Here is a 72,089-nt window from a genome sequence, read left to right on the forward strand (position 1 = left end):
TGTGCAGCAACACTCCCCATCTAACCTGACAGAGCTTGAGAGGATCTGCAGAGAAGAATGGGAGAAACTCCCCATATAGAGGTGTGCCAAGCTTGTAGCATCATACCCAAGAAGACTAGGATGTAATCGCTTTCAAAAGGTGTTTCAACAAAGTACTGAGTAAAGGATATTCTACTGTGTTATTGACTTGTTAATTGTTTACTCCATGTGTAACTCTGTTGTCTGTTCACACTGCTATGCTTTATCTTGGCCAGGTCGCAGTTGTAAATGAGAACTTGTTCTCCACTAGCCTACCTGGTTAAATAAAGGTGAAATGTAAAAAAATGTTTAAAAAAAATATTACTCTTAATTTTTTATATATTAGCAAAAATGTATAAAAACCTATTTTTGTTTTGTCATTATGGGGTATTGTGAGTAGATTGATGAGGGGGGAAAACAAATTAATACATTTTAGAATAAGGCTGTAACGTAACATAATGGTTAACAAAATCAAGGGGTCTGAATACTTTCCGAATGCATGGCATACTCTGAGTATACAAAACATTCAGAACATCTTCCTAATATGAAGTTGACCCCCCCCCCTTTTGCCCTCAGAATAGCCTCAATCCGTCAGGGCATGGATTCTACAAGGTAGCAAAAGCATTCCACAGGGATGCTGGCCCATGTTGACTCCAATGCTTCCACAATTGTGTCAAGTTGGCTGGATGTCCTTTGGGTGGTGGACCATTCCTTGTAGTTGGTAATAGTTTGCAGGCCTTGCCACATCTGACTAGAGTCAGAGCCGTTGTAGTAGGATTAAATCTTAGTACTGTACTGTTTGATGGTTCGTCGGAGGGCATTGCGGGATTTCAAGTCCCACTCCTTGAAAGTGGCAGTTCTACCCTTCTATCAGTGTGGATGTTGCCTGTAATCCATGGCTTCTAGTTGGGGTATGTACGTATGGTCACTGTGGGGATGACGTCATCGATGCACTTATTGACATGGTGTACTCCTCAATCCCATCTGAAGAATCCCGGAACATATTCCAGTCTGTGCTAGCAAAAGAGTCCTGTAGGTTAGCATCTGTGTCATCTGACCACTTCCGTATTGAGAGAATCACTGATACTTCCTGCTTTAGTTTTTGCTTGTAAATCGGAATCAGGAGGAAAGAGTTATGGTCAGATTTGCCAAATGGAGGGTGAGAGACGTGTACGTGTGTGGAGTAAAGGTGTTCTAAAGTTTATTTTCTTCTGGTTGCATATTTAACATGCTGGTAGAAATGAGATAAAATGGATTTAAGTTTCCATGCCACTAAGTTTTTCGGCCAATAGGAGCGCCTCTTCTGGGTGAGCATTTTCTTGTTTGCTTATGGCCTTATACAGCCTGTTGAGTGTATAGATGAAAACTCTTGGTAAATAGTGTGGTCTACAACTTATCATGAGATAGTCTACCTCAGGCAAGCAATACCTCAGGCAAGCAAAAGCTTGAGACTTCCCTAAAGATTTTGTGCACCAGCTGTTATTGAGAAAGACACAGACCGCCACCCCTTGTTTCACCCGAGGCAGCAGTTCTGTCCTGCCGATGCATGGAAAACCCAGCCAGCTGTATGTTATCCATGTCGTCGTTCTGCCACGACTCTGTGAAACATAAGATATTGCCGTTTTTAATGTCCCGTTGGTAGGATAGTCTTGATCAGAGCTCATCCAGTTTATTATCCAATGCACACTGGCTAATAATAAGGAAGGTATAGGCGGGTTACCCACTCGCCATGGGATTCTTACAAGGCATCCCGACCTAAGTGCACTATATCTCAGGGCACTCAGGGATTTGGGCCTTTGTCCAGTGTCTGAAGTAAATTCTTCGCGTCCGACTTTTTAAAGAAAAAATCTTTGTCCAGTACGAGGTGAGTAATCGCTGTTCTGATATCCAGAAGCCCTATTCGGTCATAAGAGATGGTGGCAGAAACATTATGTACAAAATAAATTACAAATAATGAGAAAAAACACACAAGAGCACATTTGGATAGGAGCCTGTAAAAGGCCAGCCATCTCCTCCGGCGCCATCCTCATGATGATGCGTTTTGCCTAATGATGAATTTTGCTGCATCATGATGATGTGGCATGGTACACTTTGCATCTTGAAAGTCCTATATTTTGAAAACATCATTGCTGACATGCAACATATTTTGGGACGACCAAGAGTGGACTTATTAAAAAAATAACAAACGATGGCTCAAATTTGATTGTGATATGACTTGTGAAATAATCAATCAAATGTATTTATAAAGCCCTTCTTACAGTACATCAGACGATGTCACAAAGTGCTGTACAGAAACCCAGCCTAAAACCCCAAACAGCAAGCAATGCAGATGTAGAAGCACAGTGAGTCGGTAAAACTCCCTAGAAAGGCCAGAACCTAGGAAAAACCTAGAGAAGAACCAGGCTCTGAGGGGGGGCCAGTCCTCTTCTGGCTGTGCTGGGTGGAGATTATAACAGAACATGGCCAAGATGTCCAAACGTTCATAGATGACCAGCATAGTCAGATAATAATAATCACAATGGTTGTAGAGGGTGCAACAGGACAGCACCTCAGGAGTAAATGTCAGTTGGCTTTTTATAGACGATCATTCAGAGTAAGAGACAGCAGGTGTGGTAGAGAGAGAGTCCAAAACAGCAGGTCCAGGACAAGGTAGCATGTACAGTTCAGGGTTCCATAGCTGCAGGCAGAACAGTTGAAACTGGAGCAGCAGCATGACCAGGTGGACTGGGGGCAGCAAGGAATCATCAGGCCAGGTAGTCCTGAGGCATGGTCCTAGATACTGGAGGCTGAGACCGGAGCAGTCGGGAGACACTGTGGCACTGACCGACAATATCCCCGGACAGGGCCAAACAGACAGGATATAATCCCACCCACTAGAGGGATATCTTCAACCACCAACCTACTAGCCTGAGACAAGGCCGAGTATAGCCCACGTTGATCTCCCCTACGGCACGAACCAGAGGGGGCGCCAACCCGGACAGGACTATCACGTCAGTGACTGAACCCACTCAAGGGACACATGGAAGAGCACCTGTAAGCCAGTGACTCAGCCCCCATAATAGGGTTAGAGGCAGTGAATCCCAACGGAGAGGGAACCGGCCAGGCAGAGACAGCAAGGGCGGTTCGTCGCTCGAGTGTCTTTCGTTCACCTTCACAGCCCAGACTACACTCAATCACAGGACCTCCTGAAGAGATGAGTCTTCAATAAAGACTTAAAGGTCGAGACCGAGTTTGCATTTCTTACATGGATAGGCAGACCATTCCATAAAAATGGAGCTCTATAGGAGAAAGCTAAGCCTCCAGCTTTTTGCTTAGAAATTCTAGGTACAGTAAGGAGGCCTGTGTCTTGTGACCATAGTGTACATGTAGGTATGTACGGCAGGACCAAATCGGAAAAGATAAGAAAGAAATAACAAACTGTTTCAGTTTACTCTAAGAATACAGCTGGCACTTGGAATATATTGTTGTTCTCCAATCCTCATCTTCAAGACACCCCTCCATTTGTTCAGCCTCATCCAAGTTCTCTAGTGGCTGAGACAGAAATATTAGAAAACAATAGAGTATTGGAAGCATCTTAACACCGTATTGGTGTTGGGGATTTAACGTATTGGGGATTTGAGTTAACATGGACATAGTGTAGGCAAGAGGTTTAGATCTATGACAACCAGAAACATGACTAAAGATAACAAACTAGTTCTACTAGTAATGTAACAGGACTTGCATTGGAGTTTAGACCACATCATGTCTCATGAGACTGCAGACTGTGATTAAAAATGTAACTACATGTCATCTATAATATAATATTCTGAGTTGCAGTCACTTTTGAGGACCCAAGCTCAAGTACACAGTAAAAATATGATAAAAAAAATGAAATATTTTGATGTATTTCCGATTCAACAAAACTGTATGAATAAGATTTGAATTGACTTATAGTATAATCAAATTATAAAAACCATAGGACTTCACATTCCTTATACTGTAACTGAAAATGCATCTGCATGTTTAGTTTAAGAGAAAATGTACATGTTTGCTAAAAGGTCTCTCTTGATCTAAACATCTGCCCCCACTGCTGTGAAGATCACACAGAGCCCTAGCTTGGATTCCTGAACTTGTTAGGAACTCGCCTTTCATCTCATATTAATATTGACAAACAGAAAGTGTTTTTTGTTTCAAATCAAATTATTTTATATTAATGGTAATAAATTGATCTCAATGTGCTACCGTAGTTTTTTTTATTCTCTGGCATTCAATCTTCAAAGCTCTCAAACAAAGTGTGCCATGACAATGAAAATTATATTTTCCGAATAATGGGATGGAGAAAAATCCACAGTTTTTCTGTTTGTTGAATTATATATTATTTTATCCTGCCAAGATTCGTAAAGAAACGTCCCTTTCACAGGACCCTGTCTTTCAAAGATAATTTGTAAAAATCCTAATTATTTCACAGATCTTCAATGTAAAGGGTTTAAACACTGTTTCCCATGCTTGTTCAATGAAACAAACAATTAATGAACATGCACCTGTGGACCAGTCGTTAAGACACTAACAGCTTACAGACGGTAGGCAATTAAGGTCACAGTTATGAAAACTTAGGACACTAAAGAGGTCTTTCTACTGACTCTGAAAAACACCAAAAGAAAGATGCCCAGGTCCCTGCTCATCTGCGTGAACATGCCTTGGGCATGCTGCAAGGAGACATGATTGGTCTACACGGACATGTTCTGGCCTGGTTTAGATCTTATCTGTCGGAAAGATATCAGTTTGTCTCTGTGAATGGTTTGTCCTCTGACAAATCAACTGTAAATTTCGGTGTTCCTCAAGGTTCCGTTTTAGGACCACTATTGTTTTCACTATATATTTTACCTCTTGGGGATGTTATTCGAAAACATAATGTAAACTTTCACTGCTATGCGGATGACACACAGCTGTACATTTCAATGAAACAAGGTGAAGCCCCAAAATTGCCCTCGCTAGAAGCATGTGTTTCAGACATAAGGAAGTGGATGGCTGCAAACTTTCTACTATTAAACTCGGACAAAACAGAGATGCTTGTTCTAGGTCCCAAGAAACAAAGAGATCTTCTGTTGAATCTGACAATTAATCTTAATGGTTGTACAGTCGTCTCAAATAAAACTGTGAAGGACCTCGGCGTTACTCTGGACCCTGATCTCTCTTTTGAAGAACATATCAAGACCATTTCGAGGACAGCTTTTTTCCATCTACGTAACATTGCAAAAATCAGAAACTTTCTGTCCAAAAATGATGCAGAAAAATTAATCCATGCTTTTGTCACTTCTAGGTTAGACTACTGCAATGCTCTATTTTCCGGCTACCCGGATAAAGCACTAAATAAACTTCAGTTAGTGCTAAATACGGCTGCTAGAATCCTGACTAGAACCAAAAAATTTGATCATATTACTCCAGTGCTAGCCTCTCTACACTGGCTTCCTGTCAAAGCAAGGGCTGATTTCAAGGTTTTACTGCTAACCTACAAAGCATTACATGGGCTTGCTCCTACCTATCTCTCTGATTTGGTCCTGCCGTACATACCTATACGTACGCTACGGTCACAAGACGCAGGCCTCCTAATTGTCCCTAGAATTTCTAAGCAAACAGCTGGAGGCAGGGCTTTCTCCTATAGAGCTCCATTTTTATGGAACGGTCTGCCCATGTCAGAGACGCAAACTCGGTCTCAACCTTTAAGTCTTTACTGAAGACTCATCTCTTCAGTGGGTCATATGATTGAGTGTAGTCTGGCCCAGGAGTGGGAAGGTGAACGGAAAGGCTCTGGAGCAACGAACCGCCCTTGCTGTCTCTGCCTGGCCGGTTCCCCTCTTTCCACTGGGATTCTCTGCCTCTAACCCTATTACAGGGGCTGAGTCACTGGCTTGCTGGGGCTCTCTCATGCCGTCCCTGGAGGGGGTGCGTCACCTGAGTGGGTTGATTCACTGTTGTGGTCATCCTGTCTGGGTTGGCGCCCCCCCCCCTTGGGTTGTGCCGTGGCGGAGATCTTTGTGGGCTATACTCAGCCTTGTCTCAGGATGGTAAGTTGGTGGTTGAAGATATCCCTCTAGTGGTGTGGGGGCTGTGCTTTGGCAAAGTGGGTGGGGTTATATCCTTCCTGTTTGGCCCTGTCCGGGGGTGTCCTCGGATGGGGCCACAGTGTCTCCTGACCCCTCCTGTCTCAGCCTCCAGTATTTATGCTGCAGTAGTTTATGTGTCGGGGGGCTGGGGTCAGTTTGTTATATCTGGAGTACTTCTCCTGTCCTATTCGGTGTCCTGTGTGAATCTAAGTGTGCGTTCTCTAATTCTCTCCTTCTCTCTTTCTTTCTCTCTCTCGGAGGACCTGAGCCCTAGGACCATGCCCCAGGACTACCTGACATGATGACTCCTTGCTGTCCCCAGTCCACCTGGCCATGCTGCTGTTCCAGTTTCAACTGACCTGAGCCCTAGGACCATGCCCCAGGACTACCTGACATGATGACTCCTTGCTGTCCCCAGTCTACCTGGCCATGCTGCTGCTCCAGTTTCAACTTCCACCTGACTGTGCTGCTGCTCTAGTTTCAACTGTTCTGCCTTATTATTATTCGACCATGCTGGTCATTTATGAACATTGAACATCTTGACCATGTTCTGTTATAATCTCCACCCGGCACAGCCAGAAGAGGACTGGCCACCCCACATAGCCTGGTTCCTCTCTAGGTTTCTTCCTAGGTATTGGCCTTTCTAGGGAGTTTTTCCTAGCCACCGTGCTTCTACACCTGCATTGCTTGCTGTTTGGGGTTTTAGGCTGGGTTTCTGTACAGTACTTTGAGATATCAGCTGATGTACGAAGGGCTATATAAATAAATTTGATTTGATTTGGTCAGTTTTACAAGGGTATGTTTGGCAGCATGAGTGAAGGATGCTTTGTTGCGAAATAGGAAGCCAATTCTAGATTTAACTTTGGATTGGAGATGTTTGATATGGGTCTGGAAGGAGAGTTTACAGTCTAACCAGACACCTAAGTATTTGTAGTTGTCCACGTATTCTAAGTCAGAGCCGTCCAGAGTAGTGATGTTGGACAGGCGGGTAGGTGCAGGTAGCGATCGGTTGAAGAGCATGCATTTAGTTTTACTTGTATTTAAGAGCAATTGGAGGCCACGGAAGGAGAGTTGTATGGCATTGAAGCTTGCCTGGAGGGTTGTTAACACAGTGTCCAAAGAAGGGCCACATGACAATTACCTGTAACATTTGAGTGATTGGATAGGTGCAGAAGCCCAGAGCCAGTGGAAGATACTTGGCAACGATAAAGCAACATCAAATGCATGGAGTAGCGTGGGAAGTATACCAACCATATAATGATAAGAAGATGATAAGAGGCTACAAACATGCATGTGCGATGAGTTATTGTTTCTATATGCTTAAACATGTGTGTATTATTTATATGCTTTGGAAAGAATAAATATTTCAAATGTAGTTTGATTCTCCATTGAACTTCTATTTGGATGAATGAAAATGATAATGGACTGTTATTATTTGAAGTGTTAGTTCGATTATGTGATTGAGCTGGCACAGTATTTGACATGTCATTGGATTACTGTATTAGGAGGAGCACTTGTGAGATAAATCCACAAGGTGTCGCCCAATACAAATGATTGACTCTACATAGAGCTAAACCTGAGTTAGTTTATGAACTGGTAATTGGTCTGCACAAATGTTTGGATTAAGCTATGGAATGAAATGTCATCATTTTTATTGGCACAATAAAACAAAGGTTCAATTGAGGGAAAATAATTTAAACACGAGAATAAGAAAATAAAGGGTACTCACCCGTAACCAAGTGACGGTAGGCAGTGGTGGAAAAAGTAACCCATTTTCATACTTAAAGGTAAATACACCAAAATGACTCAAGTAAAAGTCACCCAGTAAAATACTAGTTGAGTAAAAGTCTAAAAGTATTTGGTTTTAAAATGTATATATGTTACTGCTAAAATATACTTAAAATATACTTAAGTATCAAAAGGAAAACTATACATGTTTTATTCCTTATATGAAGCAAATCAGACAGCAAATTATTTTATTTAACGATAGCCAGGGGCATGCCCCAACACTCAAACATAATTTACAAACGAAGCATGTGCTTATTGAGTCCACCAGATCAGAGTCTGTAGGGACGACCAGGGTGGTTCTTTTGATAAGTGTGTGAATTAGACCATTTTCCTGTCCTGATAAGCATTCAAAATGTAACAAGTACTTTTGGGTGGAAAATGTACGGAGTACATTATTTTCTTTATAAATGTAGTGAAGTAAAAGTAAAAATTGCAAAAAAATATAAATTGTCTGGTAAAGTACAGATACCCCAAAAAACTACTTAAATAGTACTTTCTAGTATTTTTACTCAAATAGTTTACACCACTGATATGTATTGGTGCTCTTTTGTTCAGAATGTATTTTTTGCAAATAACTACATGATTATTGATTAAAATCACAATATTTAGTTGTGTATCTCAATCTACCCTCAACCACATTATGCCAACCAATCTCTCCCCCCATAAAAATAGTGAACTTATCCTTATGTGACATCAACTGGAAAGTGACATCATACAAGTTTTCTGAACTATATGGTGCAAAGACAAGGAAGTTATCTATATTTCATAGATTTTTATTTTTAGATTGGCTTCGTCAAGCTTAACAACTCAACTTTGTTACATGAAATAAAGATAGAAAACTATTAATTATCAAAACTATCTTTCCTACTGCAAAGATATATAGAATTTCTTAATTTCATGCAGCAGTGGCCATTTTCAGCCAAAAAACTCACCCCAGTCTCTCACAACCCCATTACATGGTATGATCATGACAGGGGTGTGAGACTGTGAAAGGGTTGAGTTTGTCACTTTGTTTGTGAAGTTAATAATTAATTTAAATATATTGGATATTGTTTATCTTCATTCTTATAACCACATGCATATGTTGACTGACATTTTGTCCATGTTAAAGGTCGACTTTAGGCAAAAAAAGCTAAAAATATCAGCTTTAAACTGTATAACTGATCAATGCACCATTATACCAGGTAATTTAATTTTAAAAAATGGATGAATAAGATACTTAGCTACAGAAGTGTCATTTCTTACTGATCTCTACGCATGACCAGAATGACACATCGATGAACCACCAAAGGCACACCCCATTTGGGTTTGAAAATTGAGAAAGAGGTGGAGTTGGACTGTTTTTTGTGCTCAAAGTCGACCTTTGAGAATTTATACAGTAGGCCATGTGTATATGCCTATTAGAGTGAAGTCACTGAAGAGAGCATTCTATTCTTGTCAATCAAATTTCTGCTTAGATCTAAATTCAATTGCCCTGAAAATCTTTATATATGTGGATATGCCATCTGATATATGGTGATGTCAGTTGCATGTGCTCAACACTTTTCAGTTTCAACACGAAGGTGTCAACTGTTGCACCCACAGCCAGCCAGTGGGGCAGATGGTAGCCTAGTGGTTAATTAAGAGCGTTGGGCCAGTAATCGAAAGGTCGCTGGTTCAAATACCCAAGCCGATTAGGTGAAAAATCTGTCGATGTGCCCTTGAGCAAGGCACTTAACCCCAATTGCTCCTGTAAGTCACTCTGGATAAGAGCTCCTGCTAAACAATGTAAATGTAAGGAAATCCATTGGGGAAGTCCAGGGCTGCTTGGGCAGTGGTATAGGCTCAGATACGATGAAGACCTACGTGGAGTGTATAAAGCTTTAGGAAAACCTCTCTTAGATTACATTAGTTGCAGCCCTTTTTGCCCTCAGAACAGCCTCAATTCATCAGGGCATGGACTCTACAAGGTGTCAAAAGTGTTCCACAGGGATGCTGGCCCATGTTGACTCCAGCATAGCCGTGGGAAGTAGGGGTGCTGAGGGTGCTGTAGCAACCCCTGAAAAATTAGGAATTTTAAAAAAACATAAGAAAAAGATAAAAGCATTTTCTTCTCCCAAAAGTAGTTCACTGGGCCTTTACTAGTTCGGGTTTAGCGGAATGACATAGCCATCTGTAGCGCGGGCCAAAAATTCTTCGTTTCTCCATGTCCACACACACAAACAAACAAACACAAACACACCCCAAAGCCTCGGCCTGCCAATAGGAAGTGTATCTAGTGGGAACCCAACCTGTTATATTTCAACAGGCAGGCCCAGGTCTCTTCAAGTCTTTCCATACGTCCAGTAGCTGTGAGGAATGTAGCGAATGGTCGCGATGACAGTTCTGTAGTAACAGTGATTCTGGGAGCTTACATAGCCCTGAAAAAGTTCAGGGGGTTTTATGATTCTGATGACCTGTTCAATGTTACTGTCTGCTAAGGTTTTATTTGTTACATTTTTTACAGCAATTGGGTTATAAGTAGGAAAACCTTCAAAATCGGCAGTGTATCAAATACTTGTTCTCCCCACTGTATATCATACTAAAACAAAAATATATTGACTTAAATCATTGTGAAACAATATGGTTAAGCTCTGGCCATCGTCTTTCAGCTCTAAAAACTGGATTTCTACTGGTGTTGGCGTATAAACGCACGACAGGGGTACACATCGGAACTGCTATTCATTCCAGCTGAACACCACATTGTGCTTAAAGGTAGGCCTTTAACCCGTTGTAGTGAGTTCCCTTCCCATACCTACCTGCCTACCTTGCCATCGATTCTATGTTTTCATTGTAAAATAATGCTGATACTGCTGTTTTGATTGTTGAGTGAAACTAGAGTTTACGACATGCAGGTAATTGTCTCTTTCCAGATGTTGTTCCTGATGTTGAGTGAGCCACACTGTGCATAACACCACTCACAAGAGGGAGAACAGCAACCTCACTGTTGGCCTCCCAATGAATTTTTCTTCATCACTATCTCACTCACTTCTATTGAAGCAGTTCTCTGTAGTAATAAGTAATAATAAAATGTATGTCATTACTATAAGTACCTCAAATAAACAAGGTTTCCGTCCAGTAGGCCTAATGCCTGAGTCAGAGCAGTCATAAAACAAAATGTATGTCATTACTATAAGTACCTCAAATAAACAAGGTTTCCGTCCAGTAGGCCTAATGCCTGAGTCAGAGCAGTCATAAAACAAAATGTATGTCATTACTATAAGTACCTCAAATAAACAAGGTTTCCGTCCAGTAGGCCTAATGCCTGAGTCAGAGCAGTCATAAAACAAAATGTATGTCATTACTATAAGTACCTCAAATAAACAAGGTTTCCGTCCAGTAGGCCTAATGCCTGAGTCAGAGCAGTCATAAAACAAAATGTATGTCATTACTATAAGTACCTCAAATAAACAAGGTTTCCGTCCAGTAGGCCTAATGCCTGAGTCAGAGCAGTCATAAAACAAAATGTATGTCATTACTATAAGTACCTCAAATAAACAAGGTTTCCGTCCAGTAGGCCTAATGCCTGAGTCAGAGCAGTCATAAAACAAAATGTATGTCATTACTATAAGTACCTCAAATAAACAAGGTTTCCGTCCAGTAGGCCTAATGCCTGAGTCAGAGCAGTCATAAAACAAAATGTATGTCATTACTATAAGTACCTCAAATAAACAAGGTTTCCGTCCAGTAGGCCTAATGCCTGAGTCAGAGCAGTCATAAAACAAAATGTATGTCATTACTATAAGTACCTCAAATAAACAAGGTTTCCGTCCAGTAGGCCTAATGCCTGAGTCAGAGCAGTCATAAAACAAAATGTATGTCATTACTATAAGTACCTCAAATAAACAAGGTTTCCGTCCAGTAGGTCTAATGCCCGAGTCAGAGCAGTCATAAAACAAAATGTATGTCATTACTATAAGTACCTCAAATAAACAAGGTTTCCGTCCAGTAGGCCTAATGCCTGAGTCAGAGCAGTCATAAAACAAAATGTATGTCATTACTATAAGTACCTCAAATAAACAAGGTTTCCGTCCAGTAGGCCTAATGCCTGAGTCAGAGCAGTCATAAAACAAAATGTATGTCATTACTATAAGTACCTCAAATAAACAAGGTTTCCGTCCAGTAGGCCTAATGCCTGAGTCAGAGCAGTCATAAAACAAAATGTATGTCATTACTATAAGTACCTCAAATAAACAAGGTTTCCGTCCAGTAGGCCTAATGCCTGAGTCAGAGCAGTCATAAAACAAAATGTATGTCATTACTATAAGTACCTCAAATAAACAAGGTTTCCGTCCAGTAGGCCTAATGCCTGAGTCAGAGCAGTCATAAAACAAAATGTAAGTACCTCAAATAAACAAGGTTTCCGTCCAAGTACCTCAAATAAACAAGGTTTCCGTCCAGTAGGCCTAATGCCCGAGTCAGAGCAGTCATAAAACAAAATGTATGTCATTACTATAAGTACCTCAAATAAACAAGGTTTCCGTCCAGTAGGCCTAATGCCTGAGTCAGAGCAGTCATAAAACAAAATGTATGTCATTACTATAAGTACCTCAAATAAACAAGGTTTCCGTCCAGTAGGCCTAATGCCTGAGTCAGAGCAGTCATAAAACAAAATGTATGTCATTACTATAAGTACCTCAAATAAACAAGGTTTCCGTCCAGTAGGCCTAATGCCTGAGTCAGAGCAGTCATAAAACAAAATGTATGTCATTACTATAAGTACCTCAAATAAACAAGGTTTCCGTCCAGTAGGCCTAATGCCTGAGTCAGAGCAGTCATAAAACAAAATGTATGTCATTACTATAAGTACCTCAAATAAACAAGGTTTCCGTCCAGTAGGCCTAATGCCTGAGTCAGAGCAGTCATAAAACAAAATGTAAGTACCTCAAATAAACAAGGTTTCCGTCCAAGTACCTCAAATAAACAAGGTTTCCGTCCAGTAGGCCTAATGCCCGAGTCAGAGCAGTCATAAAACAAAATGTATGTCATTACTATAAGTACCTCAAATAAACAAGGTTTCCGTCCAGTAGGCCTAATGCCTGAGTCAGAGCAGTCATAAAACAAAATGTATGTCATTACTATAAGTACCTCAAATAAACAAGGTTTCCGTCCAGTAGGCCTAATGCCTGAGTCAGAGCAGTCATAAAACAAAATGTATGTCATTACTATAAGTACCTCAAATAAACAAGGTTTCCGTCCAGTAGGCCTAATGCCTGAGTCAGAGCAGTCATAAAACAAAATGTATGTCATTACTATAAGTACCTCAAATAAACAAGGTTTCCGTCCAGTAGGCCTAATGCCTGAGTCAGAGCAGTCATAAAACAAAATGTATGTCATTACTATAAGTACCTCAAATAAACAAGGTTTCCGTCCAGTAGGCCTAATGCCTGAGTCAGAGCAGTCATAAAACAAAATGTATGTCATTACTATAAGTACCTCAAATAAACAAGGTTTCCGTCCAGTAGGCCTAATGCCTGAGTCAGAGCAGTCATAAAACAAAATGTATGTCATTACTATAAGTACCTCAAATAAACAAGGTTTCCGTCCAGTAGGCCTAATGCCTGAGTCAGAGCAGTCATAAAACAAAATGTATGTCATTACTATAAGTACCTCAAATAAACAAGGTTTCCGTCCAGTAGGCCTAATGCCTGAGTCAGAGCAGTCATAAAACAAATTGGAATAGGACCTCTCTGGCCTTAAGCTTCTATCATAGTCTAAAACATATGCACAGCAGTGTTCTAGAATAATGGACAATTGGCTTTCAAACTTTTCAAATTATTAGCCTTCTTCTTCTTCTTCAACTGTCAACACATTCAAATGAATAGAGGACATCATTTGAGTCAATTGGAGGTGTACCTGTGGATGTATTTCAAGGCCTACCTTCAAACTCAGTGCCTCTTTGCTTGACATCATGGGAAAATCAAAAGAAATCAGCCAAGACCTCAGAAAACAAATTGTAGACCTCCACAAGTCTGGTTCATCCTTGGGAGCAATTTCCAAACACCTGAAGGTACCACGTTCATCTGTACAAACAATAGTATGCAAGTATAAACACCATGGGACCACGCAGCCGTCATACCGCTCAGGAAGTAGACGCGTTCTGTCTCCTAGAGATGAAGGTACTTTGGTGCGAAGAGTGCAAATCAATCCCAGAACAACAGCAAAGGACCTTGTGAAGATGCTGGAAGAAACATGGGGACAAAGATTGTACATTTTTGGAGAAATGTCCTCTCGTCTGATGAAACAAAAATAGAACTGACCATCGTTATGTTTGGAGGAAAAAGGGGGATGCTTGCAAGCCGAAGAACATCATCCCAACCATGAAGCACGAGGGTGGCAGCATCATGTTGTGGGGGTGCTTTATTGCAGGAGGGACTGGTGCACTTCACAAAATAGATGGCATCATGAGGGGGAAAATGTTGTGGATATATTGAAGACATCAGTCAGGAAGTTAAAGCTTGGTCGCAAATGGGACCAAATGGACAATGACCCCAAGCATACTTCCAAAGTTGTGGCAAAATGGCTTAAGGATAACAAAGTCAAGGTAGTGGAGTGGCCATCACAAAGCCCTGACCTCAATACTATAGAACATTTGTGGGCAGAACTGAAAAGGTGTGTGCGAGCAAGGAGGCCTACAAACCTGACTCAGTTACACCAGCTCTGTCAGGAGGAATGGGCCGAAATTCACCCAATTTATTGTGGGAAGCTTGTGGAAGGCTATCCAAATGTCTGACCCAAGTTAAACAATTTAAAGGCAATGCTACCAAATACTAATTGAGTGTATGTAAACTTCTGACCCACTGGGAAGAAATAAAAGCTGAAATAAATCATTATCTCTACTATTATTCTGACATTTCACATTCTTAAAATAGTGGTGATCCTAACTGACCTAAGACGGGGAATTTTTACTAGGGTTAAATGTCAGGAATTGTGAAAAACTAAGTTTTAATGCATTTAGCTAAGGTGTATGTAAACTTCCAACTTCAAATGTATATCACTCCAGTGTTTAATTGCTAAATTGTAATTATTTCGCCACTATGGTCTATTTATTGCCTTACCTCCCTAATCTTACTTCATTTGCACATACTGTATATAGACTTTTCTATTGTGTTATTGACGGTACGTTTGTTCATTCCATGTGTAACTCTGTATTGTTTGTGTATACTGCTATGCTTTATCTTGGCCAGGAGGCAGTTGTAAATGAGAACTTGTTCTCAACATGGTTAAATAAAGGTGAAATAAAAAAAACTATCTTCCGTTAGATATTTGGGGGAGGACTCTCTGTTGTTCCATGTAGCTAATCTGTTCTTCAATACCTTTGTATGGGCTAATAGCAGTAAGGCCCAAAATAATTGTTTTTATATGTTAGCAAATAGCTAAATAGTTCATGGTGTGTTCTTCTTAAAACAATGCCATATAGCTTACTAGAACCTCCCCGGCTTTGACTGTTATGGGTTAAAGAGGAATTTCACCTGTGCCATGGTACATAGTCATTAATATATAACAACATTACATCTGTCATAAACATCAACATTATCCAAACCACAAGCTACAGTAGACCGAGCGTATATTCATGTCACTGGTAGAATCGGGAAGTGTATACTCGTCTGCTCATAGTGAACCACAAAGTCCAGCATTCATAGTGAATGCAGATACCGCACCGCCAGGTAGATAGGGCATGCCCACAAATATGGTTGATGGCATGGTTTACTTCAAACAACCAACGGACAGTAATCGCAGAACTTCTCTGGGCAAATTTCTGGGTTAAACGTTTGTTTTTATCCTTCCTGTTTGGCCCTGTCCGGGGGTGTCCTCGGATGGGGCCACAGTGTCTCCTGACCCCTCCTGTCTCAGCCTCCAGTATTTATGCTGCAGTAGTTTATGTGTTGGGGGCTAGGGTCAGTTTGTTATATCTGGAGTACTTCTCCTGTCCTATTCGGTGTCCTGTGTGAATCTAAGTGTGCGTTCTCTAATTCTCTCCTTCTCTCTTTCTCTCTCTCTCATGTTCTGTTATAATCTCCATCCGGCACAGCCAGAAGAGGACTGGCCACCCCACATAGCCTGGTTCCTCTCTAGGTTTCTTCCTAGGTTTTGGCCTTTCTATGGAGTTTTTCCTAGCCACCGTGCTTCTACACCTGCATTGCTTGCTATTTGGGGTTTTAGGCTGGGTTTCTGTACAGCACTTTGAGATATCAGCTGATGTACGAAGGGCTATATAAATACATTTGATTTGATTTTTCACTGACGTTTGTTTTGTCTGGCTGTGCTGATTACAAACAAGTGCAAAAATGTGTTATCTTTCCCCAGTTCTACCTACCAGAGACTTACCCTGATGCTGCCAGTCGTTTGTGGCAATCAACAAAGATGCTAACGGTGAACAAAGATTATCAGAGGGATTTTATTAGCAGCTAATGTTTCAGTCCTAATGTTTAGCTATCTTTTGGATACACACTGTCAATCAATTTCACCTATACCATGGTAGTCACTGCTAGACTGGTTGCTACCTTCAGCAGAGTAAACGTGTTTGTTTGTTTGTTCTATCGTCAACTAAGGTCAGCTCACGTAAACTAGCTAACGTTAGCAAATAAGAGCAACTCAATCTGGTAGCCATCTATTTCACCTTTGTCTGGAAAACACACTGTTACTAAAAATCAAATCATCGATATAGCTAACTCACTCTCGGTGTGTTGGTATAATAATGATGAATATGTATAAATTGTCTATGGTTGGTTAGTTGGTTCTCAGCTGGCTAGCAATCTTGCTGCCAATTTAATGACGCTAACTAGTTAACAGCAAGCTGACAATATGAAATGTCCATGCTAGGTGTGCTAAACTAGCCAGTCTAGAGTTGAATACAATTAGTGGAATGGTTAAATTGTGTATTGTTATGTGTTTTTGTTGTAGGTGGTTCCACCAGCATGTATTTCCAACCCCTATCTCTGCACGGGGTGAAGGTAATTTGGCAAAACTACTTACAAGTTGAAGGCTAAGCTAGCGCAATTTACAGTAAGCATTGCATAAACAGGTATTGGGTAGTGATTGTATGGATCTCTGTTTGTGTTATGAGATTAGAGGTGGTTAGATGTAAACTGAGGACAGCAGAGTACCTTCCAGACCATGTAATTACCTTCCAGACCCTTTTCTCTTTGTAAAACTCAGGTTATCTTGAGTCCAAAGCGGTGGCATTTTGGGAACACGAGCATGAGAGAGGAGACACACCTTATGGTTATGGAACACAACAAGATTGTGGGACAAAATGAGCAAGGGCCACTGAAATGTATAAAATCAAGACGACAACAGTAATGACACAACAACCTCATTCTTCTCTCTGCAGATTCTCAAAACACAATGCAAAGAGACATCTACAAACTCCCTTGCTACAATTAACATGAGTGATCTGCCTAAGTCAATGGGCTGGGGGAGGTTTACAGATACAGTGCCTTGCGAAAGTATTCGGCCCCCTTGAACTTTGCGACCTTTTGCCACATTTCAGGCTTCAAACATAAAGATATAAAACTGTATTTTTTTGTGAAGAATCAACAACAAGTGGGAAACAATCATGAAGTGGAACGACATTTATTGGATATTTCAAACATTTTTAACATATCAAAAACTGAAAAATTGGGCGTGCAAAATTATTCAGCCCCCTTAAGTTAATACTTTGTAGCGCCACCTTTTGCTGCGATTACAGCTGTAAGTCGCTTGGGGTATGTCTCTATCAGTTTTGCACATCGAGAGACTGACATTTTTTCCCATTCCTCCTTGCAAAACAGCTCAAGCTCAGTGAGGTTGGATGGAGAGCATTTGTGAACAGCAGTTTTCAGTTCTTTCCACAGATTCTTGATTGGATTCAGGTCTGGACTTTGACTTGGCCATTCTAACACCTGGATATGTTTATTTTTGAACCATTCCATTGTAGATTTTGCTTTATGTTTTGGATCATTGTCTTGTTGGAAGACAAATCTCCATCCCAGTCTCAGGTCTTTTGCAGTCTCCATCAGGTTTTCTTCCAGAATGGTCCTGTATTTGGCTCCATCCATCTTCCCATCAATTTTAACCATCTTCCCTGTCCCTGCTGAAGAAAAGCAGGCCCAAACCATGATGCTGCCACCACCATGTTTGACAGTGGGGATGGTGTGTTTAGGGTGATGAGCTGTGTTGTTTTTACGCCAAACATAACGTTTTGCATTGTTGCCAAAAAGTTCAATTTTGGTTTCATCTGACCAGAGCACCTTCTTCCACATGTTTGGTGTGTCTCCCAGGTGGCTTGTGGCAAACTTTAAACGACACTTTTTATGGATATCTTTAAGAAATGGCTTTCTTCTTGCCACTCTTCCATAAAGGCCAGATTTGTGCAATATACGACTGATTGTTGTCCTATGGACAGAGTCTCCCACCTCAGCTGTAGATCTCTGCAGTTCATCCAGAGTGACCATGGACCTCTTGGCTGCATCTCTGATCAGTCTTCTCCTTGTATGAACTGAAAGTTTAGAGGGACGGCCAGGTCTTGGTAGATTTGCAGTGGTCTGATACTCCTTCCATTTCAATATTATCGCTTGCACAGTGCTCCTTGGGATGTTTAAAGCTTGGGAAATCTTTTTGTATCCAAATCCGGCTTTAAACTTCTTCACAACAGTATCTCGGACCTGCCTGGTGTGTTCCTTGTTCTTCATGATGCTCTCTGCGCTTTTAACGGACCTCTGAGACTATCACAGTGCAGGTGCATTTATACGGAGACTTGATTACACACAGGTGGATTGTATTTATCATCATTAGTCATTTAGGTCAACATTGGATCATTCAGAGATCCTCACTGAACTTCTGGAGAGAGTTTGCTGCACTGAAAGTAAAGGGGCTGAATAATTTTGAACGCCCAATTTTTCAGTTTTAATTTGTTAAAAAAGTTTGAAATATCCAATAAATGTCGTTCCACTTCATGATTGTGTCCCTCTTGTTGTTGATTCTTTACAAAAAAATACAGTTTCATATCTTTATGTTTGAAGCCTGAAATGTGACAAAAGGTCTCAAAGTTCAAGGGGGCCGAATACTTTCGCAAGGCACTGTAGGTACTTTGAGATGAGGTAGGGGGTTTTGGTTGTGCTCAGAGACAGAAAATGTATTGCTGTGTATGAGAACGATGATTGAAAAGGTGCCATTTCTCCTTAACCTCCCATACACAACAATACATACTGTATAAGAACTGCCCTTTTCACACCTTCTGTAGCCCTCCAGTCCATTCACTTTGTTGACTGATCTTGTCACACCCTGATCTGTTTCACCTGTCTTTGTTTGGCTCCACCCACCACCAGGTATCTCCCCTCATTATCCCGTGTATTTATACCTGTGTTCTCTGTGTCTGTTGCCAGTTTGTTTTGTTCGTCATGCCTACCAGCGTTTTTCCCCTTGCTCCTGTCTTTTCTACAGTTCCTGTTTTCTAGTTTCCCCGGTTTTTACCATTCTGCCTGCCGTACTGTACTTTGTCCCACCACACTGGATTATGGACCTCTGCCTCATCTGACCCTGAGACTTCCTGCTGTTCTGTACCTTTTGGACTCTGATCTGGATTACTGACCTCTGCCTGCCTCTAGTCATAAACCGTTGTTACTTCGACCTAAAATCTGATAGTATGAACTGCCCTGACCGACCCAGCACTCAGACCAGCTCCACAATGCTGGGTCCCTGCAAGGAGCCACCAGTGGACAACACAAGGAGTTACTGCAATGTCTTACTCTAAACCCTGGCAAAATGACATGACCAGGCCTTTGAGACTTTGCTGGAGCAATACCGCAGATTCCCCACTGGGCAGAGGGTCACAACCATAATCTCCCAGCCTACCCCAGTGTCCTGAGAACCCAGGTAACCGGATGTTTGTACCTGACGCCGTCTGCTCCTCGGTCCTGGAGTGAGAACATTCCTCCAGGCTTGCCTGCCACCCAGGCTCCCGTCGGACCCAGGCCTTTGTGCGGCAACGTTTTTGGTGGCCTACTATGGTCTCAGACGTCTCTGCCTCTGTCGCCATCTGCACGCAGAACAAGACTCATCAGCAAGCTCCGGCTGGTCTTCTTCAACCATTGCCTGTCCCTCGGCGTCTCTGGTCTCAGATATCCCTGGACTTCGTCACGGGTCTTCCCCTTTCTGATGGCAAATCCGCCATCCTGACAGTAGAAACCGGTTTTCCAAAGCCGCCCACTTCATTCCTTTGCCCAAGCTACCCTCTACCAAAGAGATGGCCCAGCTCATGGTGCAGCACATCTTCCGGATCCATGGACTCCAGGTGGACATGGTTTCAGATCGGCTCTGGGAGGCATTCTGCATGCTCATTGAGACGTCAGCCAGCCTGTCCTCCGGGTTTCACCCCCAGTCCAACGGCCAGTCAGAGCGAGCCAACCAAGACATGGAAACAACTCTTCGCTGCCCGGTCTCCCACAACCCCACCCCCTGGAGCCAGCAACAAGGTTGAATACGCCCGCAACACCCTTCCTTGCTCTGCCATGGGTCTCTCGCCCTTTGAGTATCCCCTGGGGTATCAGCCCCTGCTCTTCCCTGAGCAAGAGGTCGGCATTCCTTCGGCCCAGATGTTTGTCCGCCGCTGTCGTAGTACGTGGAAGAGAACCCGGTCAGCCCTTCAAGACCACCTCCAAGTATTGATGACAAGCGGACCGCCACCGGACCCCAACTCCCCGGTATCATCTTGTGTAGAAGGTATGGCTGTCCACCCGATATATGCCCCTCCAGGTGGAGTCCCTCAAACTTTCCCCCTGGTTTATCGGCTCTTTCCCCATCGCCAGTGTCATTAGCCCCTATTCTGTTCGTCTTCTGTTGCCCCGTACCCTCCGTGTATATTGTATACACACTTGTCATGTGTCTAAAATACAACCGTTATCTCAAAGCCCATTGTCTCTTTTTGTTACTTTGATATTGTCTGCATCTGGGTCTTCCCTAAAACATGATAGACCTTTCCTTTTTCCAAAAGTAGCTCATAATGTCCCTAACCAATACACTAGTTTGTCTCTAAAATTTAGGTCCCAATCGGTGGACATCTTTACACACAAAGGCGTTTTGCCCTAGCTCTCTTCCACAAAAACTGTAAAATGGTAACACCACACCATGTCTTTCCAGGAGACGTGCAGTACCAGCAAATCTTTTGCAAGAGGTCCAAACTAGAGGTCGACCGATTATGATTTTTCAACGCCTATACCGATACCGATTATTGGAGGACCCCCCCCCCCCCCCCCCCCAAAAAAAAGCCGATACCGATAAATCGGCAGATTTTTTATTTTATTTGTAATAATGACAATTATTGTAATAATGACAATTGAGTGAACACTTATTTTAACTTAATGTAATCCATCAATAAAATCAATTTAGCCTCAAATAAATTATGAAACATGTTCAATTTGGTTTAAATAATGCAAAAACAAAGTGTTTGGCAAGAAAGTAAAAGTGTAATATGTGCCATGTAAGAAAGCCAAGTTCCTTGCTCAGAATATGAGAACATATGAAAGCTGGTGGTTCCTTTTAATAACATGAGTCTTCAATATTCCCAGGTAAGACGTTTTAGGTTGTAGTTATTATAGGAATTATAGGACTATTTATCTCTATACCATTTGTATTTCATTAACCGTTGACTATTATATGTTCTTATAGGCACTTTAGTATTGCCAGTGTAACAGTATAGCTTCCGTCCCTCTCCTCGCTCCTCCCTGGGCTCGAACCAGGTACACAACGACAACAGCCACCCTCGAAGCAGCGTTACTCATGCAGAGCAAGGGGAACAACCACTCCAAGTCTCAGAGCGAGTGACGTTTGAAACACTAGTGCGCACCCCGCTAACTAGCTTTCACATCGGTTACACGAGCCTAGTCTCGGGAGTTGATAGGCTTGAAGTCATAAACAGCGCAATGCTTGACGCACAACGAAGAGCTGTTGGCAAAACGCACGAAAGTGCTGTTTGAATGAATGCTTACGAGCCTGCTGCTGCCTACCACCGCTCAGTCAGGCTGCTCTATCAAATCATAGACTTAGTTATAACATAATAATACACACAAATACGAGCCTTAGGTCATAGATATGGTTGAATCCGGAAACTATCATCTCGAAAACAAGACGTTTATTCTTTCAGTGAAATACGGAACCGTTCCGTATTTTAACTAGGGGTGGCATCCAATAGTCTAAATATTCCTGTTACATTGCACAAATCTGGCAAATTAGGCGGCCCAAACTATTGCATATACACTGACTCTGCATGCAATGAACGCAAGAGAAGTGACACAATTTCACCTGGTTAATATTGCCTGCTAACCTGGATTTCATTTAGCTAAATATGCAGGTTTAAAAATATATACTTTGGTGTATTGATTTTAAGAAAGGCATTGATGTTCATGGTTAGGTACACATTGGAGCAATGATACGCACCGCATCGATTATATGCAATGCAGGACACGCTAGATAAACTAGTGATTATGATTGATTGATTGTTTTTTTATAAGATAAGTTTAATGCTGGCTAGCAACTTACCTTGGCTTACTGCATTCGCATAACAGGCTGTCTCCTTGTGGAGTGCAGCGAGAAAGAGGCAGGTCGTTAGAGTGTTGGACTAGTGAACTGTAAGTTTGCAAGATTGAATCCCCCAAGCTGACAAGGTGAAAATCTATCGTTCTGCCCCTGAACGAGGCAGTTCCTAGGCCGTCATTGAAAATAAGAATGTGTTCTTAACGGGCTTGCCTAGTTAAATAAAGATTAAATAATAAAAAATAAAAAGATTTATGATTGTTATGAAAACTTAAAATCGGCCCTAATTAATCGGCCATTCTGAAGGTCTACACCCCTTCAGGCAATCTTATCCAGCTGGCAAATTTGTCTGCCTTTATGGATTGACAGTAAATATTTATATAAGCGGTATAGGGCTCTGTAGCATCAAACAATCATGCAGATACAGTGCCTTGCGAAAGTATTCGGCCCCCTTGAACTTTGCGACCTTTTGCCACATTTCAGGCTTCAAACATAAAGATATAAAACTGTATTTTTTTGTGAAGAATCAACAAGTGGGACACAATCATGAAGTGGAACGACATTTATTGGATATTTCAAACTTTTTTAACAAATCAAAAACTGAAAAATTGGGCGTGCAAAATTATTCAGCCCCCTTAAGTTAATACTTTGTAGCGCCACCTTTTGCTGCGATTACAGCTGTAAGTCGCTTGGGGTATGTCTCAGTTTTGCACATCGAGAGACTGAATTTTTTTCCCATTCCTCCTTGCAAAACAGCTCGAGCTCAGTGAGGTTGGATGGAGAGCATTTGTGAACAGCAGTTTTCAGTTCTTTCCACAGATTCTCGATTGGATTCAGGTCTGGACTTTGACTTGGCCATTCTAACACCTGGATATGTTTATTTTTGAACCATTCCATTGTAGATTTTGCTTTATGTTTTGGATCATTGTCTTGTTGGAAGACAAATCTCCGTCCCAGTCTCAGGTCTTTTGCAGACTCCATTCTTCCAGAATGGTCCTGTATTTGGCTCCATCCATCTTCCCATCAGTTTTAACCATCTTCCCTGTCCCTGCTGAAGAAAAGCAGGCCCAAACCATGATGCTGCCACCACCATGTTTGACAGTGGGGATGGTGTGTTCAGGGTGATGAGCTGTGTTGCTTTTACGCCAAACATAACGTTTTGCATTGTTGCCAAAAAGTTCAATTTTGGTTTCATCTGACCAGAGCACTTTCTTCCACATGTTTGGTGTGTCTCCCAGGTGGCTTGTGGCAAACTTTAAACAACACTTTTTATGGATATCTTTATGAAATGGCTTTCTTCTTGCCACTCTTCCATAAAGGCCAGATTTGTGCAATATACGACTGATTGTTGTCCTATGGAAAGAGTCTCCCACCTCAGCTGTAGATCTCTGCAGTTCATCCAGTGTGATCATGGGCCTCTTGGCTGCATCTCTGATCAGTCTTCTCCTTGTATGAGCTGAAAGTTTAGAGGGACGGCCAGGTCTTGGTAGATTTGCAGTGGTCTGATACTCCTTCCATTTAAATATTATCGCTTGCACAGTGCTCCTTGGGATGTTTAAAGCTTGGGAAATCCTTTTGTATCCAAATTCGGCTTTAAACTTCTTCACAACAGTATCTCGGACCTGCCTGGTGTGTTCCTTGTTCTTCATGATGCTCTCTGCGCTTTTAACGGACCTCTGAGACTATCACAGTGCAGGTGCATTTATACAGAGACTTGATTACACACAGGTGGATTGTATTTATCATCATTAGTCATTTAGGTCAACATTGGATCATTCAGAGATCCTCACTGAACTTCTGGAGAGAGATTGCTGCACTGAAAGTAAAGGGGCTGAATAATTTTGCACAATTTTTCAGTTTTTGATTTGTTAAAAAAGTTTGAAATATCCAATAAATGTCGTTCCACTTCATGATTGTGTCCCACTTGTTGTTGATTCTTCACAAAAAAATACAGTTTTATATCTTTATGTTTGAAGCCTGAAATGTGGCAAAAGGCACTGTATATCCAAAGAATGTTTAAAAATACAATACAAGGGAGTGAGCACAATACAATATTTAAGGCTACCTCAAAAAGAGAACTGGCTATTCAACAAAAATGTTAAATGGTAAAGGTAACATACAACAAAAACACAGTATGAACAGTGTAGTAAAGTGCAGAGCACTGTAGCTACAGAATTTTACACCAGATAATGTGATTTAACCAAAGATTTTTGATATCCATTACTGGGAGGTACAGGATAGGTACTGTTTGGTGCAGCACAGCGAATTTTTGACCAACCTTGGCAATGCTGTCTTTGTCTTCAAAATATCTGTGTCCAGTTGCATGGGGTCCGTTTAAATTTAGAAAACCCTCCGTTATCAGTATAAAAAAAATGTTTTACTCCATGAAGTTATCCAACAGTGTACGCAACCATCTTATCTATTTCAAGCCTTCTCTCATTGACTGAGACAGGTGTGTCTCACCATTCCAAAGAAACATACACTAAGTTCAGGGAACACTTGTCACAGTGGGAGGAGTGTTATCATGGTAAAACTGCCATTCAGATGCTCTTGATCAATCTTCAACTTGAAATCCAGCATAATGCCCAATCCAGCGAGAGGGATACAGTTTACGGGATACAGTTCTGCTACAATGACACACACAGGCAAAGGAATTATGTTTCTAAATAAGAATCCACTCCAGGAAGAAGTCCAGTTGCCACATGGTATTGTCTGTCAGACAAAAAAAACATAATAAATCATTCTGCATTGCACAGTTTGAACAAGAGCTGAACTTTCCCAGCAAAACAACATTAGGGTAGACTAGTTGAACATGCATACATAGGCACAGAGATTACATTTAAAACAATATCTATCCTAATAGAAAGAAATATGTCATAACCTTCAACCTTTGCACAGATGTACATAGATAGGTAAGCAGACAGTATCTAGCTACTGTACAGCCATGTCTAACAGGCATGCTTAGTCAAATATTTTTTATAATAAAACCAGCTAATCAGTTTTAGAGATTTACAACAGTTAAAGTGTTAAATTATTGTTTCTCCTCACTGTTAGCTAGTAAATTTAACTAGCTACCTTGCTGGATAGCCAATTATTTACATTTGTTTGGAATCCTATCTTGTGTCTTGGTTATATTTTGTTATTTTGAAACTTATCCACAGTCATAATCATAACTATTGTCACCCCTCGTCGATTATGTTATATAGCTAGCTGGTAAAACTATTTACATTTGCTAGAATTGCACGTTTGCTAAAAAGTTACAAATGGGAGGTCCGGCCCATAGTAACAAGTTAACAAGTTAGCAGGTGTCTGGCTAACTAGCTAGCCAATGCTAGTCATATGCTAACTTTTGCCCATAAACTTAGCCTTAGGTAGCAAATTTGTATAGTAACCATGTCTACGACTAAAAAGTGAAAAGGTTTACAATTGAGATACAATAGATCTCCGATTGTAAAATATCTTCTATTTTTGTCATAGACATGGCTACCAGTAACTAGCAACCTACCTAGCTGTCTTAGTTAGCAAACATAAAATGTATTTGATTTCCCACCCACTGTAACACAGTAGTATGTTAGCCAACAATACACAATATGTGACCCCCAAAAGCTGGATTCGGTACTATGAAGAACATTTTGAAATGCTGTTTTTTACATTGGACAAAAGTCGACACTCAGAGCTAGAAAATGGTCTATCATACACTGCAATTGAGGAACAACGGGCAAGTAATTCTGCTTTTTAAGTTGATAAACTTGTAACCACACTTTTGAGAAACGGGCCCTTGAATGTTTTGGTACACCTACTGGAGAACTCTTCTTTGTCTACAACTATTCAGCATCATCCACACCCATCACTTTAAGGATTCACATGCCATGTGCTAAATAACCAAAGATTTCAAGACTAAATGTGGTAAAAGTAGTAGCCTACATTAAGGAAAAAACTCCAGGTAAAAATACACTTCATCTAGTCCTTGGACTATATCCTAATCTGATTTTGGTACAGGTCATGTTGATCTTCACGTTACTGTTTCTGGTAAACACACTATATCAAATCTATGTTTATTTGTCACATGCCCAGGACACAGAAGGTGTAAAAGGTACAGTGAAATGGTTACTTGCATAGTAGCAAAAGTTTTCCCAGATACACTTGTATAAATTGACTGGTCATGTGAAAGAAATTCTATAACCCCCCCCCCCTCCCCATATGTAGCTAAGTGGATGGGTCACTATTGTCTAGACATGTACACATCTTCATGAAATACAATAGATGGCCGTAATCATCCCAAGCCACACCTGGTTAACTTGATTGGTCTTGTAATCATCTGGTGAAGTGGAGTATTTTGTTTAGACAGCTAGCTAGCTATCTAAACAATGAACCGGGATAATCCCAACTCATACTAATACCAATACAAACATTGATATAGCTGTCGTATGAAGCTGCAGGTAGCTAAAGCTAACAAAACTAGGTGCAATGTTATCTAGGTAACATTAGGCAATAACTAGCAATGCAAATGGATTCTGATTCGAATAATATTTATACATAGATCATACACGTAAAGTTAGTCAGCAAGCCAGCAAGCTAACGCTCGCTAGCTAGCTAACAGTACACATTAACTTGCAATGAAAATGACTTTTGACTAAATTAGAAACATATAATATCTGAAACTGTGGCTAGACTCTTACCCGTGTACATGGATGAATGCTTCACGACAGACTGGAACCATTTAACTTAGTTTTGTTTGTAGCTACAGTACATCTTGTTTGGCCAGCATTGTGTCAAGTCTTTCCGGTTCACACTGGCCTTGGCACGTGCAGAATGTATCCCATCACAACTTTGTCCAACTGATCTGGCGATAGCGCCTGCTGAATTCCCCCATCCCCTTACAAAAATGTACCATGGCAGTAAAATGAAAAAACAAATGCCATGGTACTATCATAGGGTGTATCATTTGGCATGCGAATCCCAGACCTCCTGGGCAATTATGTGTGAAACATCTCACTGACCTAGAAATGCCATGGACATGATGAAAACAAGACCAGATTACCCTAGGGCTAAATTCCCATTTAAGGATTAATGAATTGCTTTTTCAACATTGCTCAGTGGTGCTGATTATGGACTATTTAAAACAGCCACAAATAGGCCAAAGTTCCTTAAACAGACATCTAACTCTTTGATTACACTGACAGCATCATTGCGCAAAATACTATGCAGCAACATCTGGATATGTATGCAACAAAAGTTCAACATTCACCTTCTGCTAACATTTCTGTCAAGACATATACCCACTCATTTGATAAATCAAATGTATTCACCACACCGAATGCATAGCAACTGCCTCTGCAAAGCAATGCTGCAAGGCAAATGCAGAGTTTAATTGGAACTGAATGTAATTCTGGTGTACCAAAATACAATGACACTGTCCGTGTGTTCGAGGCATTCTGTCAAACCCCTTGATGTTAATGGCTGCTGGGGCTGAACCTCAAACGCGTCATAGGAGGAGTGATTTAAATGTGTGTTCCCTGTTGGCTTTGAACTAACATGCTGATCGGACCAGACACGTCGCGTGCGCAAGCGTCGCAAAATAAATTTAGAAATCCATGTCATTCAATTATTGCACCCACACTGCTCCCGCGCAAACGAGCGTCTGCATTGCCAAGGGCTAAAATAGTACTCATTCCTATTCCTGAAGCTGATCGCACTGCAAGTCCTGCCTCTCCCATCTCCTCATTGGTTTATAGAAGCAGGTACCCACGTGCCATCTCCTCATTGGTTATACCCACGTGGGTGATTGAAAGACGAACTTTTGCCGGTTGTCGTGGTAATACTATGAAAGATGCCAATCACCATATAGATGCCAATCACCATATACATTTAAAGATGAAAAAGCCTGGAAGGAGGAGAGATGACGAGAAACGATTCGGTTGGCCGTTTTTATGTGTGGATAAATTGTCGGAGTAGAGATCCTTGTGCATTTCAGGTAAAATAACAACTCAATGTTTATATCCCAGGACAAATTTGCTAGCAACAGCAAGCTAGGCAAATAGGACAAATTAGCTAGCAAGCTAACTAGATCAATTGCCATACATGTTTAATGCTTTTCGACCTGTCCCCAAATTAATGTCATTGGTTTAGAATTTGTTTTTATATTTTAACCTGCGTCTCGTGATCGCGTTTAGTGTAGGGGGACAAAATAAATGTATGCACGATAGCGCACGCGCGCAGCCGGTTTGGGTTCAGTGTAGGGAGTAGCTCCGCCTTCATATCACAAAGCGGTGTATAGCCATGAACAAGAATCACATTCTCGACTGTCTGACATGACAATTACTTCATTCACCATATGTAGCCTAATGGTTCACATGCCTATTTGAAATCCATGAAGTCTGCCAACACAGTAAAGAAACAGATTTAGCCTACTTCTGGACTAGTCTGCATGATCTCCAAACGGAATACTAAGCAACTGTTTGAAGTTGTTACATCTTGAGAACAGCAACAGTCGATCATTGCAGCAGTCCACGAATTGGTTGAATTCGCTTACGCCTCGTGTTGTGACACGCGCCACCACCGTGATCATTTCTTCGCCTTGACTTCACATAAACTACCACGACGGAAAGGTGAGCACCGGATGCCATTTATCCACTTTTGTAAATATTTTTTCCATAGTCCAATATCGTTCAAAGTTGCAGCTTGTGGTTCGGACGACTGTTAGACTTGTACATAGTAATGCATTTAAGGCTATAATTAGAACATGTTGGTCCCGTTTTCTAGCCTATGTCTGACATGTTCGGACAGATATATGAGCGTAAGTTATTCGTCCGTGATTCTACATTTCCCTCTTTCCGGTGGTGAAAGTGGAGAACATGACTCACTTTTACCACTCATCGTAGCACACATCTCTTAACGTTTCTTCCATGCTGTTCTTGTGTGGTGGGTGGGTGTGTGCCTTGATTTGACTGCATCACAGCTGCAAGAGAGCACTTATACAATGGGGAGTTGTGCTCCGTAATGGTAATTAAAAAGGAGACCATTTTTAATGAAGCTGGGATGGGTGTAGTTATGGCCCTTGAGCGCATTATTAAACGAGAAGGATATATTGCTAATCTGCCTTGGTGGGAAGCGCGCCTGACCACTGCTCACTTTAGGCCTGCTATTGGTACTATTTATAGTGGCTGTTAATGTTACAGTCATGCTTTTAATTACAAACGACTTCCCCTCGCTTGTGTGAGCGGATTATTTGTTCATTTAAACTGGGGGGTTGGGTTTTGACAGGTTTTCATTAGTGTAGGTTTACCTAAGGCAGAGGGAGCAATACCTCTCTACAGAGTGACTGGTCAAATGTGACATTTGAACTGAGCCACTGATATATGGGACTTGTTGATGCACATGAATTGAATTTAAACAAGATAAGGCAAACATGTCTTAGCCTACAAAATGCCTGGTGGTCTTATAAAACAGTTAGTACTCAACCTTATTTTCTCAACATATGGTATATAGGCCTATACTACCTAGGTAGGTGCTTCTCCAAAGAAGCTTTGCAATGTAAGAAGATTAAATGATTGGGAGATGAGCATCAAATTGAACATGGATAACATGACAGCTCCCCACTTCTAAGGAAACCCGGCAATGTATACTGAACAAAAATATAAATGCAACATGCAACGATTTTGCTGAGTTACAGTTCATAAGGAAATCAGTCAATTTAAATAAATAAATTGGGCCCTAATCTATGGATTTCACATGACTGGGCAGGGGCGCAGCCATGCCCCAGCCAATCAGAATGGCTTTATTACAGACAGAAATACTCCTCAGTTTCATCAGCTGTCCGGGTGGCTTGTCTCAGACAATCCTGCAGGTGAAGAAGCTGGCTGTGGAGGTCCTGGGCTGGTGTGGTCACATGTGGGATGTATTGGATGCACTGCCAAATTCTCTAAAATTATGTTGGAGGCATTTTATGGTAGAGAAATGAACATTCAATTATCTGGCAACAGCTCTGGTGGATGTTCCTGCAATCAGTGTGCCAATTGCATGCTCCCTCAATTTAAGACATCTGTGGCATTGTGTTGTGAGAGAACTGTATATTTTAGCGACCTTTTATTGTACAAGGTGCACCTGTGTCATGATCATGCTTTTTAATCAGCTTCTTGATATGACACATGTCAGGTGGATGGATTTTCTTAGCAAAGGAGAAATTCTCATTTAACAGGAATGTAAACAGATATGTTCACAACATTTAGAGAAATAAGCGTTTTGTGCATATGGAACATTGCTGGGATCTTTTATTTCAGCTCACTTTACATGTTGCGTTTATATTTCTGTTCAGTATATTTCTCCCCAAGTGAATAATTCAATGAAGAAGAGCCAAATGCAATTGTGTATCGGCAAGTGAACTATTATTTGCTCTGTCAACCTGAAACCAGATGCAATCCATCAGTCTGTACTCAGACAGCCACGGTATTGTGTTCCTCCTCATTAGCCTCTGTTTTTAATCAGTCTATTACTAGAGCGGAACAGCGCTGTCTCTTCTCCTCACTAACCTTTTGTTTTGCTTGATAATTCATTTATCATGAAACACTGCAACGGAGACCAAGGTTATTACAAATCAGAGCCCACATACGCTTATTTCTCGATAATGACTCCAGTTTATCAGAGGAAAGAGCGTAAGTAGCCTAGTCAAGGACAGAGTGCCAGGCAGACTCAAACTTTAATCGTAACAAATATAACTGTCACCCCCCCCCCCCCCCCCACACGCTTGCGTAGACTTTCCTAACCCCCCTTTCTCATTTTTGTATTTGGAAAGCCAAGATGCTCCTTTGCCTGGAGAAATGCCCTACCTTGTTTTTAGCTCTGGTTACAGATCGGTATTACGGTGTTCTGCTGGGAGGTGATAAGAAGGAACACTAAGTCCTTGTGCCCTCCAAACTAGGTGGGTGTCTAGTGTTTTCAGTGGGGAGATAAGCTTGTCTAAGTCCCGTTTAGGCTAATGTACAGTTGAAGTCGGAAGTTTACATACACCTTAGCCAAATACATTTAAACTCCGTTTTTCACAATTCCATGACATTTAATCCTAGTAAAAATTCCTGGTCTTAGGTCAGTTAGGATCACCACTCTATTTTGAGAATGTGAAATGTCAGAATAATAGTAGAGAATTATTTCATGTATTTCAGCTTCTGTTTCTTTCATCACATTCCCAGTGGGTCAGAAGTTTACTTACACTGAATTAGTGTTTGGTAGCATTGCCTTTAAATTGTTTATCTTGGGTCACACGTTTCGGGTAGCCTTCCACAAGCTTCCCAGAATAAGTAGGGTGAATTTTGTCCCATTCCACCTGACAGAGCTGGTGTAACTGAGTCAGGATGTAGGCCTCCTTGCTCGTACACACTTTTTCAGTTTTGCCCACATTTTCTACAGGATTGAGGTCAGGGCTTTGTGATTGCCATTCCAATACCTTGACTTTGTTGTCCTTTGTTGTCCCCATTTTGCCACAACTTTGGAAGTATGCTTGGGGTCACGGTCCATTTGGAAGACCCATTTGCGACCAAGCATTAACTTCCTGACTGATGTCTTGAGATGTTGCTTCAATATATCCACATAATTCTCCTCCCTTATGATGCCATCTATTTTGTGAAGTGCACCAGTCCCTCCTGCAGCAAAGCATGCCCACAACATGATGCTGCCACCCTCGTGCTTCACGGTTGGGATGGTGTTCTTCGGCTTGCAAGCATCCCCTTTTTCCTTCAAACAGAACGATGGTCATTATGGCCAAACAGTTCTCTTTTTGTTTCATCAGACCAGAGGACATTTCTCCAAAAAGTATGATCTTTGTCCCCATGTGCAGTTGCAAACCATAGCCTGGCTTTTTTTATGGCTGTTTTGGAGCAGTTGCGTCTTCCTTGCTGAACGGTCTTTCAATTTATGTCGATATAGGACTTGCTTTACTGTGGATATAGATACTTTTGTACCAGTTTCCTCCAGCGTCTTCACAAGGTTCTTTGCTGTTGTTCTCAGATTGATTTGCACCTTTTGATCCAATGTACGTTCATCTCTAGGAGACAGAACGCGTCTCCTTCCTGAGTGGTTTGATGGCTGCTTGGTCCCATGGTGTTTATACTTGCATACTATTGTTTGTACAAATGAACATGGTAACGTTCAGGCGTTTGGAAATTGCTCCCAAAGATGAATCAGACTGGTGGAGGTCTACAATTTTTTTTTCATGAGGTCTTACAAAGAGGCACTGAGTTTGAAGGTAGGCCTTGCTTTACCTCCACAGGTACACCTCCAATTGACTCAAATTATGTCCAATTGACTCAAATGATTTCAAATAGCCTATCAGAAGCTTCTAAAGCCATGACATTTTCTAGAATTTTACCAGCTGTTTAAAGGCACAGTCAACTTAGTGAAAACTTCTGACCCACTGGAAATGTGATACAGTGAAATAATCGGTCTGTTTACAATTGTTGGAAAAATTACTTTTCATGCAAAGTAGATGTCCTAACCGATTTTCTAAAACTATAGTTTGTTAACAAGAGATTTGTGGGGTGGTTGATAAACGAGTTTTAATTGCTCCAACCGAAGTGTTGCTCTGCATTGAAATATCTCCCCCTCTGAAGATGATGACATCCCTCAGGCTCAGATTTTTCCTTGTGCTGCAAAAGATGATTAAATGTTTATTTGCATTTAAGAGATTAGTTCTCTTTTTGCGGCGTTATTTTGTCTCATCGTGTACGGTCGACATTTCTGCAGGTGTATGCGTCTCTGTGTGATCGCGTTCGCTGTGCTGCCGCAACTTGTTGCAGGTACAGCAAGGAATGCTAAAATGTTTTTATTTTCAGGGCTCCAGACTAACGTTTTCCTGTACTTAACCTTTTTCATTTGATGGCACCAGCCCCGTTTCAGGTTTTTGCTCTCAATAGGCATAAGCTATTTTCTAGTTAATGAGAAGGTTTTTACGAAAGGCTTTGTCCATCTATCAGAAGACAGTTCTCATTTGCATCGCTAACAGCTACAGTGGTAGACGTACGTGCATCGCACACACACCGATGAGACGGGCTGTCCCGTGTCGCTGCTTCTTCTGAAAGTTGCAGGAAATACGAATCACTGATCTGTGATAATGGCGCCGGAGGGGAAGGCTCCTGTTTTACGGTCTCCTAACCAACTGTACGATTGTGTTTTTTCGAATGGTTTGTTACCTATTTTGTACATAATGTTGCTGCTACCGTCTCTTATGACCGAAAAGAGATTCTTGATATCCGAACAGTGATTACTCATCTCAAACTGGACAAAGATTTTTTCTTTAATGAGTCTGACGCAAAAGATATACTGCTTTTCCGAGACCAGGCACAAATCCCAGTCATTCGCATGAAGAAAAGATAGACATATAGGGGGCTGAGATCGGGCTGCTTTGTGAGAATTTGTCAGCAAGTGGATAACCCGCCTTTACCATCTGTTCTATTGGCCAACGTGCAATCCTACCAACGGGTCATTAAACTGTAATACCTTATGTTTCACAGAGTCTTGGCTAAACAACGACACTGTTAATATACAGTTGGTTGGGTTTTCCGTACTTCGGCAGGACAGAACAACTACGTCTGGTAAGATGAAAGGTGGGTGTGTATTTGCCAATAACAGCTGGTGTACGATGTCTAATACTAAGGAAATCTCGGTATTGCTTGCCTGAGGTAGAGTACCTCATGATAAGCTCTAGACCACACTATCTACCAAGAGTTGATCTATATTTTTCATAGCCGAATATTTACCACCACAAATCGACGCTGACACTAAGAACTCACTCAGCGAGCTGTAAAAGGCCATAAGCAAACAATAAAACCCCCACACCAGAACACCACCTCCATGCTTTATTGTGGGAAATAAACATGCGGAGATCATGAGTTCACCCACACCGCGTCTCAAAGACACAGCGGTTGGAACCAAAAATCTTAAATTTGGACTCATCAGACCAAAGGACAAATTTCCACCGGTCTAACGTCCATTGCTTGTGTTTCTTGGCCCAAGCAAGTCTCTTCTTCGTAGTGGTTTTTTTGCAGCAATTTGACCATGAAGGCCTGACTCACGCAGTCTCCTCTGAACAGTTGATGTTGAGATGTCTATTACTTGAACTCTGAAGCAATTATTTGGCCTGTAACTCTAATGAACTTATCTTCTGCAGCAGAGGTAACTCTGGGTCTTTCATTCCTGTGGCTGTCCTTATGAGAGCCAGTTGTTTCATAGCACTTGAAGGTTTTTGCGAATGTACTTGAAGAAACCTTCAAATTCCTGAAATTTTCTGTATTGACCGACCATGTCTTAAAGTAATGATGGACTGTTGTTTCTCTTTGCGTATTTGAGCTGTTCTTGCCATAATATGTACGTGGTCATTTTTCCAAATAGGGCTATCTTCTGTATACCACCCCTACCTTGTCACAACAAACTAATTGGCTCAAATGCCTTAAGGAAAGAAATTCCACAAATTTAATTTTAACAATGCACAACTGTTAATTGAAATGCATTCCAGGTGACTACCTCATGAAGCTGGTTGAGAGAATGCCAAGTGTGCAAAGCTGTCAAGGCAAATGGGTGGCTATTTGAAGCATGTCATAGTTTAATTTGTTTATGTTGAACACTTTTTTCTTTGGTTACTACGTGATTTCATCGTTTTAATGTCTTTTTTTTACTATATAGAAAGAGTAAATATAAACACTTGAATTAGTAGGTTTTCAAAAACGGTAGTGTATGTGTTGACTGAATAATAAGCAAGTGATGTCTGCTAAATAATCAAGTTGACATGTTGCGGTTCTTCTTCTGAATGTGCACATGGGCCTATTTATATAATGAATTCGGAGGGCAGATATGATTACATAGTAAAGCATTAGACCTCTCACTAAAGGTGTCAGTCTTACAAAAGTTATACTTAAATCTGAACTGGTTTTACAGCTCTCGCTCATCTTTAACCATCAGTGAGCCAGACAAAATTTTAAAGGGCCTAATTATCTCACTCCGTGTTCAAAAAGGGCTTTTCCCCTTGATTTAGGTTACAACCGCTCACTTTCTGTTATTTGAAAATGAAATCATCTCCAAAATATCATTTGTTTTTAAAACAAGGACTTGAAAAATTTGATTGAACTATATAAGGTTTCCAGTCCGAGAATAAGAATGGTAAATGACTAATACATTAATGCAATACCTTGAAATACAAAATAAGCCATGCATTCATTTTGAGCTCCTGAGTGACGCAGCGGCCTAAGGCACTGCATCTCATTGCAAGGGGCATCACTATAGTCCCTGGTTCAAATCCCAGGCTGTATCATATCCGGCCATGATTGGGAGTCCCATACGGCGGCGCACTATTGGCCTCATCTGGGTTTTGCCGGGGTAGGCCGTCATTGTAAATAAGAATTGGTTGTAAATAAGTAATTTTTCTAACAATTGTTTAGATATTATTTCACTTCTAATTCACTATCACAATTCCAGTGGGTCAGAAGTTTAAGTTGACTGTGCCTTTAACTTTTCTGGGAGAGGGGGTAGTATTTTCACGTCCAGATGAAATGCGTGTCCAAAGTAAACGGCCTGCTACTCAGACCCAGAAGCTAAGATATGCATAGTATTAGTAGATTTGGATAGAAAACACTCTGAAGTTTCTAAAACTGTTTGAATCATGTATGTGAGTATAACAAAACTTATTTGGCAGGCGAAACCCTGAGTCCCCCCTGGATGAAACGCGCCAAATAAATTGACATTTTGGTAATATATTGACGGAAGTAATAGAACAAAAGGACAATTTGTGATGTTTATGGGACATATTGGAGTGCCAACAGAAGAAGCTCGTCAAAGGTAAGGCATGAATTATATTTTTAATTCTGTGTTTTGTGTCGCGCCTGCAGGGTTGAAATATGCTTTTCTCTCTTTGTTTACTGGGGTGCTATCCTCAAATAATAGCATTGTTTGCTTTCGCCGTAAAGCATTTTTGAAGTCTGACACGTTGGCTGGATTCACAACAAGTGTAGCTTTAATTTGGTATATTGACTGTGTGATTTCATCAAAGTTACATTTTTATAGTAATTTATTTGAAGTTGGCGCTCTGCATTTTCACTGGATGTTGGCCAGGTGGGATGCTACCTTCCCACATATCCCAGAGAGGTTAAACAACTTGGAAAATTCCAGAAAATGTCATGGCTTTAGAAGCTTCTGATAGGCTAATTGACATCATTTGAGTCAATTGGAGGTGTATCTGTGGATGTATTTCAAGGCCTACCTTAAACTCAGTGCCTCTTTGCTTGACATCAATTCCCATACTGCCCTAACAGATCCACAGATGACGCAATCTGAATCGCACTCCACACTGCCCGTTCCCACCTGGACAAAAGAAACACCAATGTGAGACTGCTATAATTTGCTAACTCTTGTGTTGTTTTTTTGTCGCACTGCTTTGCTTTATCTTGGCCAGGTTGCAGTTGTAAATGAAACTTTGTTCCCAACTGGCCTACCTGGTTAAATAAAGGTGTGAGGAAAAAAAGAAAAGAAACAGCTCAGCGTTCAACAGCATAGTGCCCTCGAAGCTCATCACTTAGCTAAGGAGTCTGGGACTAAACACCACCGTCCTCAACTGGATCCTGGACTTCCTGACGGGCTGACCCCAGATGGTAAGGATGGGTAACAACACATTTGCCACGCTGATCCTCAGACCCCTCGGGGGTGCGTGCTTAGTCCCATCCTGTACCAACTTCTGAGTGGCCAAGCATGACTCCAACACCATTAAGTTTGATGACAACACAACGGTGCTAGGCCTGGTCACTGACAATGATGAAACAGCCTACAGAGGGTAATGCATATGGCCCAGTACGTCACTGGGGCCAAGCTTCCTGCCATCCAGGACCTATATACTAGGCGGTGTCAGAGGAAGACCCAAAAAATTGTCAAAGACTCCAGTCACTCAAGTCATGGACTGTTCTCTCTGCTACCGCATGGCAAATGGTACCAGAGTGCCAAGTCTTAGGTCTAAATGGCTCCTTAATTCTATCCACAAGCCATAAGACCGTTGAACGATTAATGAAATGGCCACCCAGACTATTTACACCTCCCCACATCTTTTTTTATTTTTTTACACTGCTGCTACTCGATGTTTATTTATTTATAGTTACTTTACCCCTACATACATGTAGAAATTAACTCGACGTACCTATACCCCCACACATTGACTTGGTACCAGTACCCCCTGTATATATAGCCTCGTTATTATTATATCTTTTTTTCTTTGTAAATATTTCCTTAAATATTTCTTGAACTGCATTGTTGGCTAAGGGCTTATAAGTAAGCATTTCACGGTAAGGTCTACACCTTTCTTTCTTTTTTTTGGTGCCTGTGACACAATTTTACTTGCTGTATTCTGTTAGTCTTCATTATAAACTTGGGCAATTTTTTTTAAATTTTCTATTGATTTCAATACATTTAATTGACTTCCTACCTAGTTCAATATGACTCAATGATGCCTAGTGCGCTCGCAATGGCCGATGTGCAGCTCCATATTTCAAAAACGTATTTGATATGTCAATACAGTATGAAACTGCACTGCGGAAGGGAGGACACTATCATTACAGGACTAATGCACTTTACTGTTTGACCAACTCATGGTCTTCTCCGCCTAGAAATATGTAATGTTTTGATTGGAGGTGACCAGGTGGAATGTACAGCTCGCACCAGTGTGACCAATTAAAAATGGAACTCGCACAGCCAAGTCAAAAGGTCGCAAAATACAACTGTGGTTGAAGCATGGAGCCCTGATTTGTGCACTCATTTGAGACTCACACGTAGCTGTACTGCAGCAGTGCTTTGGAGGCTTCAGTATGAAGACGAAGTCAAGCTTACGGGGAAATAATCATTCATTTAAGGGCAGCCTGTTAGCCCCTTTGGTTGAACATTGTCTGCCGTGTCTTCTCGATACATGATCTGTTTGGAGTCAAGCGAGACTAACTAGTTGTATAGGCACATTTCCAGCTGCCCAGACATAAACTGGGGCATAGGACTTGTTAACATTGTACTTCAGGAAATGTTTGCATACTGTATAGGAACTCTACCCCAGGGGTTTTCAAACATTTGCTCTGAGACCCTCAGCCATTCCATATATAATACATGATCAAAAGTATGTGGACATCTGATCGTTGAACATCTCATTCCAAAATCATGGTCATTAATATGGTGTTGCTCCCCCTTTTCTGCTAGAACACCCTCCACTCTTCTGGGAAGGCTTTCCACTAGGTGTTGGAACATTGCTGCGGGGGTTGGGCACTGATGTTGGGCGATTAGGCATGACTTGCAATTGGTATTCCAATTCTCTCCAAAGGTGTTCGATGGTGTTGAGGTCAGGACTCTTTGCAGGCCAGTCAAGTTCTTCCACACCGATCTCGATAGACCTTGCTTTGTACACTTTGTGCATTGTCATGCTGAAACAGGAAAGGGCCTTGCCCAAACTGTTGCCATAAAGTTGGAAGCACAGAATTGTCTAGAATGTCATTATGGTGTAGCATTAAGATTTCCCTTCACTGGAACTAAGGGGCCTAGCCCGAATCATGAAAAATAGCCCCAGACCATTATTCCTCCTCCACCAACCTTTACAGTTGGCACTATGCATTGGGGCAGGTAGCGTCTTCCTGTCATCCAAACCCAGATTCGTCTGTTGGACTGCCAGATGGTGAAGCGTGATTCATCACTCTAGAGAAAGCGTTTCCACTGCTCGAGTCCAATGGCGGCGAGCTTTAAACCACTCCAGCCGACACTTGGCATTGTGCATGGTCATCTTAGGCTTGTGTGCGGCTGCTCGGCCATGGAAACCCATTACATGAAGCGCCTGATGAACAGTTATTTTGCAGACTTTGCTTCCAGAAGCAGTTTGGAACTTAGTAGTGAGTGTTGTAACCGAGGACTCGGCAGTCCCGAGTTTGTGTATTTAACCAGAGCTAGCACACACAGCATTTTAGCAAACCCTTTTCCTAATCTTTGCCTTTTTCTCCTAACCTGCTACGTTAATTTTTTCCTAACCTACAAAAAAGTATTTCCGGTAGTGATGCACCGATATGACATTTTTGACCGATATCCAATATCTTCCTTGCCAAAATATACAATACCGGTATTATAAAAAAATGTAGCGCCCTTTAAAGCATTCTACAGTTATATAGTTAGACCGCTGCGTCCATGTGTGTTAAGGCACTGCATCGCCGTACAAAAGGCGTCACTACAGTCCCTGGTTCGAATCCAGGCTGTATCACTTCCGGCTGTGATTGGGTGTCCCATAGGGCGGCACACAATTTGCCCAGCGTTGTCCTGATTTGGCCAGGGTAGGCATCATTGTAAATCAGAACTTGTTCTTAACTGACTTCCCTATTTAAATAAAGGTGTTACACACACACACACACTGACCCAAACGCTATTTTGTTGGCATTTACGTATGTCCCCATGACCAGTAAAACATAATCAAAACGTATTTCTTTCACTTACTTGCTGTGTTCAGTCTTTTCATTCTCAACAAGGATTTCTCATTCTATGGAATCCCGTTTGGGTCTTTGGAATTCTATGGAATGCCGCTTGTTGACCAATCAGGACCTGACTATGACTGCACGTCACAATAATTGAATGCTTTCATACATGTCTACGTAGTTATTACACAGTGTAATCAATATCACTCATATTTCATGTCACAACGATTAATCGATACATATGCCATGATGCTGGTAAAGTTGTCTCGTGCACCTACAGTGTTGGTCATTTAAAAAAAAAAAGAGCGCTCATGGATGCAAACAATGTTCTTCCCCAAAAACGTATCAAAACTACTTCTGTTTTAGTAGCTTTAGTTAGCTAGCTAACTATATAGCAAGGTGTCAACAAAAATAACCCTAATTTATAAGACCGTTCTTATTTGATTAATGGTGGTCGGACCCATCTATGTGAAGCTAGCCACAATAGTGAACTTTGCGGTATTGAGTAGATTGATAGCCCATTTCATTGATCCCCAATCCTTAGGTAAAGCTGTACAGTGCAATATGAATGTCAATACACACAATAGGCTCTTCACAGTTGTGGGTGTCACCGACTAGACTGATACCCCCCATTTCATTGCTTCACATTCCAACTTTGTTTAACATGATCTAGTCTAAATATGGCATGATTCCACCAAATTGTAACCTTCTGCATCACTTTCAAAGAGGTACTTTTTTTTTTGAAGGCAAACTGCAAATTCCACAATTGTGCCTAATCCTTAATGTGGCTAGCTTCTCACACAACCCGGTCCAGTCAAGCCTCACCTGCCAGCTAGCTGGCTGCTTACAACGTTCCCTTTGCAAATTTAGAACACACAAGATTCTATAATATAACTGTTATTTTACATGTCAAATTAAAAGCTTATTTTACGTGTAAAATAGTGTTAGGTCAAATATCTTTTTTTGACACTCAAAGACCCAAACAGCGTTCCATAGTATGTTGTGAAGCTAACTCCGATAGGGCAATGTGTACCGGTGCTCGACCAGTCGGCGAAAGCCAACATCACCCACGGCAGAGAACGGTTGGTTGTCAAGGACAATGAATTCCATTATCTTGGCGTTTAATGGATTTCACCTTTTTGAGTTGTCTCTGAAATGTTCTTGCTCTTTCAAATGACTGCTCGACCCACACAGCAGACATTGTGGGCTAGGTTAGGAATGCTGTGTTGCACTTGTAGCGCAAAATGTTATTTGGCATCATTACATCAAGTACCCACATTATATACAGTTAAAATGCAAATCAATCCCAGAACAACATCAAAGGACCTTGTGAAGATGCTGGAGGAAACCGTTAAAGTATCTATATCCACAGCAAAACGAGTCCTATATCGACATAACCTGAAAGGCTGGAGGAAACTCGATAAGGAAGAAGCCACTGCCACATAAAAGCCAGACTACAGTTTGCAACTGCACATGGGGACAAAGATGTGAGAAATTGCCAAGAAACTGAAGATCTCGTACCACGCTGCGTACTACTCCCTTCACAGAACAGCGCAAACTGTCTCTAACCAGAATAGAAAGAAGAGTGGGAGGTGTCTAGAAGTGCATTAGTGTCTAGTTTGAGAAACAGATGCCTCAAGTCCTCAAGTGGCAGCTTCATTACGTAGTACCCACAAAACACCGGTCTCAACGTCAACAGTGAACAGGCGACCCCGGGATGCTGGCCTTCTACGCAGAGTAGAAGGCCAGGGTAGCCTATAGTTAGCCAGGGTAGCCTATAGCCTATAGTTAACCTAACTAACTTGCCTGGTTAAATAATGGTAAAATAAAAAAATAAAGAGTTGCAAAGAAATAGCCATATCTCAGACTGGCCAATAAAAATAAAATATTAAGATGGGCAAAAGAACACAGACACTGGAATGAGAAATATTTTTACTATTTTCTACATTGTAACCCTAGTGAAAACCTTTTTGAAAAACCAACCCCTCTGCCGACTGTAGTCTACACAGCTCCACTCTGCAATGCAACCCAACCACATTTATTCAGTAAGCAACATCAAAGACTTCTCCTCTGAGACTTATTTTGAAGTGTCAATGAAGAGGTCTGTTTGTGTGGAGGTTGTCGTGGGACAACTGCTTTCTAGGATGCCAGTCAGTTCAAAGGCGTATGTTTTTTCAGGGAACTGCCCCCGCCCCCCATATTCCTTAAATAATTAGGCCTAAGCTCTTTGCCTGGGAGACCCTGAACCACCCGAATGGTTACGGTGCCAAGACTCACATTTGGGAATCAGAGGCCTCTTTCCTGTCTGAGGCTTCTCTCTCCTAGCCACACACATTCCAGGTGTGTGTAATGTATGGCACGGATTTATTTAGGAAGCCCCTGATAACAGGGCTGATTGAACGGCAGCTCTTGTGAACACTCCCAAGGAATCTACATTTCCTGAATGTTCTGGTGGTTTACGGAATAGTCTCCTTCACATGGTAGAAGCATCAACCAAATACTCATAGTTGAAATAAAGATTCACGATGGGTTTATGTTAGTGGTCGTATTTTTGCCTCAACTGTTAATGATAGGTGTTTTGTAGGCTTAAACATCTGTCCATATTAAGCTCAATTCTCCCCCTCCCGTCTTCTCTCCAGGCCAGCCATGGTGAACAGCCGGGTGGAGGCATCAGCCGTGGCGGTGACAGGCGGCAGCTCGTCAGGCAGGTCCTGCGCAGGCTGCGGCGGACGCATCGCTGACCGCTTCCTACTCTTCTCCATGGAGCGCTACTGGCACACGCGCTGCCTCAAGTGCTCCTGCTGCCACGCCCAGCTGGGTGAGATCGGCACCACCTGCTACAGCAAAGGGGGCATGATCCTCTGCAAGAACGACTACATCAGGTGAGCGTCAGGGGAGGCAGCATTCAAATCAGAAAGGACTGGGGTGGACGCAACACGGTAATGGCTTCACCTCTGGTAGGCCAGGTGTAGTGTCTGCCTCCGTTTTGGTTATGTAGTTAAAGGAAAGAGATTTGATTGCAATCAACCCTACTAGGGTGACATAGATATGTGGAAAGCAGAATTCCGTGTGGGAAATGATTTGACTGTTATACAGCAGTCTGCAATGACTTTAGTTTGTAGGTTAACAGTCTCAGATGTTTTAGCTATCGTCCACCATTTTTGACATAGACAATGAAAATGGAAATGAAAAGTTAAAAGTGAAAGTGCCACAGAAATCCACTTTCCACAACTGATCACGCGTGATGAGTCTTAATGTTTGTCCAAACAAGCACAAACAGCTTTGAAACAGGTGGAAGAATGGAGGCATTTGTCTGCGCATAAAGGCACCAGGTGTTGGTGTGTGAATGCAAACGGGCATGGCAGGATTAGAGCGACTGGAGGGTGTTACGGAAGGGGTATAGGCACACACCAGGGTTGTGTGTGGGGCCAGTGAAGCAATGGATTTTTAACAGCAACTCTCTAACCTCTCAAGACATGACCTACTGTCTCACTACTTTTTAAGCATTTGATGACAAACCCTTAAGGAGTTGCGTAAGGTGAGAGGAAACTGGGAATAGACTACACATTAGCCAATTCCATCACCACTGCATTGCTCCTACTCGGTTTGACTTAATTTCTTACCCACTCGTGTGTATCTGTGTGTGTTGCCTGGTACACTGAAACTTATGTACTTTTTCAATACCACAACATGGAAAACAGTTTGTACTAGAATTGTAACTAATTAGAAAAGTACATTTCCTGAAGAAAATGTGGTGTGCCTGCTAGCTTGTGAAGGATCCATTGATTGATAGGATAGCCTGATCATGTGAAAGTTGTTTTGGTGCAAATTTATATAGGCTTAATTGGCAAAGGATTATTTTAAATAGCCACCATTTTATATTAGTGGTTGTAATTCAAATCAAGTCCAATTTTATTAGTCACATGGGCAGAGGACAGCAGGTACAGCATTACACCTTACAGTGAAATGCCTACTTATGAGCCCCTAACCGACATTGCAGTTTCAAAAATGATGGATAAGAATAAGAGATAAAAGTAACAAGTAATTAGAGGAGCACTAGAAAATAACAATACAGGGGGGTGCCCGTGTGAAGACACCAGTTAGTTGAGGTAGTATGTATGTAGAGTTAATTAAAGTGGCTATGCATAGATGACAACAGTGTGGCAGTGGTGAGGGGAGGGTGGGGGCACTGTAAATAGTCTGGGTAGCCATTTGACTAGATGTTCAGGAGTCTTCTGGCTTGGGGGTAGAAGCGGTTTAGAAGCCTCTTGGACCTTGACTTGGCGCTCTGGTACCGCTTGCCATGTGGTAGCAGAAAGAACAGTCTATGGCTAGGGTGGCTGGAGTTTTGGACAATTTTCAGGACCTTCCTCTGACACTGTCTGGTATAGAGGTCCTGTATGGCAGGAAGCTTGTTCCCAGTGATGTACTGGGCCATGCGTACTCTGCTGTGCCTTGCGGTTGGAGGCCGAGCAGTTGCCATACCAGGCATTGATGCAACCAGTTCAACCATGCTCTCAATGGTGCAGCTGTAGCACCTTTTGAGGTATCTGAAGACCCATGCCAAATCTTTTCAGTCTCCTGAGGGGGAATAGGTTTTGTTGTGCCTGCTTCACGACTGTCTTGGTGTGCTTGGACCAAGTTAGTTTGTTGGGGATGTGGACACCAAGGAACTTGAAGCTCTCAACCTGCTCCACTGCAGCCTTATCGATGAGAATGGGGACGTGCTCGGTCCTCTTTTTTCCTGTAGTCCACAATCATCTCCTTTGTCTTGATCACGTTGACGGAGAGGCTGTTGTCCTGGCACTACACTGCCAGGTATCTGACCTCCTCCCTATAGGCTGTCTCGTTGTCAGTGATCAGGCCAACCACTGTTGTCATTTTCAAATGTATTGATGTTGGAGTTGTGCCTGGCCATGCAGTCATGAGTGAACAGGTAGTACAGGAGGGGGCTCTGAGCACACACCACTGAGGGCCCCCTGATCACCATGGCGGATGTGTTACCTACCCTTACCACCTGAGGGCGGCCTGTCAGGAAGTCCAGGATCCAGGGAGGTGTTGTCTAGAGGTCGACCGATTAATTGGAATGGCCGATTTTAATTAGGGCTGATTTGCAAGTTTTCATAACAACCGGACATCGGTATTTTTGGGCGCTGAATTTTATTTTATTTTTGTATTTTTTTTCACCTTTTATTTAACTAGGCAAGTCGGTTAAGAACACGTTCTTATTTTCAATGACAGCCTAGGAACGGTGGGTTAACTGCCTCGTTCAGTGGCAGACAGACAGATTTTCACCTTGTCAACTCGGGGATTCAATCTTGCAACCTTATAGTTAACTATTCCAACGCAATAACGACCTGCCTCGCTCTCGTTGCACTCCACAAGGAGACTGCCTGTTACACAAATGCGGTAAGCCAAGGTAAATTGCTAGCTAGCATTAAACTTATCTTATGAAAAACAATCATAATCACTAGTTAACTACACATGGTTGATGATATTACTAGATATTATCTAGCGTGTCCTGTGTTGGATAAAATCTGACTGAGCATACAAGTATCTGACTGAGCATACAAGTATCTGACTGAGTGGTGGTAGGCAGAAGCAGGTGCGTAAATATTCATTCAAACAGCACTTTCGTGCGTTTTGCCAGCAGCTCTTCGTTGTGCGTCAATCATTGCGCTGTTTATGACTTCCAACCTATCAACTCCCGAGATGAGGCTGGTGTAACCAAAGTGAAATGGCTGGCTAGTTAGCGTGGGCTAAATAGCATTTCAAACTTCACTCGCTCTGATCCTTGGTGGTTGTTTCCCTTGCTCTGCATGGGTAACGCTGCTTCGATATGGTGGCTGTTGTCGTTGTGTTGCTGGTTTGAGCCCAGGGAGGAGCGAGGAGAGGGACGGAAGCTATACTGTTACACTGGCAATACTAAAGTGCCTATAAGAACATCCAATAGTCAAAGGTTAATGAAATACAAATGGTATAGAGGGAAATAGTCCTATAATAACTACAACCTAAAACTTCTTACCTGGGAATATTGAAGACTCGTGTTAAAAGGAACCACCAGCTTTCATATGTTCTCATGTTCTGAGCAAGGAACCGAAACGTTAGCTTTCTGACATAGCACATATTGCACTTTTACGTTCTTCTCCAACACTTTGTTTTTGCATTATTTAAACCAAATTGCTCACGTTTCATTATCTACTTGAGGCTAAATTGATTTTATTGATGTATTATATTAAGTTAAAATAAGTGTTAATTCAGTATTGTTGTAATTGTCATTAATACAAATAAAATAAAACAATCGTCCGATTAATCGGCATCAGTTTTTTTAATCGGTATCGGCGTTAAAAAATCACAATCGTCTACCAACTAATGTCTACCAACTTGTGTAGCCGTTTGCGATGCTAATGATAGGCTAACCATCTTTAGGCTTTCACAAATGCCTTCTCAATTGAGGCTACTTTGTAGCCTACCTGGCAGAATTTGCATCAATCCAGTGGCCATTTTGTTTTGCAAACTCCATCACGTGTGGTTAAAGCATTGTTGTGGACTTAGAACATCCCATTTTTATTTTTTATACAATCCACTTCATTTTGATAAATAAAAATGTTATTTATTTATTTTTGCTGTGGTATCGTATTGGTATTGAGTATCATGATACTAAACCTGGTATTGGTATTGAAGTCAAAATTCTGGTGTGTGTGCGCGCCCACACGTCAGAGGCTGGCTGATCTAACACAGACAAGGGATTGTGTGGGTCCTGTGTTGGCACTGCCCACGCACTAGCGTGCTCCAGGGCAAACATTGGGGGAGATCCGGAGCAGTCTGAACCCACGGCCCAAGAGCGCCCGCACGGAGGGAGGCCTCCTGGATAGTGCAGAGACACTGGGCACTTTGTACATTTGTCCAGTAATAGTTCAGGGGATTTAAAGCCACTCCCAGTGGAATTAATAAAGCACTTATACTTCACTACTATACTGAACAAAAATATAAACGCAATGTGTAAAGTGTTGGTCCCATTTTTCATGAGCTGAAATAAAATATACCCGACATTCTCCATATGCACAGAACGTGTAATTTGTGCACAAATATGTTTACATTCCTGTCAGTGAGGATTTCTTCTTTGCCAAGATAATCCATCCACCTGACAGGTGTGGCATATCAAGAAGCTGATTAAACAGCATGGTCATTACACAGGTGCAACTTGTGCTGGAGACAATAGAAGGCAACTTTAAAATGTGCAGTTTTGTCACACAACATAATGCCACTGATGTCTCAAGCTTTGAGGGAGCTTGCAATTGGCATACTGACTGCAGGAATGTCCACCAGAGCTGTTGCCAGAGATTTTAATGTTTCTTTCTCTACCATAAGCAGCCTCCAACGTCGTTTTAGAGAATTTGGCAGTACGTCCAACCGGCCTCACAACCGCAGATCACGTGTAACCATGCCAGCCCAAGACCTCCACATCCGGCTTCTTCACCTGCGGGATCGTCTTAGACCAGCCATCCGGACAGCTGATTAAACTGAGGAGTATATCTGTCTGTAATAAAGCCCTTCTGATTGGCTGGGCCTGGAGCCGCAGTGGGTGGATCCACCCACAGTTTTTGCCACCAAAATACATGTGTTAATTAGCCATATGGATCGACACCATTTAAAATAAAAAGTATCAGTTTTTTTCTGCACTGCTGCTTTAACGGTTGTCACACCCGTGGACAGGACCTTGTGTCCATGCACGCTCAAGGTCCATCCTCAGACATTTGTAACGCATACCGGTATGCAATTCGCAGCATATCAAATATGTATAATACAGTTGGTGGGTCCTCATTGCCAAGTGACCCGGTGCCAATGAGGTTCGATAAAGGGAGAGGGAGCTTTTAATTAGGGAGAACAGGGTTCTTCTCGGGCACTTGCTTATTAATTTACTGTTGGATTAAGATCAATAGGGTAAGGGAGAGAGTATAGAGGGGGAGGTATAGCAGCCAAAACCGGTATGGTAGGCGTCACAAGGAAGAGGTTGTAATGAAAGCAGGAAAGAGGCTTCCTATTAAGACTGAATGGTATAACTGTTTACACGCTAGGGGCACTGAGAGATGGTCCGATTGGCTCTGGGTAGTCTGTACTAAATGTGGTGTGAAGGTTTCTTGTAAGTCGCATGTAAATTCCGCAAAAAAAGAAACGTCCTCACTGTCAACTGCGTTTTATTTTCAGCAAACTTAACGTGTAAATATTTGTATGAACGTAAGATTCAACAACTGAGACATAAACTGAACAAGTTCCACAGACATGTGACTAACAGAAATAGAATGTGACCCTGAACAAGGGGGGGGGGGGGGGGGGGGGGGGGGGGTCAAAATCAAAAGTAACAGTCAGTATCTGGTGTGGCCACCAGCTGCATTAAGTACTGCGGTGCATCTCCTCATGGACTGCACCAGATTTGCCAGTTCTTGCTGTGAGATGTTACCCCCACTTCCACCAAGGCACCTCCAAGTTCCCGGACATTACTGGGGGGAATGGCCCTAGCCCTCACCCTCTGATCCAACAAGTCCCAGATATCCTCAATGGGATTGAGATCCGGGCTCTTTGCTGGCCATGGCAGAACACTGACATTCCTGTCTTGCAGGAGATCACGCACAGAACGACCAGTATGGCTGGTGACATTGTCATGCTGGAGGGTCAATGTCAGGATGAGCCTGCAGGAAGAGTACCCATGAGGGAGGAGGATGTCTTCCCTGTAACGCACAGCGTTGAGATTGCCTGCAATGACAACAAGCGCAGTCCAATGATGCTGTGACACACCGCCTCAGACCATAACGGACCCTCCACCTCCAAAACAATCCCGCTCCAGAGTACAGGCCTCCAGTGTAACGCTCATTCCTTCGATGATAAACGCGACTCCAACCATCACCCCTGGTGAGACACAACCACGACTCGTCAGTGAAGAGCACTTTTTGTCAGTCCTGTCTGGTCCAGCGACGGTGGGTTTGTGCCCATAGGCGACGTTGTTGCCAGTGATGTCTGGTGAGGACCTGCCTTACAACAGGCCTACAAGCCCTCAGTCCAGCCTCTCTCAGCCTATTGCGGACAGTCTGAGCACTGATGGAAGGATTGTGCATTCCTGGTGTATCTCGGACAGTTGTTGCCATCCTGTACCTGTCCTGCAGGTGTGATGTTTGGATGTACCGATCCTGTGCAAGTGTTACACGTGGTCTACCACTGCGAGGAAGATAAGCTGTTCGTCCTGTCTACCTGTAGCGCTGTCTTAGGTACAGTACGGACATTGCAATTTATTGCCCTGGCCACATCTGTAGTCCTCATGCCTCCTTGCAGCATGCCTAAGACACGTTCACCCCCAAAATAATTGTTGCTGAGTTATCTTACTTGGTCACGCTCCAAGGAGGAGGCTAAGTGTTTGACAGGAGCAAGGCAATATGTAGTTCACCAAAAATAGTCCTATAGCGGATCACATTGTTTTCATACGCTTCACACCAAACAGACATTATCACTGGCACCTAAAAAAGATATTCACTGACTCGTAAAGAAAAATCCTCATTCCGGGTTCCTCACCAGTATCAGCTGAAACATATTTCCGGGCTCTCCCAGTAACCCTCCATGGACTTTGTCTACAGCTCAACCCCCACCTGGAATCTGTATTCTCCGGCTGAGCACCACAAGACCTGAGTCGCAGCACCACCACCGGCACTGTTTCCATGCTGCATCCCTCCCATTCAGTCCTTCTGGACACCGGCTTTATTCATGACTTCAACCACTGCTCGGAGAACTATTTAGAATTAATTGCTTGAGTTGGTTCTAGTTAGGATTGGGAAAGGGTAAGCTGAATAGAATCGGCTGTTGAAGGCCCGAGAGTGGTACTGAACCACAGCATCATTGTCGTTGACCAAGTCTCCTCATATTCCCAATCTGTTGAAGGGTAAGTGGTTGCAGTTGTCTGACAGTTTGTTTGGGTTGACCCGCAGGCTGTTCGGGCACAGCGGGGCATGCAGCGCCTGTGGCCAGTCCATCCCTGCCAGTGAGATGGTGATGCGGGCCCAGGGCAACGTGTACCACCTCAAGGTAAGACTAACTTCAGCCTGAAAGTAAAGCCTGACCCCAACAGATCTGCAAAAGCTAAATATTTAAGGGCCCTTAGACACAGCAATTTGACCCAAGCTTCTGTTGCTCATTCTTAAACTGTTTCATTAAACAACTCCTTCCTCCATTTTTCCTTTGTCCCTCCCTCTGCAGTGTTTCACCTGTGCCACCTGTAGGAACCGGCTAGTGCCGGGCGACCGCTTCCACTACGTTAATGGCACCATCTTCTGTGAGCACGACAGGCCAGGGGGCGCGCTACTCCGCAGTCACCTGACCCCACTGCAGGGGAACGGCATGATGCCTGACCAGAAGGTATGGGGATGTGCTCCGGACCGTATTTTGATAGAACTACACAGTTTGTGGTTGATTGTCCCTTGTGTGTTAAGAATCCATTTGGTTTAAAGAGTGGTGTTGAACTGTGGTTGTCTTACGATCTTTGTTCTTGCGGTCTTTGCGTAATCAATGCTTATCATTAATCACCTCTTTCTCCTGATCTCAGGTGTGCTGAAAGATGGATGACAAAGCAACGTGTGCCTTTTCCCCCACCTCCTGCTCTTCCTCCTCCATCTTTAAGTTTGTCCTACACCAGCCATCCCTTTGTTCAGATATTCCAAAATCCATTCTCCGGATACTGCTGCCAGTGTCCAGTGGCTTTCTAAACAACACGTCATTCCCAACAAAATCATAGAGAATCATGTTCTCAACCTTCAAGGGGAAGATGCTGAGTAGGGAAAGACTATTGATGAGGATGATTTATACTGCCAAGTCAGTGTCCATTTCTGGTAAGGCCAATGGTGACTGACTTGTAATGCCCTGAGAGGAGGACTATGGCATTTCCAGTGATGGACCATTCACAAAACACTATGGGGAGAGGGAGAAGTCCTGGACTAATATGGAAACACGTATAAACTGGTTCTGGTCAGGGGCTGCTTCAACCAAGCTACATTGTACTGACTCTTGAAACAGGAAGAGCACATTCAAACAAGACAGGCCACACGAATACACATATGCAACACTTTCTGAACTCAGATTCACTAGACCCTTTCATCTGTTGCGAGAAACAGGAAATACTGTGGTTGCAGTGCTATGCTGCCGTAGCTGTGGTTCACCCGACTGGTGAGTCTGGCCGAACAAGTAAAGATCAAATACACCTGCCTGGATGTCTCATTTACATAAAAAAAATATTCTCTGTGTACAAAATTTAAGAAAGTCTGTAGAATATCAAAACACAACTTTTAGTCCCATGATTCTTTTGTACTACAAGTGGTTGCCTTTTTGTAGATTTTCTTTGATATTTAGTTATGTTTTCAGTTGAAAAATGGTTTCTGGGGTTAGGAAATGTACTCATGTTTATGGGAACATAGAAATTATGCATTTTGTAATTGTTTTCAAATATGTTTTATTCCGGTGTCAATTGTAATTCCAACATGACTTCGCAGTAGTGCTCCATACGTCCTAAATGTATTCTCATATGTGGTGGTGGAAGAGAAGGTTCAAGTTGAACTGGTCCACATTTAATTTGGGTAATGTTGAAATGGTTCACTGTAGCAGTTTTTGAAAAGAAAAATAAGTGTTTCTTATTGGAGAAGTCCAGGTAGTCCCTACCTGGTTCAGGCTGTTTTCTTCAGTTTGGTACCTAATGAACATGATCCAGGTTGAGGAAATAGGGGAGTGGCATGGGGATGGAAAGAAGTATAAACTGTAGATATTTTTTTTCTAGTGTTGTATTGTGTGCTCTATGATTGAATGTTGTCATTGTGTGGCCTTTGTTTCAAGCAAAGGCCCATTTTCAAATGCTGTAAAACATTTCAAAATAACTACTCTTAATATCGCGAGTCACTTGTGTCACATCTAACGAGTGAGTGATTGGATAATATTTACGTGCCGCAGGATGAGGGAGAGTGGCGTGCATGTGTGTAGCGAGGTGTGACAGATATCCCTTTCACACTGAAACGTAGCTTCGGTAATGCTTTCAGGGCTTGGAAAATCAGCCAGGTTTGTCCAAGGCTTGATCCGGGGCCAGTACAGAAGATATGTAGGTGGTAGGAGATAAAGGCCTGGGCCGGAGTCTAATTAAAAAAGGAGAGACCCCCCCAGCAATGCAACAACAAAAGGAAAGAAACAAGCCTTTTCCTTCACCGTTCTACTAAACTCTATAATTGTAGAACTGTTCGGCTTCTTTACAATGTCTGAATGACATTTTCACTTATTTGCTGAGTTCTGAACTTGGTAGTTGGAGTAGAGGGCTCTGTACTCATAGTACTGGTTGGCATTTTGCAGTAGTTTGTTTGGCACGCAAACACCCCTCCGATCTTATTTAGTTAGCTAATTAAATTCCATCTTTTTGTAGGTACCTTTTGCCTAGAAATCACACAGTGTTCTCTGCCAGTCGACTTTCATGATCCTCTTTTACTTATCGTTCCGTGACTTTTCTACGGAGAGAAATTAAAACCAAACATGCAACAGGCCTACAAAGAGGATGAAAAAAAAAATCTATCCAGTATCCAGCTGTAACTTTAAATAATATGTCATGAGAAAACTCTTACCGTGAGTGGTGTGTCTCTGTGCCTCCCTCAGCTGTTCCTCTTTTAGGGTTAGCCAATTAGGTTGACACTCAAAATAACAATGGGCTTTTTAATTAATGGCTGGATTTGAAACCATTTATATTGTAATGATGCAGAATAATTTAAAATTAACACACTCCTTGGGTTCTTCAGACCTGAGTTTCTTATCTTCAAAACTTTTTTGTCAAGATATTTTTGGCATTCCTCAGTTTTCCTAATAGGACTCCCAGACACAAGTGGGGTTCAATCAGAATAAACCTGATCTGAAAGAACTACACAATAAAGCAATATCTCTTCAACCAAACCTACTGAAGCAAACATTTGACATATTTTCTAGCACCTGTTATCACATTGCAGTTACCTAACCAGTCCTTAACGTCAGTGTGGATGTTCAAAGAAATGAATGAGAACTGCATACTGATAACATCCACACAAACAGTCTCTCTAACAGTTCTAACCAATGTGACATGCAATGTTCAATTTGTATACCTAATTACCATTTCATTCAATAGCTTTACTAATAGTCGTCTCATCAAAATAAATTGAAAAAGTCCTCAGGCAATCCCTTTAACTGTTCAGTCAAGGTTATAAGACTAACACTGAACATGATCTAGAAACTATTGATTATAGGTAACTCATACACTGGAAATTCAATCATTATACATTGTTTACTGATTTGTAAGTATTTGACTCCATATCTGCCACAGATAATGAATAGCAATCTTCAGTGAAGACTGGTTTTATTTGTAGCTCCACAGTCCACACCCTTCTGCAGGGTGGCAGCTTGACATCCCCAACCCTTGTGCTGATATGGTATCAATTATTTATCCCACGTCTGTGATTTTTGGAAATACATCATACTAATTCATTAATGTATGCACATGACCCTAATTGCAATTATCTCCATATCTTGATAAGTAAAACAGGGGAGGGAATCTTCCAACCCCTTCTGTGGTGCATGTTACACTTTGCATTCAAACCAATCAAGCCTCATCTGCATACCACAAATTAGCACCACATATTCAAAAACCAATTAGCGTGTCTCTCAAATAGCTTCTCCGCCACACGGCTTTGCTTTTACAACCGAGCTGGCACAAGAAAAGTTCTCAGGTGCACAGTTTCATGATGTGCCTTTCCCTACCCGAGAAGTGGCGTTAGCTTCTTTTTTTTTCTCTACCCTCTCAATTCACTAGTTAATCAAATTAACACATGCAAATTGGTGTAATTGCATTGTTTTGTCACCTCATGTGTGAAGGAGGGAAAAAATGAGGGAAGAAACAACTGAAAAATGCTTTCTCTCATGCTGGAGAGGGAAAGACAGACGTGCAGTAGACCTGCCCCTCACAGCAGGGGCTGGGACGAGAGAGGTGGTGCCAATTGTCTTCCTCACGTCCACTCTCCTCGTCACTTTCTTAAACTACATTGGAAAATAAGGTCCCAGGGCTGGCTTCTCCAATGTATTTTGAGAAGGAGGCGAGACCTAATACCTGACAAAGCTGACCCTTCCAAAGTGCTCGACATCCATTCCTAACAAATCCTATCGGCAGATTGTAACACAATCCCTACAGTACATACACACGGCATTCCTTGAATTGATCTGGGAATTGGTTTTCTAAGACCAGTACAAGACTTTCACCAAATGCCCCTGCCTTCACATGGCACTCTGGGAAATGAGGCCATATGTCAACGTCCTCTTAATTAGGAATAGTGTCCTTGGAATTCAGAGGTAGACCACAGTCACTTCTTTATCAAGCCATAACCAAGTATCTGCTCCTGGCATCTTGTATCTACATGACTGAGCTCATGCAATCTCATTGACAGTGTCTATGCCTTTCCTATCTGAACATGCATACAGTCAAGGCTATGTATTGTCTTAGCTAAACAATACCATGGGGTAGAAACATGAATGTATTTAACATTCTGTCATCCTGTTTCCAACAGACACAACAACCATGGACCTGACTAGTTGTAGCAGTAGTTTTCAATGCTTCCCTGACTAGTTGTAGCAGTAGTTTTCAATGCTTCCCTGACTAGTTGTAGCAGTAGTTTTCAATGCTTCCCTGACTAGTTGTAGCAGTAGTTTTCAATGCATCCCTGACTAGTTGTAGCAGTAGTTTTCAAGCCATCATTACTCCCATCCTGCAAATCAAATTGAGGCAAGGAGTAACTATAGCTGCAATTACAGTGCCTAGTGAATGTCTACACACCCCTTGCACAGTTAACATTTTGCAGCCTTAAAAATCTAAAAAGGATTACATTACCTTTTTTTCCTACTTATCTACACAACCTGTTTGACATTTTCAGTGAAATGAACATGTCTTTCCACCCCACTTGGTGGAAGCACCCTTGACAGCGATGACATCGGTGAATTATTTTCATGCTCATCAAACCATTCAGTGACCACTCGTGCCCTGTGCATGAGGGCATTGTCATCCTATGGAGGCATAGCCACCATGGTCGCCAAAATAATGGCCTGCCCAGCATTTGTATACCCTAAGCATGATGTGATGTTAAAAGCTTAATTAACTCAGGAACCACACCTGTATACTTTGTATCTCTCATTTACTCAAGTGTTTCAATTATTTTGGCAGTTTACCTGTATGTTGCCCTAAAAGTTGTGCAGAGTTGATAGAATCTTATTCTAAATTATTCACAGCTGTAAATGCTGCCAAAGGTGCTTCCTGCAAGTATAAACTCTGGGGTGTGAAGACCCACGCAAATCAAGACATCTTTGTTTTAGATTTTTAATTAAGAAAAAATTATATATTTTTTATACATTTGAAAATGTTAAGCAGGTTGTGTAGAAAACTAGGACAAAAATGTTATCCCTTTCTAAAGCTTTTTAAGGCAGCAAAAATGTGTTAGTCTCAGTAGAAAACACACCTTTTCAAGAGATAATGAACTGTGAAAACAAAAGTCATTGGGATTTTGTAGGCGGCCTAGTATGAAACAAGGCCACAAACAGTGCACTTTCTTCCATGAAATCTGCACCTCGAAAAAAAATTATGCAATGTGCCTATCCCAAAAGTGCCCGATCACTTGATTTGAGGCTAGCAGAGGGCTGCATCACAGAGCAGCACCACTCATTATCATGAGAGTGTTGAGTGCGTTACACCATGCCCATTTCAAGTCTCTTCAAGATGCTGGAGTCATGGCGTTTACTCTCTGTTTGGACCAATGCGAGACGAAGCATGGGTCATGTTCAGTAGGGCACACAGTGGGGGGAAAAAACCTCACAATGGAAAACAATCTATGTTCTTAGTAACAGGCAGTTCAGTAGTAAGTTCAGTAGTAACAGCCCCCCCCCCCCTCACACCAGTGTTCCCAGTCTAGTACATTAGCTGGGCTTGTCATTCCCCTTCTGCCATCTCTTAAGTCCACAGCTGTCTAGAGAAGAGGGAACATGCAAAAGACTGCCTATGCGAAAGAAAGGGAGGAGGAGGAGAAGAGATGGGGAAAGATGAGTAGTGAGAGAGATGAGGAAAGATGGCTAGACGGGGAAAAAACAGTTGAAGGAAAATAAATCTACACTGAACTAAACTAAAAACATGTTTCATGAGCTGAAATTAAAGATCCCATAAATGTTCCATATGCACAAAAACCTTATTTGTCTAAAATGTGCACAAATTTCTTTACATCCCTGTTAGTGAGCATTTCTCCTTTGCCAAGATAATCCATCCACCTGACAGGTGTGGCATATCAAGAAGATGATTGAACAACCTGATCATTACACAGGTGCACCTTGTGCTGGGGACAATAAGGCCACAAAAAAATGCAGTTTTGTCACACAACACAATGCCACAGATGTCTCATGTTATGAGAGAGAGTACAATTGGCATGCTGACTGCAGAAATGTCCACCAGAGCTGTTGACATTCAATTATCTCCTCTGGTTGTCTACTGTAAGCCGCTACCAGCGTCATTTTAGATAATTGGCAGTATGTCCAACCGGCCACACAACCGCAGACAGACCACATGTATGACGTTGTGTGGGCGAGCGGTTTGCTGATGTCAACGTTGTGAACAGAGTGCCCCTGGGTGGTGGTGGGGTTATGGTATGGGCAGGCATAAACTATGGACACAATTGCATTTTATAGATGGCAATTTGAATGCACGGAGAACGTGACAAGATCCTGAGGCCATCCTGAGGCATGATAACGCACAGCCCCATATCACAAGGATCTGTACACAATTCCACTTCTTCCTTGGCCTGCATACTCACTAGACATGTCACCGATTGAGCATGCTTGAGATGCTCTGGATTGATGTGTATGATAGCGTGTTCCAGTTCCCCGCTAAGATCCAGGAACTTTGCACGGCCATTGAAGAGGACTGGGACAACATTCCACAGGCCACAACAGCCTGATCAACTCTATGTGAAGGAGATGTGTCATGCTGCATGATGCAAAACCAGATGCCTTCTGGTTTTCTGATCCACACCCTCAAAAAAAAAAACATTTTTAAGGGATCTGTGACCAACAGATGCATATGTGTTCCCAGTCATATGAAATCCATAGATTAGGGCCTAATGAATTTACTTCAATTGACTGATTTCATTATATGAACTGAAATTGTTGCATGTTGCGTTTATATCTTTGTTCACTATCAATAAAGTGGAACAGTGACAAGGACTGTCTCAGAGAGGACAGTTGTTAGGTGTTGTTGGCAACAGACTGGGATTAATCAGCCCTCATTAACGTGAGTCATTAACCTAGCCAGAGGGGAGACTGACCTTGTATTGTAGCTTATTGTCGATTATGGCAGCCTCCCGCACCTCTCTGATTCAGAGGGGTTGTGTTAAATGCGGAAGGCACATTTCAGTTGAATGCATTGCACTGACTCGGTATCCCCCTTTCCCTAACGAATGCAGCTAGCCTACCGGGTCTTCAGGCAGCAAGACAGGGTAGCGCTAAGCTAACAACATCGGCGAAGGGTCAATAAGAGTATCATGTCAGCACTCTTTTGGGTCAGGACAAATCTTGTGGGGCCCACTGCCTTTCGATTTGTAGACGGTGGGGTAAAACTTCCATGTTATAATGGGACCTCTTGGCTAAAGGGGCTTCGTCTGCACTCTATAGATATGACCGAAGTTATTAAGTGTCCATTTCCATATGTGAATGTGCTGCCGCAATAAGAGGTGCTATCGGCGACCGAGATTCCACCGTCAACTGTGTGGATAGGGGGTGGGTGTGGTTGGGATAGGTTTGGAGGGAGTATGGGGTAGCAATTCCATCCAATCCGAGCCCTTTCAATAACTAAACTGATCAACTTCATTAGCTAAATTAAGTTGATTTGACCACAGAACATGGCCATATGGCGCAATGAAACAAAAGAGGAGGAACTAATTAAAAGTACAATAATTAAGATTTTAATGAACTGGTTCCCCAGACGTCAGCACATGGGGCTGTGGAGTCATAATTAAGTGCTGTAGTGCTGGCAACATTCTCTCCCCCATTTTAATAACGGCAAGGGTTCCAACCATCTAATTAAATCTGTAAATGAATTAGCAACATTGTGGTTCCCCGCTTGATTTTTACACCCCACCTCCCACACCGTTCACTATTCCCAAATAACTCCATACACACACACTCGTTCTCTCGTTTTCACTCTTCTTCTCTCTCTCTTTCACACACACATGCACACACACACATACACTTTTCAATCCAAACAAGCTGTTAATGAAATGTAATCATTATTGATACACTTTCAGAGGGCTTTAGCAGTTGCTAATGCATCCTAAAAATTATAGGATGCAGCACTGCACGGATGTGGGGGAACGGATGTGTCTGTTGAGAATCCGCATGTCCTCCCCTTGGAATTCCTACTTTGTTTTAGGAGAGCAAAGACCTTTCTTCACTAGCTAATGCTATCACCTTTTTCTATCGGTACATCTCAATAGGGGGTTCCTCTCGTCTCCTTTCCTTCATCTGCATGGGTATGGAAAACGAGACAGGCAGAAGCATCATTCCTTGTAGACATCCAGCAAATTGCTCTCCCTATTCTGTGACCTCAAATGAGGTACACATGAAGGAGAAGAGATGAGAGGTAGCCACTGTGGAATATTTGGACATACTCACACCATTTAGACCTGACATGTAGTTTCTGACACTCATCTCTTCTCTCCAATCTCCCCCCAGGGAACCAACCTTCTGCTCTCTATCCTCCCTTTCCATCTCAATCTGGGGATCTGGGAAACTAATTAACAGAAAAATCACATGGACTGACAAGGGAGTCATTTGCATATTAAATGAATTGGTTCTTCACTTGGGTCTCTGTATACTGGTGACATTGCAAAATGGAAGGCGCGGAGAAAAAAGTGGGTTTGTATCTCCACAATTCTCTGTTGGTCGTGTCAGGCTAGTCGATATGGCAATGTTTTTCTTCTGCTTACTTGTCCTAGGTTAGGTACATTATAACAACAAACATTTCTTTCCCGATGTCTTTTATTTCAGGACCACTGATAAATTAGAAAACTGAAGAGGTTTCCACCGTAGATGCTAACGTGTTAGGATTGACCTGCAATTACAGCAGAGCCAGTTGCCTATTGGAGCCATGCTGGGGTTTCAGTGCCTGATCTGAGTCTAGCAGTGATATTCCTCTAGTGCAAGAAATGGATGTATGGATGTCCATCCCATAATCCATCCTTCCCAGAAGCAATCACAGAAGTAATGGGAATAATATGTAACCTGAAAATGTGCTGTTATTGGCAGAGAGGTTTGGAATTCACTTTGTTTATTGGTCTATTAACTTATGCATGTCACCAGGCAAGCAAAAACTCCACCCATGCAAAAACCTGCTGATTAGAAGGTCCTATGTAGATTGTATTTTCAACCAGCAACTGTTGGGGAATAACACTGATAAACACTTTCAGTGTAAATATGATACGTAACAGAGAGGGGGAAATATTTTGACTGTACTGGGCCTTTAAAGGGAGACCTTTTGCAGCCATTCCAACAAAGTTCAAGTCTCGCTCTCGTTTCTCAGTTAGCCACCGTATCATCATCATCATCATCGCCAAAAGGACACCCACCCACATTGAAGGGCTAGCATGTGTTGGCACAGCAGATGTCGTTACCACAGCACACACTACCACGTTGACCTCAGGTCAGTGCCTCCTCCTGCTGTGATCAGAGTCTAATGGTCTAACGCAGTGGTTCCCAAACAGTGGGTCGGGGCTCATGTGGGTCGGGGCTCATGTGGGTCGTTGAAAAAAAAAAAAATGCGTTCAGTGTGAAATGAATCGACTTAAACCAAATAGAAAGTATGTAGAAATGATAATGGACCTAAATATGTTTTAATAATAGCTTATAATCTTTGAAAATGTATAATCAACCAAATAAAAACTAGAAAATCAGGCCTCAATTGATGTTATTTTTGAGCATAGTAACACAACATTATCTATGTCAAAATGTGTAGAATTGCAGGATATTTTGACTTATTCTTTGGTCTGTATGTTTTTTCACCTCTCAACCCTTATGGTGGGTCGCGACTCAAAAGGCACCTCAATTGGTGGGTCACAAAGAAAATATTTTGGGGAAGTCCTGTCTATGGGATGGGTGACCGCCCCACGCAGCAGATCCCAGGTCAGTTTCCAGAGGCCACAGTGACCCTTGGAGCTAATTAAGGCTAAAGATAAGGGTATTAATTAGCCAGGGGCCCTGATCAAAGGAGCATGACAGCTGAGCCTGGGAGGGGGGTGAGGAAGAGGGGGGGGACTGCTCTGTTTACACGAGTTACCCGCAGTAATTGGGAGGGATGGGGATAAGATACAGGCTGATCCTTTTGTCAAATGGGGGTGGGGGGGGGGGACAGCTGTCACACACACACTGTTGTCGTTACTCAGAGCATGTGTCGCCTCGATGGTTTGGCACTTGGAGGGTCCTGGGAAACATGTACCGGCTGGTGAATGACATTGGTCGGAACATGTGTAACCTTGGAGACCAAAAGTGGAATGCCTTGGCACTATCTAGCTTGAGTTTCTTACAGCCATGACGGTCTACAGTGAATCAGAGCACAGAGAGGCTACAGTATATTGAGGGTAGTTTGATGGATCTAAAGTCCACAGAGTCATGCAAATACTTCCATTAAAGAACTTCCTTTCCTTGTCTCCTCTCTTTCATAATCACTGACCGGCCAGCCACTTGAAATCACTAAGCAACATCTAATATCTTCCCACTGGGCACACCACATCATTTCAACATGGAAATATGAGTCATATGTGGTCTCATGTTGATCAATGAGATTTCAACCTATTTTCACCCATTCAAAATAACAGAAGTGTGTTGAATTCCCAATGTGTTAGCAATGCGCTTTCAACCAAATAAAAGCACAACAAAGTTCAAGTGGGAATATAATGTCAGACTCATCAACTAAATGAATTGTCACTGTGCTTTTTCAAATAGCACAACCACATGACCTGGATTGAAGTTGAGATTACTTTAATAGTAAAGTGCAAATGATCAATGCTGTTTCGAGATTCTGCACAAATTATTATAGCAATTGTGAAGATATCCACAGACCTGCAACCTTTGCATGTGTAGCCCATGCTATTTTAGACATTCCCTAAGCAGTGGCGATTCTAGCATGGAAATCTTGGTGGGGCAAAAAAAATATAATGTGGGATGCATGCCAGCAAAGCCACTACATAACACAACACTAAACAATATATTACTTGCATTTTAATGGTGACAAACAGTGCCCACAAACTGTTAGTGCTTACATAAAGCTGTCCCAACAGCAGAGTCCCAACACCTTACCAGTGCTACACCTGGCTTTCAGCGGAGTCCCAACAGCAGAGTCCCAACACCTTACCACTGCTACAACTGGCTTTCAGCGGAGTCCCAACAGCAGAGTCCCAACACCTTACCAGTGCTACACCTGGCTTTCAGCGGAGTCCCAACAGCAGAGTCCCAACACCTTACCACTGCTACAACTGGCTTTCAGCGGAGTCCCAACAGCAGAGTCCCATCACCTTACCACTGCTACAACTGGCTTTCAGCGGAGTCCCAACAGCAGAGTCCCAACACCTTACCACTGCTACAACTGGCTTTCAGCGGAGCCTTGACTGGCAGAGAAACAGTTTATTCAGCCTCATTTACTGCCTTTAAAAAAACTGCTGATATGGTTGACTTTGTTCAACAAATGTGGTTTCTACTGACAATTGAGATGTACAAACTATGGCATAAGCGGACGACAGCGGATAAGAGGCAATCAGTAATTTCGATTAAGGCATTAATGAGCGAGCGACGACGGGTGTATCAATATAATTATATGTTCAGCACTTTTGAAATCTACAGCGACAAAATTCAGAACATGGGCCATTCTTACAGTGTACTCCCTCTGCAACAAGTCAGATAAATAAAAGGGGCATATAAACAGACAATGAAAGCTCTTACAATATTCGATGATGGCATTTCTCTAAAACAGGTTATAGGCTACATGTGCACCACCAAGTCAGAACAGTAGGCAAAATGAAGAGGTGAAAATAGACCAAATTATTAGGGTGAGGCACATTGAAGGCCATTTGGGTCTTTGCATGTCAAAAAAGATACACTTCATGTAACACTATTTCACATGTTAAATAAGGTTTTAATTTGACACGTCAAATAACACAATTCTATTATAGAATGTTGTGTGTGCTGAATTAGCACGTGCAAGCCAAGCGCCACCACTACAATCAGCACTGTCAAAGCTGTACAAAAAAAAGTTGTCAAACAAGCAGACACCGGGCCACGAACCATGTGCTTACAATACCGCTTTGGTGAAAATAGACCAAATTATTATGATGAGGCACATGGGCTACTAACAGCTTACTACACAACATACACTTAGTATTACTTTCTTAGCTACAGTATACAGTAAATATCTCCCTTGGATTTAACATAATTTATGCAGCAGCATGCAAGACATTTTTGGACTCACCTTGTGAAGGTGGCGCAGCAGTCCTTTGTGGGCAAATTTTGTCATCAAAGTCAGGCATTCTCTGGATCTATGGTGGGAACTCGGGGGGGGGGGGGGGGGACACACAGCCACTCCATTGAATAGCAGGCTAACGTTAGTGGTTGCTTTGCAACTCTTGGAGTTAACCATTGATTCCTTCCAAACAACTCATTGTTGAATTTGCGAATTCCAAATGGTTGTGTAATCTTTATATCCAATGGCCGATGAGCACCGATACGTTTTATCTATAATTTACCTTCATATGACAAGGATTAAAAAGGATTTAGCAGTAGATTGTCGACTTGATTCATGATGATGACTGCTAGCTAAGACTTTGAAAGTAAGATGGACATGATCAGTCCAATCAAAGCTAGTGTACATGTAACGTGATTTGACGTTACTTTGTCTGTGGCCAATGACCTTGAGCCTTCTGGGAAGGGCACTTGTAATATAACTCTGTCAGGACCCAAAGGGCTGAAATGTTGGATGTCTACCCTTTCTAAGCACTTAAACTTGGCGATGACGTACTGTCCCTATGATTAACAGAACACTGAGCCAATCACGGTGCAACGCTGCGTATTTTCTGCTGGCTCGCCCCACCACAGAAAGCACTGAGCTACTTACTTAATCGAGAAAACAAAATGGAGACCATGTGTGTATGCAGCTTTATTAACTGAATGATATACAGTTGAAGTCTGAAGTTTACACACACTTAGGTTGGAATCATTAAAACTCGTTTTTCAACCACTCCACAAATTTCTTGTTAACTAACTATAGTTTTGGCAAGTTGTTTAGGACATCAACTTTGTGCATGATACAAGTCATTTTTCCAACAATTGTTTACAGACAGATTATTTCACTTATAACTCACTGTATCACAATTCCAGTGGGTCAGAAGTTTACATACACTAAATTGACTGTGCCTTTAAACAGACCATTTTTTGGGGGGGCCATTAAAATAACATCAATTGATCAGAAATACATTGCAGACATTCTTAATGTTGTAAATTACTATTATAGCTGGAAACGGCTGATGGAATGATGGAATGGAATATTTACATAGGCGTACAGAGGCCCATTATCAGCAACCATCACTCTGGTGTTTCAATGGCACGTTGTGTTAGCTAATCCAACTTTATCATTTTCAAAGGCTAATTGATCAGAAAACACTTTTGCAATTATGCTAGCAGCACTGAAAACTGTTGTCCTGATTAAAGAAGCAATAAAACGTGCCTTCTTTAGACTAGTTGAGTATCTGGAGCATCAGCATTTTTGGGTTCGATTACTGGCTCATAATGGCCAGAAACAAATAATTTTCTTCTGAAACTCGTCCGTCTTGTCTTGTTCTGAGAAATGAAGGCTATTCCATGCAAGAAATTGTCAAGAAACTGAAGATCTCGTACAACGCTGTGTACTACTCCCTTCACAGAACAGCGCAAACTGGCTCTAACCAGAATAGAAAGTGTAGGAGGCCCCGGTGCACAACTGAGCAAGAGGACAAGTACATTAGGGTGTCTAGTTTGAGAAACAGACGCCTCACAAGTCCTCAACTGGCAGCTTCATTAAATAGTACCCGCAAAACATCAGTCTCAACGTCAACAGTAAAGAGTCCCGACTCCGGGATGCTGGCCTTCTAGGCATAGTTCCTATGTCCAGTGTCTGTGTTTTGTTTTTTTTGCCAGTCTGAGATATGGCTTTGTCTTTGCAACTCTGCCTAGAAGGCCAGAATCCCGGAGTCCATTGTTTCTGATCAATTTGATGTTATTTTAATGGACAAAAAATTGGCTTTTCTTTCAAAAACAAGGACATTTCTAAGTGACCCCAAACTTTTGAACGGTAGTGTATATATATTTTTTACATTGTTTGCAAACTGATACGTGACACGTATTAATTCCAAAATAACACGTAAAACAGGCAAAAATGTGGGACTCATAACAATGATGGGTCGCCACTGTCCCTGACCTTTTCACAAAACAAGATAGTCCCCAACTTTTTGTCATTGACTAGGTTTGGGAATTTGTTGGCGACCTTTATTGTCTGAACATCTTTAGTTGTAACTTTGATTTCGTTCTTCCAACTTGCCTTCAAAGACGGCACCCACAAATTTAGAAGCATAAAGAAACCAAGAAATCAGTGTGGTCTCGATACTGGACTAGTCTCGAGTACTACAACATTTGTAGAAATATTGAACGCTGATAACTCAGAAATCTACTAGAAACCAAAGTTGTAATGTGTAAATATAGTACAGAAGATTCGAGTGCATAGACAATCAGAGAGCAGAACAAAAAAAAAAGAATTGTAACATTTTCCTTTGATGTTTGTGAACTGAGAATCCAGGAGAGTTAGCTTTATGCTAGCTCATTTCTGTGCCTGTCTTCATAAATAACTATTTTGTTGCATTACAACCTGTAATTGAAATAGATTTTTATTTGGATTTCATGTAATGGAGATACACAAAATAGTCCAAATTGGTAAAGTGAAATGAAAGAAATACATTGTTTTAACAATTTTTAAAGAAATCATGGAAAGTGGTCCTGCATATGTATTCACCCCCTTTGCTATGAAGCCCCTAAATAAGATCTGGTGCAACCAATTACTTGCAGAAGTCACATAATTAGTTAAATAAAGTCCACCTGTGTGCAATCTAAGTGTTACATGATCTGTCACATGATATATATACACCTGTTCTGAAATGCCCCAGAGTCTGCAACACCACTAAGCAAGGGGCACCACCAAGAATACAAGGGGCACCACCAAGTGTACACTCCACAAAAGAGTGTCTAGAAAAAAGCCATTGCTTAAAGAAAGAAATAATCCAACATGTTTGGTGTTCGCCAAAGAGCATGTGGGAGACTCCCCAAACATGTGGAAGATGGTACTCTGGTTAGATGAGACAAATATGTAGCTTTTTGGCCATCAAGGAAAAGGCTATGTCTGGCGCAAACCCAACACCTCACATCACCCCGAGACACCATCCCCACAGTGAAGCATGGTGGTGGCAGCATCATGCTGTGGGGATGTTTTTCATCAGCAGGGATTGAGAAAATGGTCAGAATTGAAGGAATTATGGATGGCGCTAAATAAAGAGAAATTCTTGAGGGAAACCTGTTTCAGTCTTCCAGAGATTTGAGACTGGGACGGAGGTTCACCTTCCAGCAGGACAATAACCCCAAGCATACTGCTAAAGCAACACAAGTGGTTTAAGGGGAAACATTTAAATGTCTTGGAATGGCCTAGTCAAAGCCCAGACCTCAATCCAATTGAGAATCTGTGGTTTGACTTAAAGATTGCTGTACACCAGCGAAACCCATCCAACTTGAAGGAGCTGGAGCAGTTTTGCTTTGAAGAATGGGCAAAAATCCCTGTGGTGAGATGTGCCAAGCTTATAGAGACACACCCCAAGAGACTTGCAGCTGTAATTGCTGCGAAAAGTGTCTCTACAGAGTATTGACTTTGGGGGGGGGGGGGGGGGGGGGTGAATAGTTACGCACGCTCAAGTTCATTTTTTTTTGTCTTAATTCTTGTTTTTTTTCACAAGAAAAAATATTATCTTCAAAGTGGTAGGCTTGTTGTGTAAATCAAATGATACAAATCCCCACAAAATGTATTTTAATTCTAGGTTGTAAGGCAACAAAATAGGGAAAATGAGGGTGAATACTTTCGCAAGCCACTGTAGTCGTGGGGAGTCGACTCCAAAATGATTGATTCCTCGGCACGTCGACTCCCGGTGTTGACTCCCATTTCTGATAGGATTATTTTTGCAACGGCGGAAACTAGGCTACCGTAGGCTACTTCCAAAGGGTTAGGGTTAAGGTTAGGGTTAAGTTTAGGAGTTGGGCTATGGTTAGGGTTAAGGCAAGGGTTAGGGGAAGGGTTACCTAACATGCTAAATAGTTGCAAAGTTGATGAAAAGTTGCTAATCTGCTAAATGCTAAAGTCGTCTGTGTTGAAATTCAAACTTGCAACCTTTGGGTTGCTAGCTATTTGCGTTATATGCCCCTGAGCATAGCAGTTACCCACTGTTCCCCTGGCATCGATGATGTGGATGTCGATTAAGGCAGCCCCCGCACCTCTCTGATTTAGAGGGTTTGGGTTAAATGCGACAGATTTCAGTTAAATGCATTCAGTTGTAAAACTAAGTATCCTCCTTTCGCTAAATGGGGGTGTTTTACTAAGCTATATTGTTTTAAGAAGGTCATACAAAGGATCATTTAGATATTTGACTTTAATAAGACCCCTTGAAGTATTTAAAAAAATATATACATTTTTTGGGATGGGAAACAAAACTGCCATTACAAACGCATTCAATAACAAATTCACTACATATGCATTCGGAAAGTATTCAGGACCTTTCCCTTTTTCCACATTTTGTTATGTTACAGCCTTATTCTAAAATGGATTAAATAAATACAAATCCTAAGCAATTTACACACAATGACAAAGCAAAAGCATTTTTTATTTTTTAAATTTATACAGAACAGAAATACCTTATTTGCATAAGAATTCAGACCCTTTGCGAAAGACTCAAAATTGAGCTCAGGTGCTGGAGTCCACCCCCTCAAAAAAAAATTACCTTTAAAATGTATATATACCTTTCTTATTTAACTAGGCAAGTAAGTTAAGAACAAATTCTTATTTTCAATGATGGCCTAGGAACAGTGGGTTAACTGCCTGTTCAGGGGAAGAACGACAAATTTGTACCTTGTCAGGTCAGCGATTTGAACTTGGTTACTAGGCCAACACTCTAACCACTAGGCTACCCTGCCGCCCTAATTGTCTAACGTCCCACAGTTGACTGTGCATGTCAGAACAAAAACCAAGCCATGAGAGACGGGATTGTGTCAAGCAACAGATCTGGGGAGAAATTAACATTAAATTATCTGGCAACAGCTCTGGTGGACATTCCTGCAGTCAGCATGCCAATTGCATGCTCACTCAAAACTCTGGTGTGACAAACAATTGTTATTTGATGTTATTTTAATGGCCAGAATGTTTTCTTATCTTTAAAAAACAAGGACATTTTTAAGTGACCCCAAACTTTTGAACGGTAGTGTACAGTTGAAGTCTGAAGTTTACATACACCTCAGCCAAATACATTTAAACTCAGTTTTTCACATTTCCTGACATTTCCTGACATTTAATCCTAGTTCAAATTAACCTGCACATTTTAGAGTAATTATTTAGAGTAATTATTTGCTGGTTTTTAGATCCTTTTTAATGTTATGGTATTTATTATTGCAAGGCAGAACACTTCTAATAAAAAAATTTTTTATTTTTATTATTTTAAAGACTTCTCTCGAATGAATAAGAAAAATATGCTACATTACTCAGCTGCCTCCCCAATGTCTTTACAGTCTGCTGTGAATTAATAACTTTTCAATATTCTCAGGTCCACTCCTCCGAAGGCAGGGAGGCAGCGGCATTGCAGGCAGCAAACAGCTCAGCAGAAACAAAGGCTCTTTTTTGAGAGCCACCACATTGATTAAAAAACAACAACTAATTTCCTGTGTCTCTGTGTTTATATGTTAAAGCTAGAATCCTTAGTTGCTACATCCATTTTTGGGCTTCTAAATGAATACCCATTGATCCCGTTGCTTCTTGAAGAATAGTACCCCATAAGAACCCAAAATACTATACTAATAGTAACTGTATAGCCTCAAAAACATGGTTAACTATTTATGACTACTACAATTTTGATATCACAGATGCTTTGAACCCCGGCCAAATAATTACTGTTAAAATTCACTAACCTCAACCCCAAACTAATTTAATCTATTAGTTAATCGCCAGGAATTTGAAGCATCTCAATATCTCATATGCCACTGCAAGCTAACAGTCTCAAAGAAGGAAAGTAGAAAGACTCAAGTGGAACTTCCTGCCAAGAGATTACACCATGCAATCTTTGAGGCTAACTGTGCCCTCTAGAAAGTGTCAATAATATGAGTCAACTGCACATTAGTGCAGCAATAATATGAGTCAACTGCACATTAGTGCAGCAATAATATGAGTCAACTGCACATTAGTGCAGCAATAATATTGAAGCGTAGCAGACTTGCACACTTTACTATTGACATTTACCTCACGAGTTTGAATGTTGCATGCAGCAAGCTTGATTTTTTATTTTTTAAGCATTTTATATTCGATTTTTTTAGGCAATGCATGTCACTTCAATGTCATTAATATATATAGTGAAATATGTAAATGAGATAGATCAACACTGTATTGTCAGTAGCAAGTATCTGGAATCCTGATTCCTCTAGATAGAACAGCCACAAAGTCAGGCAAATATTAAACATTTTCATTTGTTATCGTGCTGCCACCTTATGGTATAATTGAGAATTGCATTACCTGGTTGATGAATTTGACAATGAAGTATTCTAAAATACTTTTTCTCGACCAGAGGTGACTGAATTAACGTTCAGGGTTATTGATAATCGTTATTGAAATAGTAATCAAGTATAACGTCAAAACATGAGCTTAACGTTCAGGGTAATTGATAATCGTTATTGAAATAGTAATCAAGTATAACGTCAAAACATGAGCTTAACGTTCAGGGTAATTGATAATCGTTATTGAAATAGTAATCAAGTATAACGTCAAAACATGAGCTTAACGTTCAGGGTTATTGATAATCGTTATTGAAATAGTAATCAAGTATAACGTCAAAACATGAGCTTAACGTTCAGGGTTATTGATAATCGTTATTGAAATAGTAATCAAGTATAACGTCAAAACATGAGCTTAACGTTCAGGGTTATTGATAATCGTTATTGAAATAGTAATCAAGTATAACGTCAAAACATGAGCTTAACGTTCAGGGTTATTGATAATCGTTATTGAAATAGTAATCAAGTATAACGTCAAAACATGAGCTTAACGTTCAGGGTAATTGATAATCGTTATTGAAATAGTAATCAAGTATAACGTCAAAACATGAGCTTAACGTTCAGGGTTATTGATAATCGTTATTGAAATAGTAATCAAGTATAACGTCAAAACATGAGCTTAACGTTCAGGGTTATTGATAATCGTTATTGAAATAGTAATCAAGTATAACGTCAAAACATGAGCTTAACGTTCAGGGTTATTGATAATCGTTATTGAAATAGTAATCAAGTATAACGTCAAAACATGAGCTTAATAACAGATAATAATATTAATGAATCATCATTATATTAATTCACAGTCATTCATTTTTGTACCTTTATTTAACCAGGCAAGTCAGGTAAGAACAAATTCTTATTTTCAATGACGGCCTAGGAACAGTGGGTTAGCTGCCTGTTCAGGGGCAGAATTGTACCTTGTCAGCTCAGGGGTTTGAACTTGTAAACTTCCGGTTACTAGTACAACGCTCTAACCACTAGGCTACCCTGCCGCCCCTGCCACCCTCACAGTAATCTGTTCAAATACTTTTTTAAACACTATTATGTTGCTGTGTAATATCTCAAATGTAGCACAGAGACACATACAATGGAAATGATCCATGTTTAAAATTGTTGCACCGACACTCATATTCTAGTGAATGTAATCGCAAGAACAACACGTTTTTGAGGCATTTTACTATAGCCCACATTAGAGCTAGTGAGAGGCAGACATTCAAAACAGTATACCAAAAAGTCATACAAATATAATACACTGCTCAAAAAAAGTTAAGGGAACACTTAAACAACACAATGTAACTACAAGTCATAAATGCGAGCTGTGGCAAGAAGGTTTGCTGTGTCTTTCAGCGTAGTGTCCAGAGCATGGGGGCGCTACCAGGAGACAGGCCAGTACATCAGGAGACGTGGAGGAGGCCGTAGGAGGGCAACAACCTAGCAGCAGGACCGCTACCTCCGCCTTTGTGCAAGGAGGAGCAGGAGGAGCACTGCCAGAGCCCTGCAAAATGACCTCCAGCAGGCCACAAATGTGCATGTGTCTGCTCAAACGGTCAGAAACAGACTCCATGAGGGTGGTATGAGGGCCCGACGTCCACAGGTGGGGGTTGTGCTTACAGCCCAACACCGTGCAGGACGTTTTTCATTTGCCAGAGAACACCAAGATTGGCAAATTCGACACTGGTGCTCTTCACAGATGAAAGCAAGTTCACACTGAGCACATGTGACAGACGTGACAGTCTGGAGACTTCTGCTGCCTGCAACATCCTCCAGCATGACCGGTTTGACGGTGGGACAGTCATGGTGTGGGGTGGCATTTCTTTGGGGGTCCGCACAGCCCTCCATGTGCTCGCCAGAGGTAGCCTGACTGCCATTAGGTACCGAGATGAGATCCTCAGACCCCTTGTGAGACCATATGCTGGTGCGGTTGGCCCTGGGTTCCTCCTAATGCAAGACAATGCTAGACCTCATGTGGCTGGAGTGTGTCAGCAGTTCCTGCAAGAGGAAGGCATTGATGCTATGGACTGCCCCGCCCGTTCCCCAGACCTGAATCCAATTGAGCACATCTGGGACATCATGTCTCGCTCCATCCACCAATGCCACATTGCACCACAGCCTGTCCAGGAGTTGGCGGATGCTTTAGTCCAGGTCTGGGAGGAGATCCCTCAGTAGACCATCTGCCACCTTATCAGGAGCATGCCCAGGCGTTGTAGGGAGGTCATACAGGCACGTGGAGGCCACACACACTACTGAGCCTCATTTTGACTTGTTTTAAGGACATTACATCAAAGTTGGATCAGCCTGTAGTGTGGTTTTCCACTTTAATTTTGAGTGTGACACCAAATCCAGACCTCTATGGGTTGATACATTTGATTTCCATTGATAATGTGTGTGATTTTGTTGTCAGCACATTCAACTATGTAAAGAAAAAAGTATTTAATAAGAATAGGGTATAATTTCATTCATTCAGATCTAGGATGTGTTATTTTAGCGTTCCCTTTATTTTTTTGAGCAGGGTATGTATACATATTCTGTATATAGTCCTGTAAAGAGAGTATGATTAGCATATCTTTGAAATTAGTAAAAAAATTTATGATAATAATAATAATATAAACATACAGTACCAGTCCAAAGTTTGGGCACACTACTCATTCAAGGGATTTTCTTTATTTTTTATTATTTTCAACATTCTAGAATAACAATGAAGACATCAAAACTATGAAATAACACATGGAATAATGTAGTAACCAAAAAAGTGTTAAACAAATCAAAATATATTTTATATTTGAGATTCAAAGTAGCCACCCTTTGCCTTGATGGCATTCTCTCAACCAGCTTCATGAACTGGAATGCATTTCAAAAAGTCAAAGTCCATATTATGGTAAGAACAGCTCAAATAAGGAAAGAGAAACAACAGTCCATAATTTCTTTAAGACATGGAGGTCAGTCAATCCGGAAAATGTCAAGAACTTTGAATGTTTCTTCAAATGCAGTCGCAAAATTCATCAAGCGCTATGATGAAAACTGGCTCTCATGAGGACCAATCTTAATCAAATCAAACTTTATTTGTCACATGGGCCGAATACTTGGGGGTAGAAGCTGTTGAGGAGCCTTTTGGTCCTAGCCTTGGCGCTCCAGTACCGCTTGTCAAAAACTGGAGTCTTTGACAATTTTATGGGCTTTCCTCTGACACGCCTATTATTTGGGTCCTGGATGGCAGGAAGCTTGGCCCCAGTGATCTATTGGACCG

At 41.8% G+C, this 72,089-nt stretch overlaps 1 protein-coding gene across 2 annotated transcripts; it reads left to right on the forward strand.

Annotated features, from left to right (window-relative positions):
- The first annotated feature begins 28,227 nt into the window (after positions 1-28,227).
- Positions 28,228-51,799, forward strand: LOC109874233 (LIM domain transcription factor LMO4-B-like). 2 transcript variants are annotated; one of them, XM_031809472.1, is made up of 5 exons: positions 28,228-28,392; positions 42,511-42,753; positions 49,846-49,942; positions 50,114-50,272; positions 50,460-51,799. In XM_031809472.1, exons 2-5 carry the CDS (start codon positions 42,518-42,520, stop codon positions 50,466-50,468), a joined length of 501 nt encoding a protein of 166 aa, XP_031665332.1. In that variant the 5' UTR covers positions 28,228-28,392; positions 42,511-42,517; the 3' UTR covers positions 50,469-51,799. The 2 variants fall into 2 exon arrangements, with proteins under 2 accessions (XP_031665332.1, XP_020321648.1); XM_020466059.2 differs by lacking the exon at positions 28,228-28,392 and adding an exon at positions 28,635-29,026.
- The last annotated feature ends 20,290 nt before the right edge of the window (positions 51,800-72,089 follow it).

Source organism: Oncorhynchus kisutch, linkage group LG29 (genome assembly GCF_002021735.2).
Source record: "Oncorhynchus kisutch isolate 150728-3 linkage group LG29, Okis_V2, whole genome shotgun sequence".
Classification (NCBI taxonomy): domain Eukaryota; kingdom Metazoa; phylum Chordata; class Actinopteri; order Salmoniformes; family Salmonidae; genus Oncorhynchus; species Oncorhynchus kisutch.

What these genes read in the sequence shown, in the direction of transcription:
- LOC109874233 (XM_031809472.1), top strand. Translation starts at nt 42,518, where the DNA reads ATGGTGAACAGCCGGGTGGAGGCATCAGCCGTGGCGGTGACAGGCGGC. An exon ending in TGCAAGAACGACTACATCAG is followed by an intron (nt 42,754 to 49,845) that starts GTGAGCGTCAGG and finishes GTTGACCCGCAG; the next exon opens with GCTGTTCGGGCACAGCGGGG. An exon ending in GCAACGTGTACCACCTCAAG is followed by an intron (nt 49,943 to 50,113) that starts GTAAGACTAACT and finishes CTCCCTCTGCAG; the next exon opens with TGTTTCACCTGTGCCACCTG.